Below are 72,089 nucleotides of genomic sequence, written 5' to 3'. Positions count from 1 at the left end.
GCATATAACACAAGGCACTACTCGCGATCACGGGCATGTGAATACTTTCGAGCGGAACAGGTCATACAGTGCGCTACTCGCATCCCTTGTCACTCCAGCGGGGGAAGCAGGGTCAGTGGCGGGAAGCGCCACACGAGGGTAATGTTAGTCAGTTCCTTTAGGCGGCTTCCAGCGGGGAGACTGACAGGACTTGCGGAGCGGGTCCCTATGCTCCGGTGCAGTTCACTAAGCACCGCTCTCAGTCTTACAGAAGGGGGGACACGGACAGGATCCCTCGGCGGGGTCTCTCCGTCGCGCAGGCAGGGGAGGGGATTCCCACGGAGGGGACGACCCGGGCCAAGTGCGGTGCGGTTTCCGGACCAGCAGGGGGCGCACCAGGGGGGATCTCGGCCTCCGGGCTTACCTCCGTCTCGGCGTCAGCAGGCGTCCGTCCTCACGACGTTGGGGGAACTCGGCCCCGACCTTGCGCACCTCCTCACTCGGCTGCGACGGCAGCGACGGGGCCCTGGGCTTCTCCTGGGCCTCGCGACACAGCAGGGCACTCCTCCAGGCCGCAGCGGTGAGCGCGCTGGCTTCGTCGTCGCAGGGGGGGGCTCAAATTAAGGATGGGGTAAAGTGCTCAGCGGAGCACGCTGCCGGGGGTCCCAGACCAGGGTAGGAAGCGCGGGGGTCACAGCGCTAGTACCTGGTCGATCCCCGGTGTCTTGGCAATCGGCTTAGTATTTTGTTCACTAGAGTAGCTTGGACACGCAGTCTCAGCTCTGGCATTCAAGGCTTACAGCTCGCTCTTGTCATGCAGTTTCAGTTCTTGAAGTTAGATTTCAGTTCTCAGTTGACAGATGAAGTCTTGTGGCGCAGATGTATCTGGCGCCCTTAAGGGGTTCTGTTACAGGGGTAGGGATGGAGAGGGCGACTAGATCCTTCCTAGTCAGGTTGGCAGAGAGTCTCTGGGTCCTCCTACTACTGGGCAAGATCAGTGGGATTCACAGGGCACCTCACTCACTTAAGAGGCAGTACCTAAATCCTGTCACTCTCAGAGGCATAAGTCCCTGGCTAGGCCCTACCGCCTACACTCCTGGTGGATTCTTCCAGCTCTGCTTCACCCCAATGGCCAACTCACCACAAAAGCTTCCCTCCCACTCTTAAGTAGCCCTAGGTCAGGTGACCTCTAGCCAAGGCGGCAAAAGTAAAACCCCACCTCCCTTCTAGAAGGTTCCAGCTTCTTCCAGGAGCTTCCCCACTCTAACTATGGGACAAAAAGGCGGGCTGGTGTCGCAACAGTGTTGTGGGTCCCAGCCAGCTCCTGGCAGCTAGGGTGCTACTATCAAAAACGACCACCCTGCAGTAGCAGGGGTCTGTGGCAGCCATCTTGGGCGAAGTAAGCACCTGCACCTTAACATTACAAAAACGAAAAAAATGAGGGAAAAAGGGCCAAGTCCAACATAACCCCCTTCCAGCCGAAAGCCAGGGTAGACCGATCAATGCCTTGATGGTCTTCCCTGCTTGGGGCGAGAAAAGGTGGACGCAGGCCCGCAACGGCAGGAGCACCCGCAGGTTCTCCTCCGCTCTGGAACCCGATGGTTCCCTAACAAACCTCCCTGGACCAACGAAACCACCCCACTGGGGCTCCCTAGCTAGTTGTGGCCAGGACCGGCCCCTGGGCCGTCCAGATGTCTCTGGCCCGGGTGATCTCGCGGAGTGGGGGGCAGTAGCCCCAGGCCTGTAGTGCCTGTTGACCACTCCGGTCCTCCTCCTTGCAGTCCTAAACTGCCTCTGGTCCTTCCTCCTGGGGTTCACACCCTTAGGCTGACCAGCCTTCAGGGGCGAGGCTCTCCTCCCCCTAACTCTCCTTCTGGGGTTCCTCACCCTACCCTGCGAGGCACCCTCAGACCACCACTGTCTCCTCAGTACAGGGCCTTGACCCTTCAACTGATTCCTCAACCTAGGGTCTAAACCCTTAGGCTGAGCCGGCGCCCGAGGCGAGACCTTCCTCCCTCTGCACCCCCTCCCAGGGTTCCGCACCCTCCCACCTGGAAAGGTACCCCTGGAAGACAATCCTGGGGGGACACTGCTGATAGATGTCCCACCCGCCATGTCAGGCAACCCCTGAGCCTGGCACCCCAGCACAGGATCTAAACCCTGAAACTGGGCCAACCCCAGAACCTCAGGCGCGCTGGTTACAGTCGCCCTGGGTCCTCCTGACACTAGGGGCTCCCCTGTACTGGATGGCACATCGGGACAGCCTAGGCTCCCAACCTGGGGCTCCCTTGCGGAACTCTCCAGGCCCTGAGACTTCGGTTGGGGCACCTCGGGACACCTCCCCGTCTCACGCCTTCCTATAGATAGGTCGTGAGGCCCTACAACCCTCTCTCCCTGGGACCTAGCTGGGCTAACTGCCACTCCTCCCACCTCGCTGGGTTGGGAGATCCCTGCACCACCCCCTTCAGGTTCACACCCCAATGCCTCCTCAGACACCCTGGTGATGTCATCCTGGGGTAAATAAACTTCTAGCTCCTGTGGAGCTTCCGGTATGCTGCCACCAGTGTCCTCACTGGACACACTCATCTGGAGGGCACGCAGCTCCAACTCCTTCATTCGAAGCTCGTGCGCCATCCTCCTCTCCTCCATTGCCCATTCCAATTTTGCTAATTCCTTTTCCTGTTCCAATCTGGCCATTTCTCTTTCTTTCTCCTGCCTGGCCAGCTCCCATTTTAACTGCCTCTCTTCCCTTCTGTCCTCATACTCCCTTGGAGACGCGCTCCTGCTAGACCCTGTCTTACTACTGGCCCCAGAACGTCTTCCTGGGGGCACATTCTCGGACATGTCTACATTCAGGATATCTAGGACTTCCTGGGCGCTCTCCTCCTGAGGTGCATCTGGCGCTTCCTGTCCCTCATCCCCTCTCCCTTCTGGGTGGGCTTCTACCCATGCCCTAATGGCGGTACGGAGTTCCGGCGCCTTGGCCCTCCGCATCCCAGGCACCCCTAACTCCTGCGCGAACTCCCTCAGTTGCCTCACAGTGTACCCCTCGAGGTCAGCTAGCCGGGATTCCATTCTGGCAGGTGGGGACCTAGACTCTAAGGAGAAAATTCCTAGGGTGTAGGCAACAGTCAATAGCTAACCAGGCTTCTTGCACTCTCTACCTGGACAGTGGAACTAATGATCCAGCAACAATGGTTTCTGAGCTGTGGAACAAAAAAAATGTAGGATAGGCGTTTAATTGTGGCGCCCTTCGCCTCACGGAAGGGTGCTGTATGGTCACAAGTCCCAAGTATCCCACCGCTGGCCAACAATGTAGGAACCCGGGGTCACCAGGCCCTATAGGCGGTAGCGTGGTGCGAGCCGGTCGGGCAACCAGAGGGCTATGTGTTAAGCAACCATACACCACCCGCTTCTCATGGACTAGGAACACACACAATAAGGGACGCCACACCGTTCAATTATGCAAATACTTCAAGTTTATCCAAGTTTAGTTGGTCAGATGCAGTTCAGGAAATAACAAGGTAATACATGAATTATAATACCATCATGACATTACATTCGACACTCTGGGTGATACTTATGCAGTGCCTAACCTTGTTCTAGCGCTGTGCGCGCTTACGTAAAGTCTTTCCCTGAACGGGCCGTCTAACTAAGCATGATACTTGAACGGGGACACATTGGGCTCACTAACATGGCGCCTGTGGAACTGAGCGCTCCTCGTAATCACTGGCCCCTAATCCTGTGAAGTAAAGCATATGAAACAAAGCGCTACGCGCAACCATTTGTAGGTAATTACAGTCGAGCAGAGCATATAATACAATACGTTACTCGTGATCCTGGTGTAGAATTTCCTTCGTGCAGAACATAAAACACAATGCGCTACGCGCATCCCTTAGCATGTAATTACTGCAGAGTAGAGCATATAACACAAGGCGCTACTCGCATTTCCTGGCAAAACAATTACTATCGAGTAGAGCATGGAACACAGTGCGCTACTCGCATCTCCTGGCAAACAACTTCGTTCGAGTAGAGCATGTAACACAAGGCGCTACTCGCATTTCCTTTTAAGGTAATCACTATTGAGTAGAGCATATAACACAAGGCACTACTCGCGATCACGGGCATGTGAATACTTTCGAGCGGAACAGGTCATACAGTGCGCTACTCGCATCCCTTGTCACTCCAGCGGGGGAAGCAGGGTCGGTGGCGGGAAGCGCCACACGAGGGTAATGTTAGTCAGTTCCTTTAGGCGGCTTCCAGCGGGGAGACTGACAGGACTTGCGGAGCGAGTCCCTATGCTCCGGTGCAGTTCACTAAGCACCGCTCTCAGTCTTACAGAAGGGGGGACACGGACAGGATCCCTCGGCGGGGTCTCTCCGTCGCGCAGGCAGGGGAGGGGATTCCCACGGAGGGGACGACCCGGGCCAAGTGCGGTGCGGTTTCCGGACCAGCAGGGGGCGCACCAGGGGGGATCTCGGCCTCCGGGCTTACCTCCGTCTCGGCGTCAGCAGGCGTCCGTCCTCACGACGTTGGGGGAACTCGGCCCCGACCTTGCGCACCTCCTCACTCGGCTGCGACGGCAGCGACGGGGCCCCGGGCTTCTCCTGGGCCTCGCGACACAGCAGGGCACTCCTCCAGGCCGCAGCGGTGAGCGCGCTGGCTTCGTCGTCGCAGGGGGGGGCTCAAATTAAGGATGGGGTAAAGTGCTCAGCGGAGCACGCTGCCGGGGGTCCCAGACCAGGGTAGGAAGCGCGGGGGTCACAGCGCTAGTACCTGGTCGATCCCCGGTGTCTTGGCAATCGGCTTAGTATTTTGTTCACTAGAGTAGCTTGGACACGCAGTCTCAGCTCTGGCATTCAAGGCTTACAGCTCGCTCTTGTCATGCAGTTTCAGTTCTTGAAGTTAGATTTCAGTTCTCAGTTGACAGATGAAGTCTTGTGGCGCAGATGTATCTGGCGCCCTTAAGGGGTTCTGTTACAGGGGTAGGGATGGAGAGGGCGACTAGATCCTTCCTAGTCAGGTTGTCAGAGAGTCTCTGGGTCCTCCTACTACTGGGCAAGATCAGTGGGATTCACAGGGCACCTCACTCACTTAAGAGGCAGTACCTAAATCCTGTCACTCTCAGAGGCATAAGTCCCTGGCTAGGCCCTACCGCCTACACTCCTGGTGGATTCTTCCAGCTCTGCTTCACCCCAATGGCCAACTCACCACAAAAGCTTCCCTCCCACTCTTAAGTAGCCCTAGGTCAGGTGACCTCTAGCCAAGGCGGCAAAAGTAAAACCCCACCTCCCTTCTAGAAGGTTCCAGCTTCTTCCAGGAGCTTCCCCACTCTAACTATGGGACAAAAAGGCGGGCTGGTGTCGCAACATTGTTGTGGGTCCCAGCCAGCTCCTGGCAGCTAGGGTGCTACTATCAAAAACGACCACCCTGCAGTAGCAGGGGTCTGTGGCAGCCATCTTGGGCGAAGTAAGCACCTGCACCTTAACATTACAAAAACGAAAAAAATGAGGGAAAAAGGGCCAAGTCCAACACAAACAAAGCTGAAAGCTTATAACCAAACTGTTTTGCCAACGTATGCAAAATCACTACAAGATCTCCAGATCCCCCATCTGAGCACCCAACCCTAGGGTAGAGGCATCCGTTATCACTGTGGCCACCGATGTAGGGAGATGAAAGGGCTTTCCTTGAGACAGACTGCCCTCCACGCTTCACCTAGACAGATCCGCTGCAGCTACTCTGGAGATCCTGACAGACTCCCTGAGGTCCCCGTTGTGCTGATACCACTGCCTGCGGAGGCACCACTGGAGCGCCCTCATGTGCCAGCGTGCATGGTTGACCAACAGAATGCAGGAGGCGAACAGACCGAGCAGGCGTAGGACCTGCTCCATTGTGAAATGAAGGGATAATTTCCTGAATGTCGAGAATCCTTTGCGGAGGAGGAAAAGCTCTACACACAGTGGTATCCAGTACCGCCCCTATGAACAGGTTGCGCTGAGAGGGCATTAGGTGAGACTTGGGTACATTTATCGAAAAACCCAAATTGAACAACAGCTGAGCTGTTACCTGCAGATGATGAAGCACCATCCCTGGCGATTCTGCCTTCAGAAGCCAGTCGTCCAGGTAGGGGAAAACTGGAATACCCGACCTCCTGAGATTGGCAGCCACCACTGCCATCACGTTGGTGAAGACTCGAGGTGCAGTAGTAAGACCAAACGGAAGAACCGCAAACTGGTAGTGTTGCGACCTAACCGTAAAACGAAGATACTTCCTGTGCGACTCCAGGATTGGGATATGAAAATACACATCCAGTCCTCTTGCTGCAGCGCCTGAAGAACCTGCACTAGGGTGAGCATCTTGAATCTCTCCTGCTTGAGATATAGATTCAAAATTATTTTGATCCAGGATCAGACGTAACCTGCCATCCTTTTTGGGAATCAGAAAATACCAGGAGTAGCATCCCTGACCCCTTTCCTGCTCCGGAACCACTTCTATCGCACCTTTTTGTAACAGGGCAAGAACCTCCTTTTGGAGGAGAAGTAAATGATCCTCCGTGCGGAACTCTTGGCAAGGAGGGTAAGGAGGAGGGAATTCCCTGAAGGGAAGGGCGTACCCATTTTCTACGAGATCTAGAACCCAAAGGTCCGAAGTGATTGATTTCCAATCTCATAGAAAATGGGTACACCGACCTCCCACAGGACCTACATGATCCGGGATGGCGGATCTAGGGCTGCTTTCCCGCATTACCAGAAGGGGCTGGGGAGGTAGAGGAGGAGGAGGAGGAAGGATGACGCCCGGCTCTACGTTGGCGACCTCTACCTTTACCCCTATAGGACTTATACAAGGGGTTTTGATGTTGCTGCTGTTGCTGTTGAGGCTGTCTGAAATTTTGAAAGGAAGACTTCCCGAAGCCTCTGTACCTTTTATAACCATAACCTCTCGCCTGTGTCTGCAGACCCAAAGATTTTGTTGTGGCCTTACTGTCCATAAATCTTTGTAAAGTCAAATCTGCCTTCTCTCCAAAAAGTCTAGATCCATCAAAAGGTAGATCATGAAGAGCAGCTTGGTCATCAGGAGAGAACCCAGAAGACCTCAACCATGCATGTCTTCTTGTAGCAATAGACAAACCCATCACTCTGGCAACAGAATCCACCGTGTCCAGGCCCGACTGGATGACCTGGCGAGCCGCAGTCTGAGAGTCCGCCAACACCTCACTGAGATGACCTTCGTCCTCTTCAGATAACTTTGGAAGAAGCTGTTTGGCAGAGTTCATTAAGGTGTGAATATATCTACCCAGGAGATAGGTGGCATTGGTAGACTTCAATGCCATGCTGGCTGAAGAAAAGACCTTCTTCGCAGACTGCTCCAGCTTCTTAGAATCTCTGTCGGCAGGAGCTTGCAGGAAAGCCCCCGTGGACTGCTTCGAACAAGAAGCCTGAACCACCAAGCTCTCAGGAGAGGGGTGGGAAGACAGGAACACTGGATCCCCAGGAGCAGGCCTATATCATCTGGACACAGACCTCGAAACCGCAGGTGCAGAAAGAGGGTTGCGCCAAACATCCAGTATGGGCTCGGTCAGAGCATCATTAAAGGGCAAGAGTGGTTCGATCACCGAGGATGGTGAATGGAGCACCTCCGTAAGAAGATTTGGCTTATACTCAGCCATAGGAAGCTGCAAATCTAGAAGTTCAGCAGCCTTCTTAATTACAGAATGGAAAGGAGAAACCTCCTTCGAGGTGGAAGCCTTTTGAGAAACAAAGTCCCACTCTGGAGAAGCATCAAGTCCACTTGCCTCACACAAGTCCTCAAACACATCCTCTGTGTCATACACTTCTCCTTCCTCCCTCTCTTCTTGGTACTGCTCCTCCTCCAACAACCTCTGCGCATCTCTCCTCAAGCGCATCTTCGGCAGCGGCGTCGACGGCGCCACAAGCGGCGTCGATGGCTCCGCGAGCGGCGTCGAAGAAGGGCCCACTGTCGTAACCGGCGCCGCCGATCGAATCCGTGAAGCCTCACGGGATAGAGCCAGGGACTGCCCAAACGGTGTCGACATCCTCGGAGCCGGAAAATGCTCGGACGGCATCGCCGGCATGAAGGGCACAAAGAGGGCCTGTGGATACTGCTGAGGCACTCCCAAATTATATGCCAAAGGGCCCATGGGACCCGAAGGTGCACCAGAGGGGTACGAAGCTCTGGCGAAAGCTCCATACATGGCATTAAGAAAATGCAATAGATCCGAACCCGGCGCCGGAAACTGAAGAAGTTGAGCCGGTTCAATATCCATACGAGGCACCTCTGGAGTCGGCGCCACTGGAGCCACAGGCGGAGCCGCAGGAGCAGAAGGAACCTCAGTCTCAACCGGATTCAACACACCTTCTAAAGTTGGTGAGAATCTCAGCGCCAATGACCTCTCTGGAGTCCCCTTGTATGAAGGAGAATGGACCGGAGTCGCCTGAGGGGAGACTGAAGGTGATGGAGAGACAAAGTCCTTTACTTGACGTCGTGGAGCAGGAGAAGGCGACCTCGACTCCACAGCCTTCGACGACCGGCGCCGTGAAGCATGTCTCTTCTTCTTCTTATGCTTCCTCTTGGAGTCATGCGAAGTCGATGACCTGGACTTCGACCTTATCTGCCCCTTTTTTCTTTCCTTGCCTTGGCCATATACAATTTGGCCTCCTGCTCCTTAAGAGCCTTAGGGTTCATCTTCCTGCAGTAAGAGCAGCCCTCGACGTCGTGGTCAGACGACAAGCACCAAAGACAGTCTTCATGCGGGTCTGTGATAAACATGTGACCACTGCATTCTTTACAGGGCTTAAAACCAGACTTCTTCGGCGCAGACATGCCAAAAGAGAAAAAGATACAATCGACAGACAAAGTATCCAGTCGAAAGAATGGAGAGTCCCAGAAAAAATCGTTAGCGTCGACAGCACGAAAAAAGGGAACTGACGTCATCACGCCGACGTGGTCCTCTTATGGCTCCAGTGACGTCACGCGGGGCCACGTGCGGAGCCATGGTATTGTGACGACCTCGTCGGCGTGGAGAACTACGAAAAATTTCAGAAGAATGCTGGCACAGGGGATATTCATAAGGTGAGGAATCCACAGGCAGATGTATCCATCAGAAATGCAAAAGCACATCAGTTCCCTCACCAAAGGAGCGAACTTCCAACTCAGCATCCTAAGGAAGCTCAAACCCTTTCTCCCGGTTCCTGACCTAAAGGTTGCAGTGCAAGCACTGGTGATCGCAAAGCTGGACTATGGCAGAGCAACGCTCTGTGGCTTGCCCAGAGTGGAAACGGCTCCCCTTAGGTCGGCCCTCAATGATGCGGCCAGGCTCATAACCGGCACTAAAAAATTCAATCACATCTCTCCGGACCTGCTGGCCCTGAAATGGCTCCCATATGAAGCTCGGATACAGCTGAAAATTACATGCATGACACACAAAGCCATCCACCTCAAGACCCCGATGTACCTTGCTCAGAAACTGGAGCTCTCTTGTGATTCAAGAGCCTCTAGAAGTGCCAGCACCATCTTACTCAAACCACAAAAATTCAAGAAAAAAAAAAAGACCAACAATCGAGCATTCTCAGGTATTGCGCCAAGGATCTGAAACTCTCTTCCCCCTGAAGTCAGGGTGATCCCTTCCACTGTCCTCTTCAAAATAGAAGTTAAAGGGCTCTTGATGAAGAAATATCTGCCTCAGTCTGCCTTTCCCACTTGACTCCCGGGCTATCGACGCTGTTTTGTGGCCTAGTGGCTGGACTCACGAGAATGTCGAACATTTTAAGTCTATGTACTTTTCGCTATGTTGAATATTTGTGTTTGCATGTACACGACCTTCTGCGCAATCTGTAAAGGGCTCTGATACCCTCGGTGGTCATGTTCGCACTGTATAAAACTTTCTTAATAAATAAAATAAATAAATAGCTGAAATTGTTATGAGCAATCCAGTAGAATTTGATGATCTTTACCCAATGATGGGCGTTCTCCACATGACAAAAGTTGTGTTGCAGCAAGTAGGGAGTTGTCTAAGTGGATGTGGCATATACGATGCACTCATTGAGGCTAAATTCTTTGGAAGCAAAACTTTTCAGTCAGTATTGAGCGGAACTTATTATGTTCATTCGTTACAAGGTTTCTGAGGCTATAGAAACATTGCGTTGGAATACTTTCTGGAACAAGAATGACAAATTAGGTTTTGCACATTTTATCTCTGAAGTGAACATGGCACAGGGTGCACTTCATTTAGAAGACATAATGCAAAGCGAGACAATGTTCAATATACTCAGTTCAAAATCAGAAAAACTGAAATCCAAGTTCGTAGAGTTTGTAAAAGAATGTAAATTAAAATCAGAACCTTGACAGTACTGAGGAAATGTTCGACACATGACAGCTCTAGTGAAAAACTTGGTAAATGCTGATCAGGAAGGTGATTGGGAGCTGTACTTGAAGACTGTGGAGTCACTAATAACGGCAGCCATTTTGTGATTGCCCTCACATAGGCCAATGACTAAGGCCAAAAACGAGTCTGAAGGACATGTACACCTTTGCTGACTCCTCTGTGACCTGGGCAAGCTGAGTCCACACTGCCTGAAGCCAAACCTGTTCGGCCAGTTCCTTTCCCAGTGGCCGAATGAGATTAGTATCAAGGCACAACATATCATAAAACCTTTCATCACACACAAACCATGCCTAATCTTACACACACCTGTCCCTGTTTCTTTCTTTATGACTTGCTTTACGAGATGGAGGTGCCCACTTTTATTGGGGGTCCGTCGAGATCTGACTGAGCCTTGCCGGGTAATTGATTGAGGGCTGGACAAACTGAAATATGGGCTTGTCATCATGACTCTGCTTTTTCTCTGTAGTGAAAATATGTGAATGGTCAACTGTAAAATTAGGAATGTTTGCCTAAAGCATAATATTTTGTATAAAAAGAGAAGGCTGGCTTTGTAAGGGGAGCAGTCTCCTGAGAATATACACCGTGTTGTACTTCTAGGATACCTGTTACTGGCTGCAGCCAATAAATACGATCTTTGACTTCACCAAGAAGACTCTGTGTTTCTGTAGTCTGAAACAGGAAGGACTCAAAGTTTAAGGGTGTGTTCCCTGGCACCACTGGGTTCTGAAAAACCCAGTACTTCAGAAGGTTCACTGCTGTAGCTCCAGATATGAAGCTGGAACAGACGAACCAGAGATCACTGGAAAGCTCCATGGGAATTGTTGGTCAGACACCTAAAAGTGAATATGTTTCTCAATGGCATCTAGTTTATCATGAAGTCCTTTCTATTTGCAATGTTTTCAGAGAGATGACAAATTCAAAATTAATAAGTCATTGTAAAACTGTTCCTCACCACAAACTTGTAGGAATTAGAGGGAAACATTTTAATAAACATGTTGATAGCCTTCTTCAATTTATGCTGCAGCAAGGAAACCCTTTGAAATGACTGAGCCTGTGAGACTACACAACTTCACAACCAAACAATATGTTGATAACAATATAAAGACAGATCTATTACATGTCCTGGAACATAGATATAAACTATACGCAGAACTGAAGCAGAAGAGTTTTGGATTGAAAGAGAAAAAGCTGTTTCACTAAAGCTAAACTTCCATGCTTTACTTGCCATAGTAAGATTTTCGTACAACCAGCCACTACAAAACAGGTTACAAAAAAACAACATTCACAAGCACATAGGGAGATGGATGTAGCAGAAAAAAGGGTGAATTTATCAACGACATTCTGTTGCATGATGTTCTTCCAACAAATGCATTGTTTGATGGAGATGCTGCAAACAAACCAGTAAAGCACAAACTCGTACAAGAGCTCGAAAAACCTTTCACCTGAAGAAGGTTATTGAAAAGTGCTGTTGTTGTGGACTATATGTGACAATTGGAATGCTCAGGATTTCATCCATGCAAAACTTCGGAGAGGCCGTTCAGACTGTTCTACAGATATCAAAGTCAGTGTGCACCTTGCAAGAACTGCACATTGTCTTTGACAGTTATCTTGAACTATCTGTCAAAGAGTGTGAAAAAATTAGACGAATGTCTACAAGTGGAACAATTGACCTTGCCTGCATCAAAAACTCAACACCTATACCTGTGCAACTTGAGAAATTGTGGTCATCAACATTGAACAAGATGAACTTGAAAATGTTAACTTGCCAAAACATTGCTCATGCTTTATTGAACAGTGAATTTACAATTATTGCAAGTGGAATGATTCTCAATGAGAAATTGGTGCCTGCAGAGCTATATTCAAAAGGTATGGGCCATATTGCTCAAGAACTTAACAGCAAACTGGAGGAAGCTTACTTTCATGTTGTGCCACACGGCGAATGTCCTGTTCAAAATGGTTCCAATCCAGTCGATGTACTGTTAAATGACACAGATGTTATTAATGTGCTACTAAGATTTTTTGCAATGTTCATAAGTCAAGGATTGTCAGAGTTATGGAAACGTTATGGAACAGGCGAGAAAAGACACTTAATCCTGCTTCATACTCTGTACAAGAAACTTGACCCAGAGATGCCCAGTGTTCTTATCAAGGCACATATTCTTTCGGATGATGACAGTAAGAGCAAAATTGGACCAAAGCTTGGAGCTTTAACTGTTGAAGAAGAATTTGACTATAAAGACATACAAAAACACCTTGTGCATGTGTGGAAAACAAGTTCAGCTGTCACACATTTGACCATCTTCAGGTGCAGTGAGTTCAAGAGATCAGTCCCGCTAAGTGACCTTTCACAGACATCATTTTCTATGCGTGAACACATTAAAAGAACAATCTACTTGATCAGAAGATGTGTAAATGTTTTGGATCTTGCAAATGTAGAGAAAGATCCGTGTGAATTTTGTTGGGAAGATACTGATAGGGTGCTAAAACCTACAACATTTCTAAAGCCTTTACCCACAGAACTTACATGTATTTGCAAAACCTGTGCTACAAAAAGATGTCCCTGTTGATATGCTCTTCAAAAAGTTCAACATTTTGCAAATGTACCAAGAATGATTGCCTAAACAAATAACTAAAGTGAAATATGAAAATGTGTCTAAAACAGGAGTGATAAACATTATTTTTTTGTCATATTCAGATCAAAAACATTGTTTGGTGTATACATAAAAGGATTAAAAAAAAATATTTGTTAGATTTCTATATATATCTCTTCTTCCCCTATTACAGCCACCATTTTTGAAAATTGCAGAAGGGTTGCTGTGAGAAGTTATTTTTCTGTCTCCATAAGACTACTTGACCCCCAAAACCTATGTTTTAACACCAAAATAAAGTGGATAGGTCTCATGCTTCTTAAAATATTACATCATCGCTACAACACAACCACCATTTTAAAAAGTGTTGCCCTGAAAAATTCAGCCCAGATCAGCAATGCCTTCCGAAGCTAAATGACTTTTTTAATGATCCAAAAACACAAATCAAAAACGAAAATCTCTGAACATTTTTTATGGAGGTATATCAGGGCGCCTGGATTAATGTGAGTACTTGGTGCAACAAACAGAAAACAAAACAGAAGGAAGGAAGGAAAAATCCCATGCAAAGTGAATACCAAGCAAGAGTAGATACAAACAGTAGTCTGAATAAGCAGTATGAAAGGCCACCTTGGTATAATATGTGTTATGAAGTTTAACAGGACAACATTTGGACTTGCAAGAATGGATTTTTAAAAAGAAACAAAACTAGGACTGGGATTGCTTCTGACACGCCACTTTTACTAAATTTGTGTACTATGCAATGTTGTGTTCTCTAATATTAACATATACAACTATACACAACTAATTACGTCACACGCAAAGTCGGGCGAAGTTGAAAAACTTCCAGTGGTTAATTTGTGCCCTTGGTTGCAGGTGGGCAGCTTCAGCACTTATTTCAGAGGACCAGGACTTTTTTAGTTCACTCTCGTAGGCTGTGCCATGGCCTACAGAGGCTCTCCACCAGTTCCATTTTGCAGTATGGGCTATTGTCCTGCACACAATTTCATATGATGGATATTTTTCCAAAACTATGTGTGTACGAGGGCTATAGCTAACTTGTATTATTTCGAAGTTAAAGTATACAGCCCTATCACAGCGCTAGGGTGGTCTCACACACAAGGAACCATATTTACTAAGGGTTTGCACTCATGTTCATTCAGTGCTAGGTGACGCTAAGCGTCACAAAGTACCACAAACAGCAACAATGGATCAACTTTCAAGTGTAAAAGCATGCAAGGGACTGTGCTTGCGGTGGGCCAGTGCAAAAACCCTAGACTTAATAAAATGTCATGATCTGCCTTTACTACAAATTGTACTGCCAAAGAGAAGTATGCTCGAGCAAGGTATCAGGTGGTAAATAGCCTGATATACCTACAAGTTACAGTTTTGCTTTAGCTGAATGCACATATATTACATGCCAAACCCCTGTGATGGTGCCTACATGTAAGAATGTGTACTGGTAGTTGTACAGCCAGTTCAGTACAGACTCACCATTGCACTATAGTGCAAGTTTTTGCATTGTCCCGATGGGCCAGATTAAGCATGAGTGCCACCAATGTAGTCAACTTTTAATAAATCTGGTTCTGCACAGCGGCGGCTCCTCCACTATGGCAGAGAAGCGTCGCCCTCCCCCTGCGCCACCAGCAGCAGCGGCAGCAAAACTTGAAAAATAAAATGATAATAAACCATGCTTATTATCATTTTATTTTTCTCAAACGTGCACTCTGGAGGGCAGGGCCAGGGGGTAACAGGCACTGAGGGGAAGTAGTGGGCACTGTTATCAGTGTGCAAGACGGTCTGGCCGAGCGTCTCGTCCAGTCAAACCGTTATGTGCATTAAAATAGCCTCCAACCAGAGTTGCATTGCTGCCCTGGGAAGGCAAATCTATGGCGCTCAGGCCAATCCTGACGCTGCACTCATGCTGTGAGAGCAGCGTCAGGATTGGACGCAGGGCAGACAGGGAGTCTGTGCCTGCAGTGGAGACAGAAGAGTAGCGGGAGTCAGGTAAGTATTTTAAAAAAAATTGTCCCCCACCACTTTGCCCCGATACCACCTGCGACAGGATCTGACTAAAAGACAGAGGTTTATGTGTATTTTGCAGCCCTACTCGCACATCCTCAGCACTCCAGTGAGAATGTGGCCAGAGAATATTTAACAAATGGGCAAAGACGGCAATTACCCAGGGCCCCTACCTTCCAGGGTTCCTCTGGGTAAATTGAGAGGGACAGTCGAAATTCCTGTCATAATAACAGTGCTCATTAAAACCGACTTCTTTTTCTAATTTGATAGCGCTACACGCTCAGCAGAAACATGAGACAAATGTACTATTATGTCATACAATACAGCACCAAAGTTACTTTTCTGCATTGCATGAAAAGAAGACAGCAGGATACAGGAATGGGAAAGAGTATATATATATACACACACACATATACCAGGGCCAAAAAGTTCAAGGCACCAATAATCGGAGAGCACACTCAGAAATATGTTTAGGCAAAAAAATGTATTGTGCAGACCCCCTGCACCGACAGACGCGTTTCGGCTTGCGCCTTCTTCTGTGTCCATGTATATATGTATGTATCTATGCCAGAAATTCGATTCCAAATGACAGCGCACTCGACCAACTGGTGCAGGCAAGACGGTTGGAATCCAACCCGATATTAATTTTATGAGCAAAAACAAGTGCTGCACTCCAGAGATATATTTCAAGGTTGTTCATTACACCAGCACTACCACCAATGAGTAACACCACAAGGGCTTGTTCACGGTTGGGTAAGTCCCCTTTTCTTTACCATTATATACTCCCACACCAACTCATTATGAGGCATTATGGGATTTGTACTCTTGGCCATAATATATACACATATGTACAATTTATCTCATTCCATAAATGCGATTTAGTGTTACATCAGGTCATGAAATAATGGATTATGCAGATAAGGTATCTATTTGCTTCATTATTTACCAAATTAAGTATCTGGTACATTCAGTCAAATCAAAATATTATTATTATAATATTATTATTATATATTGGTATATACAGTGATTGTCCTAGTGACTTCACGGTTATTAACAAGCACAAACTATATAATTCATTGTTGTTAAGGAAAGTGCCTGTGTTGTGTTGACAATTTGTCTTAGTGACTTAATAATTGTTGATAAACATGATTATGTAATTTCTCACCATTTCAGAAAGAGATGATCCCACCTAAGTGGCTTCACAAAGTGTGATAAAAGTAAAGCCTGTAAGATTGGCAAGAATACTAAACATTTTACAGATTTCAAAGGGAAACAATTTACCATCACACACAAGATCACTTGTGAAACCAACTACGTGGTATATATGATTATATGTGACTGTGGAAAACAATACATGGGCAGCACCATCTGTCTTCTCAATAAAAGAATACTAGAACATATCAGAGCGGGACTAAACAAAGATGTCAACTGTGCCATGACACCTTGAAACAGATGTCAATTTTACATGGTAAAACATGAAATACTCTGGCATAGCACACGTCCCCAATCATGAGAGAGGGAATGATATAAAACAAAAATTGAGACGTTTGGAATCAAAAATGATCATCAGATTCAGAACTAAACAGCCATTAGGCTTGAACGCTGATGAAGAACTTTATGTGCATCTATAACAGCCCAAGAGACAGCTTTGTATTACTGAAAACATGAAATAAACATGGACAACAATGCAAATTATAAAAACCGTTACATTCATGAGAAAAAACATATATGTGTAATCATAATAATGAATCCACAACCACTTAGGCTTATTTTTATTTTTTTAATCAGGGAGGGGGGCCGCATGCCCCCCCCCTTGGGCCAGTTCTGGCCCCGGGGACCAAATTTTTTAAGACGTAGTTTATTGTAAAATAAATAAATAAAAAATATAATAATAAATACATAACTTAGCATTTAAAAAAATGTACAAATTCACTGAAAAAACCATAGGTTTCACACACGTTATAGTTAGGAATTAGCATTTTAAAAACCTTGCAAATTCACTTAAAAAACCATAGGTTTCACACATGTTATAGTTAGGTGAGATGTCCACCTAACTATAACATGTGTGAAACCTATGGTTTTTTAAGTGAATATATATATAGATATAGATATATATATATATATGGCAGGGACTGCAACTTCTCTGCTAAGAAGCATATCTTCACCCTGGTATCACCACCCTCACGATGGAGCTGGGCACTGCAGACAGCACTGGCCGTAAAAAGCGGTGGTGTCATGGGACCTTACTGCTGCTTATCAGGACCGTTTACATTGGACACAGGGATTAAAGTTTTTAACAGTCGCCACCGTGAGTTAAACTCCCTCCTTGTATTTTGGATATTTAATATTCTTAAACAAGTCGTCTCCGAGCAAATGAGTGAGCTGCCCTCGGAAACGCAGGTATGTGTAAGGAGCTGCAATAACAATAACGCAGGAGGCTATGCTATGCTGTGCTGGAAATAATCTTGCTTGAACTGGCAAAAATGTGTGACTTTTGGTTTTTAACAGAGACTGTAATGTGATGCCGTTTTACAGTTTAAGGACATGTGATAAATCCAGTCAAGGCATTGCACGCAATAGAAAAATGCATGATGGGATACTTTCAGTAAAAACAAACTGATGGACATAATCTTGAGTGACACAGTCAGTAAATAACCAAGAAGCAGGATATTACTCTAGTGTAATTTATTCTAAGCAACTAAGGTTAGGCAAGTTTGTTTTTTATTATCTACAGTTGTTACTTTCCCACATACTAGTGCCGACCCAATCATGTGTAAGGAAGTGCATTCTCTATTTTTATTGTTACTAGAGCTTTAAAAGAAGTACCAATATGGCGCATAACAGGTCGAAGAAGGCAGAGTGACTGCCGAAACGCGTCCCTGTAATGTTTGTGTGTCTAATGTAACCGAGACAATAAAAGGGAGAAACCCCATGAACACGAGGGGGAGCAACCTTTACAACGCAACTTTTACAACGCACTACACTTACAACGCATTTTTTACAACGCAAAATCCATTACAACGCATTGCATTACAACGCATGACACTACAACGCATTTTTAAAAACTACCTTTACAACGCATTCCATTACAACGCATACTACCTTTACAATGCATACCATTACAACGCATAATATTACACTACACTATCCAACACTTACCCTACTGTTGCACCCCCTGGAGTTAGAATAGTAATTTTTACCCCTATACTTTCCAACACTTACCCTACTGTTGCACCCCCTGGAGTTAGAATAGTAATTTTTACCCCTATACTATCCAACACTTACCCTACTGTTGCACCCCTGGAGTTAGAATAGTAATTTTTACCCCTATACTATCCAACACTTACCCTACTGTTGCACCCCCTGGAGTTAGAATAGTAATTTTTACCCCTATACTATCCAACACTTACCCTACTGTTGCACCCCCTGGAGTTAGAATAGTAATTTTTACCCCTATACTATCCAACACTTACCCTACTGTTGCACCCCCTGGAGTTAGAATAGTAATTTTTACCCCTATACTATCCAACACTTACCCTACTGTTGCACCCCCTGGAGTTAGAATAGTAATTTTTACCCCTATACTATCCAACACTTACCCTACTGTTGCACCCCCTGGAGTTAGAATAGCAATTTTTACCCCTATACTATCCAACACTTACCCTACTGTTGCACCCCCTGGAGTTAGAATAGTAATTTTTACCCCTATACTATCCAACACTTATTAAGTAATTTTTACCCCTATACTATCTAATACTTACCTTAAATGCAATTTAATATTATGCGTTGTAATGGTATGCGTTGTAAAGGTAGTATGCGTTGTAATGGAATGCGTTGTAAAGGTAGTTTTTAAAAATGCGTTGTAGTGTCATGCGTTGTAATGCAATGCGTTGTAATGGATTTTGCGTTGTAAAAAATGCGTTGTAAGTGCATGCGTTGTAAAAGTGTGCATTGTAACGACATACATCCGAACACGAGTGCTGGAGAAAATGTGATATAACATGGACTTGGACTGTGACTTCACAGGGGGCCTCTACTTACTTAAGTGATGCCGGCAGGCGATATCGGGTAACAAGCGGTGGGGTTAGGGTCCCGGAGAGCTGCTTGCTGCTCACATCAAGATCTTGGCAGGCGTGGGGAAGGAGCAGACACCGCCCACTTGGGATAGTACTAACGATCAGGTGTCTGCTCCGCACAGATTTGGAGTACCGAGTCCGGAACTTCACCCATGCACAACCATCGGCGGTGCCTCAACCAATCGAAGAGGGGCATGCAGCTTTAAATGTGGGCTGAGAAGGAATTGAACATTTTTGGCGGCATCTGAGGAAGTCAATTATGATGAAACGCGTCATGCTAATAGCCAGGAATAAAAGCAGTGTCTCTGGAAAACCCGTGTGTGCTCGACTTTCTTTTGAATAGAAGGGAGTGTGGAGTTGATATATATATATCTATCAGTTCTTACCAGAGAAAATGCATGTCATGCATGGTAAGGACTCACAATGTAATACAATGCATTGTAAAGGTCAATGTGCAGTGTTCCATGCATGGTAAAAGCATACATGGTAAATTCATGTGTGGTAACAACTACATTCATGCAGCAATGTGTACAAATTTGGAGAAATACAAAACTTTTCTTGTACATTTTTGGCCCAAATATAAGTAGATAAGGCGTAGCACAAAAAATTGAGTGGTCGCATGGGAATGCCCAAGTACCACCAGTCCCACCATGATATGCCTCCTTGTCGCAAAGTAAGACAACGCAGCACATAACGTTGCTTTGAGTTAAATTTAGGCAACTTTCAAGTACAAAGCTACCTTGGTGCTAGTTTGCAATACCTTTGGTTACTTTACACTGGTTAAAAGTGTTGATAAATGTGTCCCTTAGTGTGCATGCTGGCATTTCCATCCTTAACACTCACACTCTCAGGCTGGTGGTGGCAAATTATGTTGAAAAATTATATTTCAGTCATTTCTCTCTCCTTACTTCCACCCACCTTTTCTAAATTACCTCTCTCTCTTAACAGCTTTCTCTTTCTCTGCAGCGCTATGTACCTATATCCTCTAGCTCAATCTCAATTCTCTTTTACTCATCTTTGTATACCTCAGTTTTCTTTCAATATACCCATTGTGACTCACCCAACTTCATCTCTTTCTACTGCTCCCTCAAGCATGGCTTTGCCTTTCTGGAGGGGACATGAATAGGACGAGGAAGACCATAATCAAGGTAATGAAGATTACCAGTAACAATGGGGACATTATCTCCTCATAGGTCCTCCTCGTCCCAGTCATTACAATATGAGGACTAAACAAGCCTGAAACAAAAAAGAAGCTTGATACAGACAGCAGGAAATCCAACTGCAAGAAACAAGCTCATGAGAGTGTTGCAGACACAATATGTGCTCCGTGTTTTCACATGAATGCGCTGTCCTGGGGCGCATATATCATAATAGGGCGCAGTGCCATTGTTTGCGCCCGGCGCACCTTTTGAAAAGTGCGCCAGGCACAAACAATGCCAATTCGTAATACGGCCCCAGAACCTCAAAGATAAGATCCAAAAAGCAGTTTCTCAGCCCTCCAACACTTGCAATGCTGCCATGGCGATGGAGCCCAACCAGGCGCAAGGGCAGAACCACCAGCATGGCCCCAGAGGACCAATCCAAGCAGCCGGTCTGCGAAGCCGAAAGTGAGCCGTGCTAAAAGCACAACTGCAAAAGGAACACCTGAATGGAAGTAACTAAGCCCCATGAAACAGAAATCTGAAAGCCATCCAAAAAGGGCTGCTGCCTTCCCCTCAGCAGCTTACACAGAAGACAAGCCCCCGGGGACCACGTGCTGCTGGAACTACTCAGCACTTGACTGTCCCCCCCACGGATCGCAGGAAACACTCCCCGCACCAGCCAAGGACATGCACAGGGAGCACGGCCGCAGCGGGTGCAGATAGCACACAAAACACACATCCTCTGTAAGTGTAATGCGGCAATAAAAAGAAACAAGCATGTTAAAAACACGACAGAAAGAAACAACACGTTCAGGATAGAAAAGAAAACTAGAGCGTTATATTTTCTTTCTTTGGACAGATAAACAAGTAGGCATTGAGGCGGGTGGGAGGGACCTTTATTCTATGACTTTTTTTTAAAATGCTAGCGTGTTAAGAGTGCCTGTCAGGAGGCGGGACCATTTCATATTGTAATGACTGGGACGAGGAGGACCTATGAGGGGGTAATGTGTTAATAACATTACGGAGTACTGGTGCGTGATGGCATATTATTCCAACCTTGCTCAACCCAACTGTAAAGAAAAAAGTGAGCCTATAAACTCATCTCTCCAATGGCAGAAAACAAATACAGCATAGAGATGCCCACAGTTCCTATCTATCACTCTGAACCCCCCTCTCTCTACCTCAACTCTCTCAGCAACTCATCCCTTCCTCTGACCCTCACTGCTCTTTTGCATTTGACCTCCCTGCATCTCAAGTTACTTCACTTCTTACACAACCTCACCAACTTGAACTCTCTCTCTCTCAATTCATGCCTCTACTACCTTCCACTTTATACCTCTCTCTCGCCACTCCACTATCTCTAGCTCATTAATCCCTCTACTTCACATCTCTTTCACTGCTGCACCTTTCTCTACCACACAGCTATCCTTCTACCTAACCTTTCAATCAGTTGCGGCCTTCATGACTCGCGGGTGGGGGGGGGTTACGTGGGCATTCGCGCGGGGGGAATTTAAAAATAAAATAAAAAACTTACCTTACCGGGTCCCGCTCCGCCTCCGCTCCTGGTCGGGTCCAGCTGCTGGAACAGGAAGAAGGCAGCCTCCCTCCCCTTCCCAAAGCCAATCACAACGCTGCAATGGCAGCGTTGTGATTGGTGAGGAGTGCACCCAGCCGGGCGTCTATAGGGAGGCAATTTTCTCTATGTAGGCTGCATGCAGCCTACACAGAGAAAATCCAGAGTGCGCATGACTGGTTTGGTCAGCCCCAGAGGGCCGACCAAACAGTCAAGGCCCACAGCATTGGGCAAACCACTCCTCCCTGACCCACCCCCGACCAGGCATACCCTTCTGCTTTCTCGCAGCGCGAGAAGCAGAAACATAAAATGGTATTTAAAATACCATCTTATGTTTCTGCTTCTCGCACTGTGAGAAAGGAGTGGGGCGATGCTCCTCCGCCCTAATAGAGGAGCCGCACCTGCTTTCAATGTACCTCACAGTTAGTTCATTGTCTCACCTCTCCATCACCCCTTTCTCTCATTTTCCCTCTGTTCCCTTCCTTTGGCTCTTTAAAATATTTGCATGTTAATGTTTCTGAAAATTTAACCAATCATTTTTAGCATTATGAGGGCTTGAATGAGCTGAAAAGAGATAATAAATTCAAAGGTGTTCCGGACAGGGGGTGCCAGGGGCGCCTCCACTGCTATGGTGAAGAAGCGTCGCCCCACAGCTTTTAAGTAGTGCACTGCAAAGTAAAAGAAACATAAAATGATAACAACTTTGAGTTATTATCATTTTATGTTTCCTGCTGCTTTGCGGGTGGGTGGGGCTGCTCTGCTCTTGGAGCAGGGCGGGGGAGAAGTGGTTTGCTCACTCCTAAGTGCACATGACTGTTTGGCCAGCCGTCTTGGGCTGCCGTAAACAGTCATGCACACTTTCCCTGTTCTCCATGCAGACTGCATTATAGCCTGTGTGGATAAGATGCCCAGGCCCCTATCCCCTGGCTGAGCGTCCAACCAGGATGCTCAGACCAATCACAAAGCTGCATTGAAGGGTTGTGATTGGTCAGGGAAGCCAGGGTGCTTACCAATCCCAATGCTATATTTTAGCGTTGTGATTAGTCAGGGGAACCTGGCTGTGCTTCCTGTGCCTTAGTCCAAGGAGAGGAGCAGGAGCAGAGAGGCGGGACCCGACGAGGCAAGGTGTTTATTTTATTATTGGTTTTTTTTACATTGCACACTGTTTCCCTCTCGCGCCCCTGCACCTGCCCTGCCCCCTGCAAACTATGTAACATGCCGGCAGTCATTGAGGGGGGCCAAAATATATCTTACCCGGTGTCTAAAATAAATCCCTAAGTTATCACTTACGGGGCTGCCACCTAAATTCTTGCCTCCCAGTGCCAGACAACTATGCATTACAGGTCCCCTTACAAAATCAGTTCATCCTGCTGCTGGCCTTGAGTGCGTCATCAACTGCGGCATGCCTGGCGTAAAATCTCTGCTGTACACAGTGCTTAATTTGAGCCTGTAGTTTCCGGTGCTGAGCACCGACACCTAATTGTCAACACTGGTGCATGTGACAGTCTTCCACAAGGTGGCGCTGTCTGGCTAATTTAGAGATGACCAGAACAACAGGTAATTATTAATTCAATTTGCATTAGAAATTACTATTACCTTCTGCCAAATAAATTTTTATAGCTTTGGAGGCTTGAAATAGTCAGATTTTTCACACTTGTAGGAGTATAATGGTTAGTAGATGTGTTTTTACTATTATTAGCAGCGCGGCTGGGGCAATGGGTGATGTAAGCTGTATTGGCCTCCTGACGAGTGCCCTGGTACTTATGTTTTTTACAAATTAGGCACTGGCTGTACAGTGTCCAGCAGTTCTTTGTGAGGCCCATCATTTTGTGTTACGATCCTGGCTAACATTTAACTTGAAAGGGAAATGAGGAGCAGCAGGTAATCCGTGCACTGTATGGTACAAATTCTTCATCAAAACAGTGCGAGAGGACGGATTACTTGCTGCTCCTCACTTCACCTTCGAGTTTAGCCCTCCCGCCTAAGGTGATGATTTCCTTATTCTGGATATCATGCTCACAAAAAGCAGTACATCTAGTGGGCAGAATTTGTGTGCTGTGTTGCCACTGATGGAGCAGGTAAAACAAAATTTTGTATACCTCCTCTAATTTGCAGGAAGTTAATTACGTAATCATTCTAAGAAATTAATTTGTAATAACCTGTTTGCAGTGAAAATTTACTAACCAACCTTTGCACCTTAATAAACACGAGATACACGTGGGACTAAAATGCTAATTGCATGGCAGAATAATTAATTCATTAATTATGGTACGCAAACTAATCAGAGATTGTGGTGAAATAGAAAATTGCATGATTTATGTTGCTTTGTGATTGTTTGTGCTTTTAAAAATTATCAAATGGTAAGTATTATTGCTTTAAATGTTGCTACAGCTAGGGAAATACTAATATACATTGGGATTAGTGTGGGTTTAAACATTAGAATCTTAATTTCTATATTTTAATTACTGTTATGTCTGTTTTTGCGTAAGTTGGCATTTGGGCCTACTAGGCCGCAGTACCCAAGATGGCGTTCTCTGAAGCAGATGTTACCATGTGAGCTCGATGATTTCTGCGCATGCCCGGCTGGCTCTGGAGATCACCAAACGACCCGAATTTATGACGCCGTGTTCCCTGTCAAGGATAGGGACTTGTTTGCCTGCCAATGGATGACGGTGTGGGAACAGCGGAAAGGACAATACAGAACCTGTGGAAAGATTACCTCTTTTTCCTCAAACTCTCACATTCGCAGCTCTCGCCTGAGAGCTCAATGAAACTTATTAATTTGCGCCTTCCGATGCCAAGTCTTCATGAAGAACCAGTTTTGCCCTGGGAATCTTTTAGAAACTTACAGATAACCCCGAACTGTCCAATGAGAACATTTTCTCTACCCCAAAAATGTTGCATGTTACTGTAGGAAGGTGGAATCTGACTAATGGTTGCCCCCAACTTTTTGCCTGGTATTTGAGTGGTTTTTGACTAGTCTGGCTGGGATCCTGCTATCCAGGACCCCAGCCTATCTGCTTCCTCCCTAAAACTAATGTGAAGTACCCTAGGTACCAACCAATTGGATGCTGAGGGTGCCCTGACAGTCCCTTGTAGATGGTACCCTAGGTACCCAGGGCATGGGTCCCTCAGTAGGCCTACCAGGGCTGCAGCACTTATTGTGCCACCCTGGGACAGCCATACAAACTGACACCACCAGACCACTACTGTAGTCTGGGTAAGGTGGTGCTAGCACCCCTTACAGGGATATAGGTACCCAATATCCCACCCCAATACAACACATGTACTCTCATGGGTCACCCCTATGGCAGGCCTTGCTAATCCTACAAGGCAGGGTGCTGAGGTATGTGTGAGGGGGGACCCCTACATGAGTAGGGCCTCCCTGCAACCTTCGTAAAATCATTGCTGGGTTGTTTGTAGTGTAGCCATACCATATACTCTTAACCGCATTATAAGTCTATCGCGATAACGCGATAACTTGAGAATGGCTGCACAGAACCATATCGTGTTTGGTGTCAAACATGTAGGAATCATACCCCCAGTCCAGCCATGGGCATGAGGGTACGATTCCCCCCTGCTAGAGGGGCGATATGGGAAAAGCGGCAGAATTTAGACACCAATTTAAAAGTGCACATGTAGTACAAAATGGCTACTACCCGCCACCCACACGACTCTGGCTGGCTGTTGCTGGGGAAAACCCCAGCCTCGCCAGCTGGACAATAGGACTCCTGTGGCAGGGAGGTGCTAGCATCTCCCCAGACAGGATAATGTGGATTGGAACAGGGTGGGTGCACCCAATGTCCTTTCAGAGTTGCACGTAGGCAGCTGCAGAGCCTTCATTCTGCATACACCGCTTGGAACCGGTTCAGGGGCATCCTGCCCCTCGCCCAGGCGGGAAACACACAAAGGGGAGAGGGTGTAGCCACCCTTTCCCGCCTCACCACTCATTGGTGGACACTACTCTGGACACTCCCCTAATCTTGGGGATAAAGGAGAATAACGTGGCCCCAGAGCCTCAGATTAATCTTGAACTTTACAGTCTTGACCTTTGACTTGCTGCTGCCCAGCTGACGGAAGAAATCTCCCTTGGGATAAAGGAGTTATCCCCCTGCTTGGTAGGCACCTGAAACACTGCAAGTGACCCGGTTGGAACTTCGCTGCTCCCACGGAAGACTTCCAGCACCCTTGAGGTGGGTTTCCTAAGCATCCCAGAGGTCAGTGAGTGTGCACAGCAAACCTGTGTACCGTGGACCGCGTGGGTGCCGAGATTCCCAATACCCCAGGACACCGGCCACCTCTTGCGTAGCCCGTGGGCTCCCTTTTACGCCCTCCATTTTGCTGCCTTCCGCGGTCCCTTGTCTCTCGACTTGTGTGCCCGAGCGGAGGACAATCTCGACATCTAAGAGTTCTCCTGGTTGCTCCAGGCCTGCTCTACAGTCTCTCCAAAGGAGACCTCTCACAGATCTCGTGGGTCTGCACCAGTAGCTGATTTGTTCATCTTGCGTGGGTTGCGGTTGCCAAGGCTTAGTGGATCCAATCCGGACACTAACACCGCAGCGACCCTCATCCGACATGGGACAGTCGCTCTCCCGAAGCTGGCCTTCCTTGAAGCCTCCCGGAGCCCGTGGCTGCAGATCCAAGCTACACCTCTTTCCACTTGAAGCACCCGACATTGAAGGGCTCTTTGCTTTGAGCTCCCTGGTCACTGTGCCGTGACCCAGACTCTGTCCCCTCTGCTTTCAGGTTCTTCTCTTCAACTTCTACAACTTCAATCTTCAAGGCATCATCAACGCTTTTGGCTAGCAGCACTTTTGAACATTTTCCCATTAAAAATCAGCCCGCGACCCGACATCAAAAACGACCTATGCACCCGGCTTCCCTGGGGCAGGTAACAGTGGTACCTCGGTACTCTCGTGGTAGTGGGCTCCTCAAAAGCTTAAGTCTAAAGTTTTAACTTTGTACTCCTGCTAGAAGTGACTTTAATCTGTGTGAATCAAACCACGACATTCTCCATAGGCTTTAATGGAGATCCCGATAGCAGCTATTTCCACTGCACGTGCCTCCCGTGGGTCCCCTTCCTCATAACCTGGGGTGGATTCTTAAGGGGCCAGCGATCCTAAATGCCCTGGGCATTGTCTGTAGAATTGTCGTGGTTCTATGCCACTTTTTTGATATATGGTTTGGTCCCCCCCTGGGGCCCTGTGATTCCTGTGCTATTTATTGTGTTTATAAATGCTTGTTTGAATTGTAACTTTGCCACTAGCCTCATAAAGAGACTGTGGGATTCTGTCTAGAATAAATACATATATTTTATATATATACCTGTGTGGGCTACTCTTTCATTTGGTTATTCAAGAGGTTATTATGGTAAAACAATAAGCTTAACACTCCTTCAAGACATAGCCTGAAGGCTGCTCTCCACAGCTACCACTAGGATAGCTTTCTTTAAAGGTTGTCTTAAACCTATCATCAATAAGAGTCGAATTGGACTGGTGCAAGGTGTCCCTATAACTAGGAGACAGCATATGCCAGGCCAACTTCTCACAGTTACTATGACGTAAGAGGGAAAAAGGGTATATAAAGCCCTCATCCGCCAAAAGGGGGTGGTCATCGGGTTTGATCTTTCATGGCGTTGGGTCTGTATTGAGCTGGTGGCAATTTAATGGTTTGCCTTAGATCTATTTGGCTCTTGGGAGAGAAGTTTGCAGTGCATCCTATATTTCGTTTGACGGTTTTATCCTTTGCTGTGGGTCAGACAGCCTGTCCTGGGAATTGTACTAGAGAATGCGGATAACTTTCTGTTTGATCAGAAAGTCGTTGACGCTTGCTAATTGGTAATTAATTAACAGCGTTTTTCTAAATTCTTGTTTATTTATGTTTGATTTCTCTTTAAATATAACTAAAATTTTCATTATGAGCTGTAGTGAATACATGCAAACGTAAAGGAATTTATTATTAGATAAACAAAATTGAAATAATAAGAAATGAGTTTGTGGTTCTTTAATTAATTACAGAAAATACCAAATGTTTCCTAGGCTTTAATTGTGTTTTAGCTGGTTCTAATTCACCATCAACCAGTCCAACTAGTTGGTCCATCGACCACGTGGTGGAGTGCCTTGATGTTAAGGTCAGGATTCTGAAAGGGTATATGTACAATGTGTAAATAATGAGAGAAATTTAATCCTGATAGGTAATAAGGTACCCACATGTCCAGCGCTTTTCTCCTGTGTACAGATTCAGGTGAGATTTATCGAATGACGAGTGAGTGTTGGTGTTATGGGCCCCACCAATGAATGAGTGTATAAATGAATGTTGGGATTAAAAATCTGTGACATAGGGAGAATATGTAAATTTTGTCCTTTGAGCTGCATCACCACCTTTCCTAGAGAAAACTTCCGGCCATTTGTTCATGTTCTAAAGATTCAGCAAAAGCCAGCACATGATTCTTAAGTAGAACTTTATGGGAAATGTTCTGTAATTATTTCCAACATGGCTTTTCTGTGTTTGTTTAGTTTAAATATTTATCAGGAGTCATTAAGGAAGCTGCAGAACACATTTTAAAGTGTTGTATTCTTACATTCACTGTTTAAAGTATGTATGATAAGGAGAAAAATTATTGGCTTTAGGTGATTTTCCTATTTTTTTCACCAACAGGGACATTAAAATACCGCCCATGCCAACCCGAGGGTGATCATCAGGCATCAAGTAACTGGTGCTAGGGAGCTAAGAGCAGGGTGGTCTGAGCAGGGAATTTAATTAACCTACTAGTGCTTAGAGATGCTTACCACCCGAGCCCTGAGTGGTAGAGAGTAAACAGCTCCCACTTGGCACTAACACAACCTGGCTGCCGAGGGGTGGCGGCCCACACATTGTCACTTTTGGTCATTAGCTCTAGGAGGGTGATGGTGTCTCACTGCCAATATTGGCTGTTGAAGATCACCCACCACTTATTTAAGCTTGTCTAATGCCTTGTGTGCTTAGGTTTAAACAAATGTGAGGTAGGAAGTCAGCAGACTTTACTTGTTCACACATTCATATTTTATTTTAGTTCAAATATCTTTATTACTTTAGTTAAAAAGAAATACATTTGCAATACAGTAGCAATGCATAAAAAACCAGAAGCAAATATATAATAGGAAGAATTAAAAAGGACTACATAACTAACAACATCTGGACTAGGATACAAAAAAGAAAAACGCTAAGTTATCATATAAAAATGACCAGATACATGTCATGACAGATAACAGGTATTACAAATTCATCTAATATTAAGTATAAATCCCAGGAAGATTGGACAGATGGAACATCTACATATATCCCAGTAAAGTCCTGTGTGAGTTTGTATTGCTTGGTAAATAGGATACATCAGCAAGGCTCGACAAATCCACTTGCCCGCTCGCATTTGTGAAATAGAATTAATGAAGACAAGCTATTTTAAGGTCCTACTCGCCCTTTCTGGCAAGTAGGAAGACAAACTAACTTTTGTCCTCTGTCTTTGGAAACAGAGCAAATGTGACAAGATAACAAGATTTAAAGGCATTTTGTATTGCTCGCAAAGTGAATGAGCAATAATGATGCCTTTAAATCTTGTTATCTTGCCACATTTGCTCTGCTTTCAGAGACGGAGGTCAAGTAGGTTGCAGTTAGGTCGAGGAGATTTTTCAAGGTACTTGACCTGCAGGACTAGTACAATTTTTTAGATTTTTTGAGCCCTGATCAGCAAGGGGAAAGAAGTGAAAGATGGGAAGAGAGAAAGAGGAAAGAATACTAGAGGGAAGGAAGAAGGATGGGATGGTGGAAGGGTCATCTGCTACACCTATGAAAAATAAATTAAGAGATGGATTCAAAAGGATATTGAGCTACAAACCCCTGAGGAGACAAATCCATATAATTATCTAAAGAATGCCATACACTACAAGCAATTGAAGGCGAATAATGTTCGCTTCAACAAAAGTATGAGCTCCATGAAGATATGAAACCCACGCCCACCAGGTATGGTAAGACAGTAGATGAAAAGATTTCCTTTCTGTGAGTATCATTTTGACTACAATGGATAAAAGCAAATCTAAGAGCTCCAAATACATACTGTCAAGAGGTAAAGGGGTATCTATAGCCCATGGACCCAGCAAAAGCATAGGTAAAGAGAGAACTATAGGTGTATTAAAGATTAATGATAAATGTTTTTGAATCGGGCCCCAAAAGGAGTCTAATCGTACATTTAAAGATAATATGTTGATGAGTGCCTGGTACTGAGTTACAATTCCAACAACGATCACTCTCTCTTAATTTCAATTTGTGTAATCGAGCGGGAGTCCAGTGTAAAAGATTCATAGTATAGAATTTAGATTGAATCAGTGAAGGAGCAACTTAATTATGTAAAGATAATTTTCCTATCAGTTGCCAGGTATCTTGTGAAATATGTTTTTAAAAGTCATCCTCAAAATGATGAGACCATTTTAGCAGAAGTAACTGTGGATTGTGAAGGTAGAGGAGCAGATAAAAATGTATACATTTTAGAAGCGGCATGACCTGAATGTACCCATATAGAAAGTGAGACAGTAACCGAATCTGTAGAAAGGGGTATCTTAGAAAGTTTGACTTTTTACTTAAAGAAAGTATAAAAATCCATGTTATTGAGATTATATTTTTTGGCTAAAAAGGAAAAAGGAAGAGGATCATGATTAGTATCATAAAATCTTTCACCAGTCTGATGCCCTTTTCGGCCCACGAAAGAGCGATGTTGGGTTCAGTGTCAGTAACAAGCTTAGAGTTAGACCATAAAAAAGTCCATCTTGACTTATGAATAGGCTTCAAAACTTTCCGATCAATGTATTTCAACACATTAACCGTATCTGACATAATACGCTGAGAGTGTGATAATGTAATTTGTGAGGTTGTGAGCAAAGAAACAGTGGAAAAGGGAGCACACAATTCTCCTTCTATATAAATCTATGTTGGGGTATTGGAGAAAGCCAAATTGCTCCCTGAGCCGCCATGAAAGAAATCTGGTATAGATTCCAATCTCGGAGGTTACATCCTCTCAATATTGAGGGTTTCCTAAGATATTTGTAAGCAATTCTAGCCTTCTTATCATTCCATAAACATCTTGAAGTGATTATGTCAATCTCATGAAAGAAAGAAGAAAAAAGCTTTATAGGTAGCATAAAGGATAAAAAATTCAGACGTATAACTAACCATCTTCCATTAGCATCATGCTCAGCTGCAAATATAGATAAGCCAGATCTCTTGCAGATAAGAGTAATAATCCCGTTTTTCTTCCCAGAAGCCTCAGAACATGTAGCATCTGATACCCAATCTTTCCGCATGCGGAGAGCTTCTTTAAAACCTATCTTGGTTTCCTGAAGTAAGACCAAATCACCTGATAAACTCTTACAATAATTTTGAATCTTGGTACTCTTAACCCGGTGATTCAAACACCGAACATTAAGGGAAACTACAGATATACCAGGCATTTATAAACGTAGATTTCAAATAGAAAGTACTTCTGGTGAAACACTACAACGACAATGAAAATATATTTAAAAACGAAAGGAAGTGAAGCAGATGTCACAATATTAAGGTGAGGATGGAAGGGAGGAAAAAATAGAAGGGAAAAGAGAAGAGGCATCAAATGTACTCCAGAAAAGTCCAGAGCAACATTGAAGCCCAACCCCACCAGGGAATGTCTGTGAGAGACAAATTGCATGGGGAATCAATGTGGATTAGCAACAGCAGAGGCTGCCAACATCGGTGTAGACAACTCAAAGCATAAAACAAACCACAGAGCAACAGAACAAATGTTGCAGTTCCACATACATAAGCAAATCAAGTATATAACTTGAGTGTAATATTAGGTAACAGAAGACTAAATAAATATAATGTGAATGTAACGTCTGCAAAGAGATAACATTCCATAAGCAAACACATCAGCACTATAATAGCATATAAATGCCAGCTTTAACATATTCCATTCCATCTATAAGTATCATTTAGATAAATTCCAAATTGATACGTACAAAATTTTAAAATACCTATACCATTATCAAGTAATAGCAATCTAAGAGCATAAATATTAATGATGCAACTCATAATGACCTAACATTAATAGTGGCACTAAGAACAGGACAAAATAAGTGCATAAAATATTAGGAAACATTGGTAGATAATGACACATTTCATTGGGGATCAGTGGAATCAATAAATAAAAAATTTAAAAATAGCCTATAGACAGACTTCCATAGAGAAAGGAAGCAAAGATAAAGGTAAACAGGTAAGGGGTAGAAGGAAGAATATAGAATACTTACCTGTAGAAAAGGAACTTTAAAGCAAGTTATATAATTAATAAGAAAGTAATTTAATAAACAATACCATTCAATTAGATCAAAATATTAAATAGAAGGAATGAGATGACATTTCATAAGCAAACAGATCATAGCTGTAAAAGCATATAAATCCAGCTTATACATACTTCAATCAATCTATAGCAGATCATTCAAATTAATTTCAAATTGATACCTACAATATCATAAAATAGCTATACAACTGTCAAATAATAGCAAAAGAAGAGTACCAATTAATAAACATGTATCTCATAATATAGTAACCTAAAAAGTGGCATTAAGATCAGAACAAAAGAGATATAAAAAGTAATAGAAGATCATTAGCAGATAAAAGTGTATTCCATTAGTGATCAGTGAAGTCATTAAATAGCATATAACATATAGACAGACTTCCATAGAAACAAACTACCATAGAAAGAAGGAACGAAGATAAAGCATAAGAGGTAGAAGGTTGAAGATGCAATACTTACCTATAGTAAGAGTAATATGAGAATAATTTCAGAAACAATAACAATCGAACAAGTTACTTACCTTCGGTAAAGATATATCTGTAAGAAATATAGGTTAGTTATAGATTCCTTACATTAGAATAACTACCAGGCGTCAGACTGGATCCAGAGAATTTTTTCGTCAGCAGTACCCATGCGCTTCGAAAGGTGGCGTCGGTCAGCTCCGCGTTCGTGGTTGGTATCCTGGTCGCCGGTATGAAGTCGCAGCAGCTACTTAGATGCCACCCTCGCGTGCTGACATCAGTTCTGTACACGACTTTCCACGCCAGAAGCACAGAGCCATGCAAGACACTGACAACTGGTACACAAAACTCTGGCCCTGAAAGGAAATCCTTAACCCTAGAAGTCAGTTTGCAGAACGGGGAAGATGGGTGGGGCGTTAAGGAATCTATAACTAACCTATGTTTCTTACAGAGATATCATTACTGAAGGTAAGTAACTTGTTCTTCTGAAAGAAACAGTTAGTTATAGATTCCTTACCTTAGAATAGATGCCCCAGCAATACCAACCCCGGAGGTGGGTCTGCGAACCAAGTTTACACTAGAAAGTCCTGGAGAACAGAATGGCCACAAAAGCCGTCTCTCCGGACTTGGCTGTCTATGCAGTAGTGTCTAGTGAACGTGTGCAGAGATGCCCACGTAGCTGCCTGATAGATGTCATTGATGGGGACTCCTCGTCCCAAAGCAGTAGTAGCTGCCGTCACCCTGGTGGAATGGACACGCAGCCCCACTTGAGGCTCCTTCTTTGCCAAGGAATAGCAAGCCTTAATGCACAAAACGACCCACCTCAAGATGGTCCGACCTTTCTTGGCGCCCACGTAGCTCAAAAGAGCTGGTCATCCACCTTGAACTGTTTGGTGCGATCCAAATAAAAGGAAATCGGCCATTTTGGATCCAGACGGTGGAGCCTCTCTTCTTCTTTAGAAGGATGCGGAAAGAAGGTGGGGAAAGTGATGGTTTGGCTAATGTGGAAAGAAGTAGCCACTTTGGGAAGAAAGGAAGGTCTGGTTATTAGTACAACCTTTGTCTGATGAACAGCCAGGAAAGGAGGTTTTGAAGAAAGAGCCCGGAGCTCACTCACCCTGCTAGCAGAGGTGATGGCAACCAGAAAAGCAGTCTTTAAGGTAAGAAGACGAAGAGGACAGTTATGAAGTCGCTCAAAGGGAGCGCACATAAGGTAGATCAAAACCAAGGTCAAGTCCCACTGAGGCATTACGAAGGGAATAGCAGGAAAAAGATGAGTAATGTCCTTGAGGAAGCGATTTACAACAGGGGTCTTGAAAAGAGAAGGCTGATCAGGAAGCCTAAGAAAGGCTGAAATGGCCGAGAGGTAGCCCTTAAGAGTGCCCAGAGCAGAGCCCTGCTGGGTCAAAGAAAGCAAAAACCAGAGAACCTCAGAAAGAGGGGCAGAAAGGGGATCCACAGCCTTTGCTGTGTACAATGCAACATATTTGTTCCATCTACAGGCATATACCGTCTTAGTGGAGGGACGCCTTGCTTTCAAGATAACATCACAGACTTCGGGAGGCAGGTCAAACGACGTCAACTGCCACCGCTCAATCTCCACGCAAGGAGGTGGAGGCTGGACAGGTTCGGGAGAAGGACCATTCCCTGCTGCTGTGACAGAAGATCCTCCCGAAGAGGCTGTTTGATCCGAGGATCGATGGCCATGTGTAGTAGCTCGGATACCAGACTCTTCGTGCCCAATCCGGAGCCACAAGAGTGACTTGGGCCCGGTCGCGCTTAATCTTCTGCAGCACTCTGGGCAGAAGTGGTATAGGCGGAAAAGCATCGCCTAGCGAGTGCCGCCTTGGAAATTCCAACGCGCAGAATTGCTGACATTGCACGCTCTCTTCGGTGGCGAATAGATCTAACCAAGGCTCTCCCCACCACTGAAAGAGACCTTGCGCCACCTCCGAGTGAAGACGCCATTCGTGATCCATCATGCATCATGCAGGCTGAGTTTGTCCGCTCTGGCGTTCAGTGAACCTACCAGGTGTTGAACCACCAGGGATATGCCCTGATGTTCCAGCCATGTCCAGAGGCGGAGGGCCTCCTGACATAGGGTCCACGACCCCAACCCGCCCTGTTTGTTGCAGTACCACATGGCGGTTCGTGAACATCTGCACTACTCTTCCCCGGACAGAGGGCAAGAATGCTTTCAGTGCAATATGGATCGCCCGAAGCTCCAGGAGGTTGATATGGAGCTCGGACTCCGCCGGAGACCAGAGGCCTCTGATCTACGCATCCCCCCTGTGACCGTCCCATCCCAGAAGTGATGCATCGGTCACCACTCTGAACTCTGGTTGGGGAAGGGAGAGGGACCTGCCTTCGACCCGATCCTGGTTCGTTAGCCAGCACTGAAATTGGTGTGCAGTGCCCTTCGAGATCTAGGCGCAATCGAACAGGTTCCCCTGATGTTGAGCCCACTGGAACTTCAGGTCCCACTGCAAAGCCTGTATATGCCATCTGGCATGGTCCACCAGCAAAATGCAGGTGGCCATCAGGCCCAGTAGCCTGAGGGTCATCCTGACCGAAACCCAGGATATAGGCTGAAAGATTGGAATCATAGCCTGAATATCCTGGACTCGCAGTTCGGGGGGATAGACCCAAAACTGCATAGTGTCCAGAACAGCTCTGATGAAGAGGAGCTTCTGAGAGGGAGTCAGGTGCGATTTCGGCACGTTGATGGAGAACCCCAGCAAATGCAGGAGGTCGGCCGTAGTCTGGAGGTGGGAGACGACAGCCTGGGGCGAGCCCGCCTTCAACAGCCAGTCGTCGAAATAGGGGAAGACTGGAATCCCTGATCTACGCAGATGAACTGCGATCACCGCCATCACTTCGTGAACACCCGAGGGGCGCTGGTAAGGCCAAAGGGGATCATGGTAAACTGAAAGTGCTCATGGCCTACCATGAACCGCAGGTAACGCCAGTGGGCCAGCACGACGGGAATGTGAATGTAAGCGTGCTGCAAGTCCAACGCTACCATCCAGTTTTCAGGGTGGAGGTCAGACAGGACCTGAGCTAGTGTCAACATTTCGAACTTCTCCTTCCGGAGGAAGCGGTTGACGTTCCTGAGATCCAAGATAGGACGCAGGCCTTTGTCCTTCTTGGGCACCAGAAAGTAGTGGGAATAGCAACCACGACCTACTCCTGGGACAGGAACTCGCTCGATGGCCCCCTTGGCCAAGAGTGCCGAAACTTCCTGTTGAAGAAGGGTCAGATGATCCTCCGACATGCGATGGTACTGAAATGGCATGAATGGAGGGGTAGTCTCGAAGGGGAGGGAGTAGCCCCTTCGGACTATTTGCAAAATTCATCTGTCCGACGTGATGGTGCGCCAGTGGGGGGTGTGATGGTGAATCCTGCCGCCCACTGGCGATTGGTGGCCTGAAAGGTCGGACTAGGAGGGTTTGGAGGCTGCTGCTGACGGCGCTGTGGTGGATTGGCATGCCTGCTTGCGCTGGCCTGTGGCTCTGAGCGGGACGTGGCGGGGCGCCCCTTTTGTGGTGGAAAGGCCCAAGGACCTGGCCGTAGCCCAAAATGCCTTAAAGCGCTCCAGCGCGTTGTCGGCCTTGTCGGCCATCAAAGGGCATGTCCATAAGAGTGGCGCTTTAGTTTTTCTTCCATTTTTACTTGTATATATTTATGAAATGTATTATAATATGTTTTTACATGTTAAACAATGTTGTGTAGTATGAATGTAGGTGAGGTATGTTTGATAGGCTGAATGCTTGGATTGTCAGTATGTATAACCGAGACATTCCCTCCTTGTTTTGTCTTTTTTCCTATTTTGGGCTCGCTCTACATAATGTATTTGACTTTGTATTCTATTTTGTAAAAGTATAAGTATATTGAAATATATTCAAACTTTTATATATATATAAAAAATAAAATAAAAAATAGCTTCTTGATAAATAAAATAATGAATTATTAATTCATCTCTGTGGGATAATGTTGTTGTCTTTGATTGTGGAGGTATTTCCCAAATCATAATTGAATATTAAGAAGAGGTTTTTCTGTTATTATTATGTTATTATTCCCTGCTTTCCTCTTCTCATATTAACTTGTCAGGGACCCTCTTTTGTTTATTCTTCATAAGAGTGGATTGGACAGCCCCTGAAAAACAAGAGGACCTCAACCAGGCGTAGCGTCGAAGGGCTACCAACGTGGAAATTGTCTTGCCTAGTGAGTCGGTGATATCCAGCCCACAGCGGATGATAAACTTTACTGCGTCTCTCCCTTCGGCAACTGCACGGGAGAGTATGGCCCAGGCCTCCTCCGGGCACTTGGGCAGCACTTGCACCACCGTATCCCACACAGAGTGGGTGTAATGGCCCAACAGCCATGCGGTGTTTACCGCCCCAGTCCCAAGCTGGAGGAAGAAATGATCTTCTTCCCAAGATGGTCCAGCTTTTTGATTCCCTATCAGGTGGTGCGTTAGGGAATGCTCCTTTGGAGGTGAAGGCTTGGACCACCAAGCACTCAGGGGTGGGGTGTTAAGAGAGGAAAGTGGGGTCGCCCGGGGCCGGGCAGTAGCATCGGATAATCATCCTATCCACAGGAGCTCCTGTGTTGGGCTTGGACCGGGTGCCCAAAGGGATGTCTGTGAGGGCTTCATTAAACGGTAGCAGAGACTCCAAAGAGCTCGCAGCTGGTTGAAGCACCTCTGTCAGGAGTTTAGTCCTGGCTGCACCATAGGTAGCTCGAGGTTGGGAGCTTCGGCCGCCCTACGCAACACCACAGCGTAAGATGCTCCCTCCTCCGTAGCCACAGTAGGAGGAGACAACATGCCAAGGTCTGGTGAGGTATCCAGGCTACTGGCTTCCCCCAGTTCCTCTCTCTAGTCCGGTTTGTAACTTAACTGGTCAGTTAAAGGGTCTCCAGACCCCTCCCAGTCCTCCTCACCCTCCTCTGGTTGCCAATCTGGTCTAATAGAGCCAGGGTAGAACAAGGGCATAAAAATACCCGGATCCGGCGTCGACTCCGTGTCTACATCGAGGTGGAGGCTGGGGTCGACGCCCGCTGGGGATACAACCGGTGTCGGCTGCGGACGTGGCGCCTGTGGATTCGGTGCCTGGGGAGATGTAATCAGGTTGACAGGCACCGATCCGGATCCAGCCCTGGATCCAAGGGGACCCTGCGGTTCCGAGGCCGGAGCCGCCGGCGTCGAAGCCCCAGGGCCCCAGGCCAAGTCCGTGGTGCCCGAAGGCACGCCGGTAGATTCGGGTTGCCCAAAGATGGCATGCATTGCTTCGTGAAATTGGTAAAGCTGGGCAGGGGTTGCTCTGGGTCCCGGGAAGGGAGGGAAACTCAGAGTCAACCCTTCGGGCTCCACACGCGGAGCCACGGGAGGGGCACCACCCACATCCCTCGTCACGTCAGCCGACCAACGGGAAGAAGTCAAAGAGCGACGATGCTTCTTCGACTTCTTGTGTTTTGACTTACCTGAGGAGTGCAAAGACTTGGAAAAAGACTGGTGGCTTTGCAACTGGTCCCTCGACCTCCAACGCGACCGGGACCTTGAGCGGCGCGGAGCCGACTGCCGGGCCTCGAGAAGCTTTCGGGACCGCTCCTGCAAAGACTTCGGATTCATGGTCCAGCAGTTGGAGCACGACTTGGGGTCATGCTAGCACTCCGGGCAAAACAGGCACACGTGGTGCGAATCTGTCACCGACATCAGTCAGCTACAGGAGCAGCAGGCTTTGAAATCGGGCACCCCTCGTGCACCAGGAATCGAAGACTCAAAAACGGTGTCGACAAAAGTCACCAAAAAGTCAGTCAAAACGTGAATGGAGGTACCGCTCTCTCCAGATCTGCGCTGGCTGGCACGGAAAAAGAAAGAACTGAGGTCAGCGCGCGAGGGCGGAGTCTAAGTAGCTGCTGCAACTTCATCCCGGCGACCACGCTGCCAGCAACGAACACGGAGCCGGCCGACGACACCTTTCGACGCGCAGGGGTACTGCTGACGAAATTTCTCTGGATCCAGTCTGACGCCTGGGGGTAATTCTAAGGTATGAAATCTATACCTAACTGTTTCTTTCAGATAATTTGAACAATATACCTTAAGGGGACCACATCAGTTAGAAATACCAACTTTATATAAGACATATCTATAAAAGTATGATCCCAAAAAGAAAGAAATACAAATTAATGTACTGCATGGTATTGTATAAAATATCAAAAGCTGGCAATCTGAGGCTCGTCGATGCTTGTTGAATGTATGGGAGCCGAATGACTACAACGTCGCCCAAGCCCGGTGGGCGGCGCTTGGGAACATGATTGCAAAGAGGGATATTGCGCAGCTTTGGGGTTCCCGACGGCCTCCCACCGTGTCAGTGTGGAAGGAGAACATGGACTGGTGCATGTTCAGAGAGAAGACGGTGTACCTGGTTCGGGGTAAGCCTGGGGCGTGGGGTAGAATTTGGGGTCAGTGGAACACCTACCGAGGCAACATCTGTACGCCCCCTTTTGTAGATACCCCGGACATTTCTCTGTCCCCCTGATCCTGAGGTTCCTGGAATACTGTACCCTTTTGGCTGATTGCTCTGACTTCCCCGCTGCCTCCCCCCACCCTGGTCATCTCTATATTGTCCTCCTGATTCTCTGCCTGGTGTGGTGGGTTCCCCCCATCGGCTCTCGACACCATATAGACTGTTTCTCGCCTTGAGTTTTGTTTTATTGTTTCTTTGTTTGTGTTCTCTTTTAAAATTTAAAATATTTGTATCCTGCCTAGCTTCTGAGTTGCCGAGAATATTTCCTGTAACCCTGCTGAGCCTCTGGGAATCAGTCGCTGCTTCGTGATGTCACGCAATTGACATGCATATACTAGCGGCCGGCCCTGGTGGTTGTAGGCCCATATTTGTAATGATGCTATTTTGCACAATAAAGTTTAAAAAAAAAAAAAAAAAAGCTGGCAATCCAAAATTTGAAGTGCATCAGCACAGTTACAACAAAATGTATTACAGCTTCAATATCAAGCTAAAACACAACCAAGGTTATTATACAGCATACAGTAGGAACAGCATAGACAAACTTATATGGAAACCTATAAAAACTTTAATATGCAAAGACATATGCAAATATTATTCAGCAACAAAAAGAAAAAAGTTATCTAGAAACATAGGAAACAAGCCAGGTCAACCTATACAGATAACTAGGAGCAAGAAGAACCAGGTAGAGAGTCCGAGTCCATATGGGATTCAGATTGACTGTCCAAGAATGTAGAAAGATCTGTGGGTTCATAAAAAATCTGTGGGTGCCCTTTGAAAATGATCCAGAATCTTGAGGGCCCAGAGAAAGAAAATCGAAATGCCCATATCACAAAGCCTCCTGCGTAGAGTGAGGAAGCCTTTGCGACGAATGACGGTATCTCTGGCAAACTCCTGCGAAATTGAGATTTTTTTACCTTCCCATTAAACCGTCTTGATCTTCATCATTTGTGCTAAGATTTGTTCAGTGTGTTGATGCTGCAAAGGTTTAAAAATCAATGGCCTTCGAGAAGACATATTTCTGGGTATGAAAGTTGGAATTCTATGACCTCGTTCTATCTAAAAAAACAAGTTACTTACCTTCGGTAACGATATATCTGTAAGAAACATTAGTTAGTTAGATTCCTCACCTTAGAATATCCCCAGGCGTCAGGCTGGATCCGGAAAGAATTTTCGTCAGCAATACCCTTGCGCGTCCCTAGGCGTCGTCTGCGGCTCCGCGTCCGTCGTCGGAGTCGTGATCGCCGGGATGATGTAGTCGAAGCACTTAGACGCCGCCCTCGCGCTCTGACGTCAGTTCTTGTACAGAGCTTTCCACACCAGCAATGCAGAGCCATGCAAGAGACCGACACTGGTGCCAATAAATTCTAGGGCCCTGAAAGGGATGACCTCAACCCTAGATATTGGTTCGCAGAACGGGGAGGATGGGTGGGGCGGTGAGGAATCTAACTAACTAATGTTTCTTACAGATATATCGTTACCGAAGGTAAGTAACTTGTTCATCTGAAAGAAACACGTTAGTTAGATTCCTCACCTTAGAATAGATACCCCAGCAATACCAACCCCGGTGGTGGGCCTGTGAACCAAGATCACACCAGAAAGTCCTAGAGAACAGAACGGCCAAAGAAGCCGTCTCTCCGGACTTGGCTGTCCAGGCAATAGTGTTTGGCAAACGTGTGCAGCGAAGCCCACGTTGCTGCCTGACAGATGTCCTGCAAGGGGACTCCCCGGCCCAGGGCAGTGGTCGCCGCTGTGGCCCGAGTGGAATGGGCCCTCAGCCCTTCAGGAGGTCCTTTTAAGCCAAGGAGTAACAGGCCTTGATACACAAAACGACCCACCGAGAGATGGTTCGTTTGTGCACCGCCCGCCCCTTCTTAGCGCCCACGTAGCCAACAAAGAGTTGGTCGTCCACCCGGAACTGTTTGGTGCGGTCCAGATAGAAAGACAGCACTCGCTTTGGGTCCAGACGGTGGAGCCTCTCTTCCTCTTTCGAGGGATGAGGAGGCAGAAAGAAGGTGGGCAGAGTAACAGACTGTCCGATGTGAAAGGCAGTTACTACCTTCAGAAGAAAGGAAGGGCGAGTCCTGAGAACAACTTTGTCCGGATGGACAGAAAGGAAAGGAGGCTTAGAAGAGAGAGCCTGGAGCTCACTCACCCGTCTAGCAGAGGTGATGGCAACCAGGAAAGCATTCTTAAGAGTGAGGAGATGAAGGGGACAATTATGAAGTGGCTCAGAAGGAGCGCACATCAGAAAGGTCAAAACAAGGTTCAAATCCCACTGAGGCATTACGAAAGGGACAGGAGGAAACGTGTGAGTAATGCCCTTAAAGAATCGAGAAACAACAGGGGATTTGAAAAGAGAAGGCTGATCAGGAAGCCGTAAGAAAGCAGAAATAGCTGAAAGATATCCTTTAAGGGTGCCCAGAGCAGAGCCCTGCTGGGCCAAGGAGGAAAGAAGAAAGAGGAGAACCTCAGAAAGAGGGGCGGAAAGGGTATCCACAGCCTTTGCTGTGCACCATGCCACAAATGTGTTCCACCTGTAGGCGTATACCGATTTTGTGGAGGGACGCCTGGCTGCCAGAATAACATTGCAGACTTCAGGAGGCATGTCAAATGGCATCAACTGCCGCCGTTCAATCTCCACACATGGAGGTGGAGGCTGGACAGGTTCGGGTGGAGGACCGTCTCCTGCTGCTGCGACAGAAGGTCCTCCTGAAGAGGCAGTCGTATCGGGGGATCGATCGACAGACTGAGTAGCTCGGGATACCAGTATCTTCGTGCCCAATCCGGTGCCACCAGGATGACTTGGGCCCGGTCGCGCCTTATCTTCTTCAGCACTCTGGGCAGAAGTGGTATAGGCGGAAAGGCATACAACAGACCGCAACTCCACTTGTGACGAAAGGCGTCCCCGAGCGAGTGCCGCCTTGGAAACTCCAACGCGCAGAACTGCTGACATTGCGCGTTCTCTTCGGTGTCGAATAGATCTAACCAAGGCTCTCCCCACTGCCGAAAGAGGCCTTGCGCCACGTCCGAGTTTAGACGCCATTCGTGATCCATCATGCACCGGCGGCTGAGTTCGTCTGCTCTGGCGTTCAGAGAGCCCGCCAGATGTTCAACCCCCAGGGTGATGCCCTGATGTTCCAGCCATGTCCAGAGGCGCAGAGTCTCCTGACAAAGGGTCCATGACCCCACCCTGCCCTGTTTGTTGCAATACCACACGGCAGTGGTGTTGTCCGTGAACACCTGCACTACACTTCCCCAGACTGAGGGAAGGAATGCCTTCAGTGCAAGCCGGATCGCCCGCAGCTCCAGAAGGTTGATATGGAGCCGGGATCACCGCCTCTCCCATGTGGCCTCCCCAACCCAGGAGGGACGCATCCGTCACCACTACGTGCTCCGGCTGGGGTAGGGAGAGGGATCTGCCACTGACCCAATCGCGGACCGTGAGCCACCACTGCAACTGTCTCACAGTGCCCTCCGAGATCAGGACGTGGTCGGACAGCTTGCCCCAATGCTGGACCCACTGAAACTTCAGGTCTCACTGCAGAGCCCACATTCGCCATCTGGCGTGATGCACCAACAGGATGCAGGAGGCTATCAGACCCAGAAGCTGCAGCACCAACCTGACCGAAACCCGGGATAGAGGCCGAAAGATGGGAATCAGAGCCTGAATATCCTGGACCCGCTGTTCCGGAGGATATGCCCGGAACTGCGCAGAGTCCAGACCCGCTCCGATAAAGAGGAGCTTCTGGGAGGGACTCAGAGGCGACTTCGGCACATTGATGGAGAACCCCAGCAAATGCAGGAGGTCGGCCGTAGTCTGGAGGTGGGAGACGACTGTCTGGGGCGAGCCCGCCTTCAACAACCAGTCATCGAGATAGGGGAAGACTGGAACCCCCAATCTGCACAGATGAGCTGCAACCACCGCCATCACTTTTGTGAATACCCGAGGGGCACTGGTGAGGCCGAAGGGGAGCACAGTAAACTGAAAATGCTCTTGGCCCACCGTGAACCGCAGGTAACGCCGGTGGGCCGGCATAACGAGGATGTGGAAATAAGCGTCCTGCCAGTCCAACGCTACCATCCAATCTCCAGGGCAGCCAGAACCTGAGCTAAGGTGAGCATCTTGAACTTCTCCTTCCGGAGGAAGGAGTTGATGCTCCTGAGGTCCAAGATAGGGCGTAGGCCCCCTTTGCCCTTCTTGGGAACCAGAAAGTAGTGGGAATAACAACCACGACCTACTTCTGAACCAGGAACGCGCTCGATGGCTCCCTTGGCCAAGAGGGCCGTATCTTCCTCCTGCAGAAGTTGCAAGTGATCCCCCGAAATTCGGTGGCACTGCGGTGGCATGGCTGGAGGGGTCTCCTCGAAGGGGAGGGAGTAGACCCTTCGGACGATTTGCAGCACCCACCTGTCCGATGTGATGGTATGCCAGCAGAGCAGGTGATGGCGAACTCTGCCGCCCACTGGCGTGGAATGGGCCTGAAAGCTCGGACTAGGAGGGCTTTGAGGCGGATGCTGCTGGGGTAGATGTGGACGGACCGGCACGTTGTCCCCCTGTACCGCCTCGGCGGTGTTCACGTCCGCGACCGCGTGGTGGTTGGTTCTGCGGCCTGTGACTAGGCGGACGTGAGGGGGCGCCCCTTCCTTGGCCACGAAAGGGGCGAAAAGCGGAAGTTTGCGGGCACGGGCCGAGAGGCCCAAGGACTTGGCCGTAGCCCTGGAGTCCTTAAAGCGCTCCAGCGCACTATCCGCTTTGTCGCCAAAAAGGCGACTGCCATCGAAGGGCATGTCCATGAGGGTGCTCTGGACATCCCCGGAAAAACTCGTGGACCGCAGCCAGGCGTGGCGACGAAGCGCCACCGTGGTCGACATTGCCCTGCCCAGCGAGTCTGTTGTGTCCATTCCACATCGGATTGCATACCGTGCCGCATCCCGCCCCTCGGCAAGAGCCTGGGCGAGCCATGTCCGGGCCTCCTCCGGACACTGGGGCAGCATGTCCTCCACCGTATCCCACAGGGAGTGGGAGTAACGGTCCAAAAGGCACGCGGTGTTTATAGACCGCAACCCCAAACTAAGGGAGGAGAACAGTTTCTTCCCAAACTGTTCTAGCCTTTTGGATTCCCGATCCGGTGGAGCGGACGGGAAGGAGGTCTGGGAAGTAGAGGCCTGGATAACCAGGCGCTCAGGCGTGGGGTGGATGGACAGAAAACTGGGGTCGCCCGGTGCAGGGCGGTGGCACCGGGCCTGTTCCGGTTCACAGGAGGAACTGTGGAGGGCTTGGACCAGGTGCCCTTCAGAACGTCAATGAGTGCTTCATTGAACTGCAACAGAGGCTCCGTGGAGCTTGCTGACGGTTGAAGCACTTCGGTGAGGAGGTTCGTCCTCACGGCCACAGCAGGCAGCTCCAGCCCAAGGGCTTCGGCTGCCTTGCGCAGCACCACAGAAAATGCAGCACCTTCCTCCGAAGCCATGGTCGGAGGGGAGACGAAGCCAGTGTCAGGGGAGGTGTCAAGACCACTGGCATTCCCCAGTTCATCTGCCCAGTCCTGAGATAACTGGCCCTCCCGGGCCAGAGGGTCCTCGGACCCCTCCCAGTCGGCACCGTCATCCGATTCCTGATATACAGGTGGAACGATTGGAGCCGGGCGGAAGATGAAATTGCCACCCATCGGCGTTGGGTGCGGCACCGGACGGCGCCGCTCCGACGCCGGGCCTGGACCGGGACTAAACCCGGGAACAGCGTCGTTCGAGGGCGGTGCCGGGGGTGGCACCGGAGGAGTCGGCGCCGGCGGAGGGGTTGTGAGGTCGACCGGCGCCGACAGGGATCCACGCCTGGATCCCTCGGGGACCTGCGGCGTCGGGACCGGAGTCGACGACGGCGCCGGGGCCTGAGCCGCCGGCTCACAGGGCCTCCCAGTCGAGCCCCCGGGGCCCGAAGGCGTGCCGGCAGGCGTCGACGTCAGAGCCAGGTTCCTCATGGCCAGGAGGAAGGCACACACCTCCGCCGGAGTTGCGTCAGTCCCAGGGGCCGGAGGGCATGGGGACGGACGGGACCCCTGCGGCTGCGACGGAGCCGCGCGGGTGGTGCCACCCGAGCCCTCAGCCGAGTCGCGTGAACGGCGAGGGGAGTCAGAAGAGCGATGTCGTCTCTTCGGCTTCTTGCTATGCTTCGACTTACCGGATCTCGAAGACGTGGACCTCGACGAGCGGTGGTGGCTGCAGCTCCGCGACCGGTCCCTCGACCTCCTCAACGGCACGGAGCCGACTGCCGGAACTCGAGTAGCTTGCGGGACCGCTCCCGCCTAGCTTTCGAAGTCAAGGCCCAGCAGTTGAGGCACGACTCAGCATCGTGGTCGGCCCCAAGGCAATAGAGGCACCGGCGGTGGTGGTCCGTGACCGACATCAGTCGGTGACAGGAGTCACAAGCCTTGAAGCCAGGCATCCCTACCGGCACCAGAGTCGATGTCGACGAGAATAGAACCAAAAGAGTTCAAAAAGTTTTAGTCAAAAAGTGACTAAATGGGTATGCTCTTCCCGGATCGGCGCTTACTGGCGCAGAAAAAAGAAGAACTGACCTCATCGCGCGAGGGTGGCGTCTAAGTGTTCCGATGACGTCATCCCGGCGATCACGATGCCGACGACGGACGCGGAGCCGCAGATGACGCCTAGCGACGCGCAAGGGTATTGCTGACGAAAAATCTTTACGGATCCAGCCTGACGCCTGGGGATATTCTAAGGTGAGGAATCTAACTAACGTGTTTCTTTCAGATGTCTTTTTTTAAAGAAAGATTCAGGACATTTGGGATCCAAGTAAGCAAGAAGTCAATTGCGGAAGGAGCAGAATTCTCACTCCCCTCCGGTAATCCAAAAATACGAAGATTACTTCTGCGATTACGATCTTCCTGTTCTGTTAGGTCTCTCCTTAATGATATAATGGAGCGCTTCCAGTTTTGGATGTGTTTTGCTTGTTTATTTGTATATTCTTCTATGCAACTTATGCTTGTTTCAGCATTAGAAACGCGTAATGAAAGATCTGTAAGGTCATTACGAATTGCTGCCACCTCCACCTGACGTACATCTGTATTGGTTTTAGTACTTTGAGCTATATCATGGACAGTATTGAGCTTGAGCAATATGGCTTCTAGGGTTGAGGCAGAGTCAGGGCTACCTTTAGCCGGTGAGTAGGTGAGGAATGTTTGGAACATTTAGGTTCCCTTTGGAATCTCTGTCTTTAGTATTGCCACCCAAACCTTCCGCCATTGGGAGTAATCGTAGTAAAACTTAATATAAACTGAATAGAACAGACATGGCAATATGGATGAGCCACCAGGCAACAAAGATCAGGGTAAATAGTAAGCCAACACCGCCGCAAAAGAGAGCTTTGACTCAGTAAACTGATTAGAGTCTGTCAGAAAATATATCACAAGACAAAGAGATTCAATCAGCAGCCATCATTACATAACCGTCAAAATTGAAATGAAAAATCACACCTAGTGTTGAGAGATGAGGTTTAGAAAACTGTGGTTTAATAAGCAGAATTAATGCACAGAGGATCTTGTTAGAAAAGAGGTGAACCACTTTAAAGTTCTTAGAAATCGACCAAATTTCTCCTCTGCTTTGACGACCATTCAATAAGGCCCACCAAAGCAAGGCATTATCATGGTCAAAGCCTCTGCCATGTTATGAGCAGCCAGCACTGAGTTAATACTCAATAATAAACTTGTTAGACTTTCCATTGAGGAACTCAGAATGAAACGAAGTTCCAGTCAGCTGCCACCATTTTGAAGCTCCAATTGTGAAGAAAAATAACCATCTGCAGCACTTGATAAATATGAGTTCAGCGATGTAACAAACAAGAATATTGCAAACAGTACCTTTAGGCAGAGTGAACTTTAGTTTCACATAAGATTTAATAGCGGGCTTCAGCCGACAGACGTCGTGCTGTAGCAAAAGCTGTAACGACGGTCGCCATTTTTTAATAATACCGCGGCTGAGCTCTCTTACATGTCGCAGCCTCAAGCAAAACGGCTTAGAGCACGAGGAAAACAAAACACTCCTCAGTGCTCCCCAGCTGTTCCGCTGCTCTCCTGTATCCAAGGGTGAACAAAAACTCATCCGTAACACATGATAATTGATTGTCTGCACCGGCAGTGTTGCAGAGCTCAGGGAACGGCAGCCATCTTCGCTGCGAGTCAAACCACGTTCCCTCACACATCCATTTTTGCTTGCTTTGTGCTGCAGCAATAAAAAGCTACTACCTGTATGTGTGAAAAGAAAGGTGCGTGAGTGCAGGGTATGGAGATATGATCCTCTGTGACGCAAGTGTAACATTCAGTGCAATTATTAACATGTTGTCTGGATCTTGTCAAAGGCACAGCCAGTGGCCCTGGAACAATATTTTGACTGGGGGTGATGGCCAGGGGTTCAACTCACACAAATGATAGGGGTTAAAAATTCTAGTGTTATTTAATGAGTGAGTGCAGTAAATGAGCAAAAAATGTAAATGGAGAATGTGTGCTCGAGGGAAGGAAGGAGGTGGATGTGATGGTAGTCTGATACATTTATGGGAAAATGTGGTTCAATTGTATAATGCAATATTTTAAAATATGCGCCTATATTGTGTAAATCTGTATTAAAGCGAGTTATTTAGAAGCATGCATGCCAATATTTTAAAAGTGAAAAATGGGAGATTTTGGCAAAAAATCGGGGGCCTGCATTTTCTCCATTGACATATATTGAAGATGAGGCAATTTTAGGTGAGAGACAGCTAAAATAAGGACATTTTTTGCCTCATGTATCGGGAGTCTCCCGTCAAAATCGGAGCTGTTGGCATGTATGCTTAATAGAGCCCTTTAATAAATTAGAGTGTTTTATTCATGTGTGCATCCCAGGGAAAAATATATGTGTATTAGTTTGGTTTTTTTCACCCTACTTTGCACCTTGCCTGCCACCACATTCTTCACTTAAAACGCCCAAAAGAGTCTCCTTTTTAGTATATGTAAACTCTAAAAATGAGCTATTTTTTACATTGAAGCCTTTCACTGATTCATTTTCTAAATGTCTTTAAGACATAATCCTATAATCTTTGATGTACAAGAAACGGGAAAGAAAGTGCAGTGGTTTACGTTTTTCTCTGGGCCCACACACATTACAGTTTATCTTTCACTCTATTTTCACTGGCTTGAACCAACAGCTAATGCTGCTGAAAAGAAAACTAAACTGCAAGGATTTGTTGCTTACCATTATGTTTCTGAACTGCCTCTAGGCCTGAGGATGCTTTAGAACTGCCACACCCAAATTTACAGCACCCCGGTGCACAGCTCCCAGTGGTGCAGCAGGCGAAGAGGCTGGTGGGCCCACTGAGTCTGACTATTGGTTGCTGAAAAATATCCGGGTTTAATGTCATTACATAATGTCCAGGCACCTGTCACCAATCAAAAATATGCGCTAAACAAATCATTCATTCTTATTTAATTTGTCTACAATTCCTTTCTTGCCAGCAACTTCGTGTCTTTTCTGTGGGGCCTGTTAAGTGTACTTTCCCACACATGTTAACGTTTGAATTACACCGAAAATATGAATTGAACCCTGAACCTTGACTTTTGGCAATACTGAGGACACGGCACCACGTTTGCTGACAGTCTGGTCTAAAGTACAAACAAAATGTCAACGAAATAGCAAACTCGAATTGCGAAAAAACATTACAATTGAAATCAGAAATATACAAGATTTATGTTGTTAATTTAGAACATTGAAGAAATGTATAAGAGAGCCAAACTGCGACAAAAAATGAAGCCAAAAGATAAAACAAATTCATGCATTTCTGTTATTTTCAGACCGATGTGCTGCTATCGCAAAAACGGCAGTGAGGGGGAGGAAGTTGGGGGCTGAAGAGTTAGCCGATAACCTTTTAGGGTGCAAGAGTCCTGCAATATGGCGAAATTTGGAGATTTCTCAACAGGCTTGCGTGCCTTTGAAAGGCTGACGGCGCTGGATCGAGCCAGTTACATGTCAGGCTTCACAGCACAAGTGATTGACTTTTCCCTAGCTCCACTAGCCTTTTGAGGCACTTTTCTGGTTGGAAATCAATTGCTTTTTAGGGCTCGGCTGGTGTAGGCTGCGCGCATGCGCAGTCTCGCTGGCGAGATTTAGTGTTACCAGGGTATTTTCTGTAAGGGGCATTAAGCCCCGCCCCTCTTTTCCATTGGCTGGCGTCACCGTTTATGCTAAACGGTGGCCAGCCATTGGAAAAGAGGTGTCGGTGACGTATCTGCTTGGCTTTCTGAGCCGTCCCATTTGGACGGCCTGGCCTGCTTTGCGTTCGCCAAACACATGGCCCCATAAAGACAAGAAACCTTTTAGCATGCGAGAAAGTCAAGCAAATACATCACCCACTCCCTTTTCAGGTTGAGCAATAGCCCTGGAGGAGGAGGGTGAGTGTGTGACGTGTGCAGCGTTAACTGTAAATGTACCTCCTCTTCTCCGTAGTCTCAATAGTCTCCATAGTCTCTACAGGGATGGTCTCTACTTCTATCTGGTGTAACTCCACGATCACGGCAGGCATCTCGGAGCCGTCCGTGGCTATGAAGAGTGTGTCTCCCGAAGCCATGGCTGCGGCACTGGTTCCGAGGCCGCTGCCGGTGTTGCAGTCGGGGTCTCCCAGGCTGCTGTCGCCGTCCTCCATCGCTTCCCCCTCCTCCCTTCCTCCTTCTTCACAACACAGATACCAAGTCAGGCCGCCCAATCCCGAAGCCACGGTCAGATTCGGCATAACCTCGCGAGACTTGGCATCACCTTCCAAACTGGTGGTATGGTGGACGAATGTTGGCAGCGGTGGCACGAGCTCTCCGGTCCGGTTCAGGCGCCAGCCGTGTTCTGTGCCGTTGGCGTCACAATGGGAAGCCGTTGGGCGGGGGATGGGGTAGGAAGCGGCCGTTATGGGTTTGTTTTGGGCGCGAAGGCGCCGGGTGAGGGAGCTCGCGTGGCAGTGCCTGTGAGGAGCTGAGAGGCGGCCGCTGCTGTGGGTGACGGGAGACAGAGCTGCGTCGGTCACGGGCGGCGCTTATACGCCGTGTGTGGTGCTGTGGGGAGTGAGTATGCTTGCATCCAGGGCGGGCCCACAACAGACTGAAGGAGGCGGCTGCGAACAAACCGAGCCCAGGGGCACGGAAAGAGTTGGAGAAGGCTCACAACAGCTCTTTATCATCACGCGGAGCCTTGGAACTTGCATGCATACCGGTATTTGAGAAGATTATGCAGTAGAAAAAGGTACATTATGTGCCGTTAGCAAGGAGGTGAGAGCTCTTTCATCGCGGAGAACGGGACCGAGCGTTTAGGTCAACAATGCCGGTGGAAGAAGTCCAGGGTAAAGTGGGTCAGCAGGCGGGCGGGTGCCGTGGGCTGCCAAGACTACATTTCCCTGCATGCTCTCGACGCGCAGATATGGAGCAGTGTGGTAGTGGGCGCAAACAAGATGCACTGTGGGAATGCGGGCAGACATGGTGCAGTGCGCACAGACATGGCGCAGTGTGGCAGTGAGAGTAGTTATGACCCAGTGTGGCAGTATGGGGTGTATGTAAGAGAACAAGCAAAATGTTGAAACTGCTGTAAAGGGAGGCAGGCTTTTGACAGTGCTCCTGACAGGACACCTTCAGTTGTTAATTGGGAACGTAACTCATTCATCCTTAAACTTTGAAGACGGAGATGGGTAGAAAAGAGAGAAAGAAATAACGAGAGAAATATATGAAAACACTGACAACGTGAAAGAGCACGGCTGAACCCGCCCCCCCCCCACACACACACACCTATAGTGATATGACGAGACAACAGCTTCGTAAAATCAGCTCCTGCAGCCCCCGTGGTGTGTGTGGGGGGAGGGGTGGCGTTCAAGCTCATTTGGTCCGGAGCATGAGGGGCCCCCCTCTATTTACTTTGCAGGGGGGGGCCTTCAAATTTCTTTAGACCACGGCCAGACAGGATATTGGAAGAAAGAACTAGGAAGTAAAAACAGTGAAATCAAAACTAGGCGGCCTTCGTATATTGCTACTACGCCATTCAGAGCTGGTCCCTAAGAAAAACAAGCATTTGCAATGCTATAGGTCTCGCATTTGCGAGAGTTTGAGCTATTGACATTGTAAATGACAATGCCTTTTATTTATGTGTTTTGAAAAGCTGCAAGCGGTGCGTAAACACGCAAATTTGTACTTCTAGTCCTTGCTTACGAGAAGCAAGGCTGGCAGTAAGAGGCGCAGTTATTGCCGGCCTTGCATCTTGTAAGCAAGGACTATAAGTGCAAAGTGCGCCCTCGCAGGTCTTCAAAACACAACTAAAATGCATTGTCATTTGCAAAGCCAATAGCTCAAACTCTCGCAAATGCGAGACCTATTGTGTAGGAGAGTGGAATCTGACTAATGGTTGCCCCCAACTTTTTGCCTGGTATTTAAGTGGTTTTTGACTAGTCTGGCTGGGATCCTGCTATTCAGGGCCCCAGCCTATCTGCTTTCTCCCTAAAACTGTTGTGAGTACTCTAGGTACAAACATAATTGGATGCTGGGCATGCCCTACCAGTCCCTTGTAGATGGTACCCTAGGTACCCAGGGCATGGGTCCCCCAGTAGGCCTACCAGGGCTGCAGCACTTATTGTGCCACCCTGGGACAGCCACCCAAACTGACACCACCAGGCCACTACTGTAGCCTGGGTAAGGTGGTGCTAGCACCCCTTACAGGGATGTAGGTACCCTATGTCCCATACCATTACAACACATATACTCTCCTAGGTCACCCCTATGGCAGGCCCTGGTAATCCTACAGGGCTGGGTGCTGAGGTATGTGTGAGGGGGGACCCCTACGTGAGTAGGACCTCTCTGCAACCTTCGTAAAATCGTTACTGGGTTGTTTGTAGTGTAGCCATACCATATACTCTTAACCGCATTATAAGTTATTGCGTCATCGCTGTAACTTAGGAATGGCTACACGGAACCATATCGTGTTTGGTGTCAAACATGAAGGAATCATACCCCCAGTCCAGCCATGGGCATGGGGGCACGATTCCCCCTTGCTAGGAGGGTGATATGGGAAAAGCGGTAGAATTTGGACACCAATTTAAAAGTGCACATGTACCACAAAATGGCTACTGTCCGCCACCTACACGACTCTGGCTGGCTGTTGCTGGGGAAAACCCCAGCCTCGCCATCTGGACAATAGGGCTCCTGTGGCAGGGAGGTGCCAGCACCTCCCCAGACAGGATATGTGGATTGGAACAGGGTGGGTGCACCAAATGTCCTTTCAGAGTTGCACGTAGGCAGCTGCAGAGCCCCAATTCTGCATACACCGCCTGGAACCGGTTCAGGGGCATCCTGCCCCTCGCCCAGGCAGGAAACACACAAAGGGGAGTGGGTGTAGCTACCCTTTCCCGCCTCTACTCTGATTGGTAGGCTCTATTTTGGACCATCCCCTAATCTTGGGAATATATGGGAATAACTTTGCCCTAGAGCCTTAGATTCGTACAGGACTTCACAGAACTGACCTTCGACGAGCTGCTGCCCAGCTGACTGAAGAAATCTCCCTTGGGATAAAGGAGTTATCCCCCTGCTTGGCAGGCACCTAAAAGACTACAAGATACCCGGTTGGAACTTCGTTGCTCTCACGACCTTTGACGCCTTCCAGCACCCTCGAGGTGGGTCTCCAGTGCATCCCAGCATCCTGTGAGTGTGCCCAGCAAGTCTGAGCACCCTGGACCACGTGGGTGTTGAGATCCCCGCATACCCCGAGACACCGGCCACCTCTTATCCAGCACAAGACCCCGACCAGTGGGGAAGTTGTGCTTTGGCCCATTTCTGAGCCAACCATCCAGCAGCATTTGTGCCGACGCTCAGCTCCCTGGCCCGCTCCGGTGGCCCGTGGGAGCCCTTTTACGCACTCCATTTTGCTGCCTTCCGCGGTCCCTTGTCTCTCGACTTGTGGGCCCTGACGGAGGACAATCTTCTTTTCCAAGAGTTCCCCTGGTTGCTCCAGGCCTGCTCTACGCTCCCTGCAAAGGAGAGCACCCTCAGACCTCGTGGGTCTGCACCAGCAGCTGCTTTGTTCATCTTGCGTGGGTTGCGGTTGCCAATGCTTAGTGGATCCAATCGGGACACTAACACCGCAGCGACCCTCAGCCAACGTGGGACAGTCGCCCTCCAGAAGCTGGCCTTCCTTGAAGCCTCCCGGAGCCCGTGACTGCAGAGCCCAGCGGTACCTTCCACACCTGAAGCACCCGACATCCACGAGTTCCTTCCTGTGAGCTCCCTGGTCACTGTGCTGTGACCCAGACTCTGTCCCCTCTGCTTTCAGGTTCATCTTTATCTTCTCTTCAACTGTAATCTTCACGACTTCAACGACGCTTTCAGCTAGCAGCAGTTTGGACTACTTTTCCATAGAGAATCAGCCCGCGACCCGACACCAGAATCGACCTATGCACCCGGCTTCCCTGGGGCAGGTAACAGTGGTACTTCGGTACTTCCGTGGTGGTGGGCTCTCCAAAGCCTTAAGTCTCAAGCCTTAACTTTGTACTGCTGTTAGAAGTGTCCTTAAACCTTAATTATTCAACCGCGACATTCTCCATAGGCTAACATTGCGATCCCGATAGCAACTTCTCGCACTGCACACGCCTCCCGTGGGTCCCCTTCCTCTTAACTGTGGGTGGATTCTGAAGGGGCCAGCGATCCTGAATGCCCTAGGCATTGCCTGTAGAATTGTCGTGGTTCTTATACCACTATTTTAGTATATGGTTTGGTCCCCCCCTGGGGCCCATTGATTTCTGTGCTATTTATTGTGTTTTTAAATGCTTGTTTGAAGTGTAACTTTGCCACCAGCCACATAAAGTGACTGTGGGATTCTGTCTAGAATAAATACATATATTTTATATATATACCTGTGTGGGCTACTCTTTCATTTGGTTATTCAAGAGGTTATTATGGTAAAACAATAAGCTTAACACTCCTTCAAGACTTAGCCTGAAGGCTGCTCTCCACAGCTACCACTAGGATAGCTTTCTTTAAAGGTTGTCTTAAACCTATCATCAATAGGAGTCGAATTGGACTGGTGCAAGGTGTCCCTATAACTAGGAACAGCATATGCCAGGCCAACTTCTCACATTGGTGTGCAGCGGTTGGATTCAAGCTTGCCATTGTTTTACCAGATAACAAATTGAATTTCTAAAGTGAAAGCCACAAGGTACCAAAGGTACATATAAATTCAAGCTAGAATACAATAAGTTCTACTGAACTTAGAGTTGTGTGTAGAGGGTTTAGCACACCTTGACTACAACTCAAGAGAGGGTTCAGTAGGCCACACTTAGTGTAGGTAGATACATCACTACACTAAACATGTCTTCCGGTGCAGGTGCCACTAAGGCTATGGAAGGACCCCAGAGGGTCCCAGTAGATAAGTATGATAATTTCTCCTTTGCAGAGCTCAGGGAAATGTGCACCCTTAGAAAACTGAAGACAAACAAAGGTGCCAACACACAACGTCTCAGGGAAATCCTGCTCATAGCAGACTTTATGGAGTCCATAGGGTCCAGAGGGACAGACAGAGTGGGTGGGCATCCTTCAGAAGAGGACACTCCCAGAGTGGACTCTGATGATGAACAGGAAGAGGATGAAAGTCCTGACCTGGAAGAAACAAACCACTCACAACATGGAGGTGATGGCTCAAGAGGCACTCCCTCCACCCTTAAAAGGAGAGTGGTGGATCCAAGAAGGAACAGATCCCCCTCAGTGGGATCCAACCATTCTAGGAGATCCAAAGGGTCCTCTGCCTCTTCTCAGAGAAGAGAATCCTCTCATGAGAGGAAATGCAGACTGATCAAATTTGAGCAGGCTAAGCTTGAGCTTAAAAGAGAACAGTTAGCATTGGACAGGGAAACCCTGGAGCTTCAGAAAGCTTCAAGAAAGTGGGGTCTAGAGATCCCTGGTGGCAGTAATGAAACCCCTAGAGTTAGAGAGAAAGTCCCTGACAATAGGAACCTCCACAAGATTGTGCCCCCCTATCAGAATGGGGATGATATCCACAAATGGATATCTGCTCTTGAAAGGGCCTGTAGAGTACAGAGGGTCCCAGTAGAGCAGTGGGCAGCAATCCTGTGGCTCTCCTTTTCAGATAAAGGAAGAGACAAGCTCCTCTCTGTAAGAGAAGAGGATGCTGATGACTATTATATCTTGAAAGATGCTTTAATAGATGGGTTTGGCTTAACCACTGATCAATACAGACTTAAGTTCAGAGACACCCAGAAAGCACAGAATCAAGATTGGGTAGACTTTGTGGATTGTGCAACCAAGGCACTGGAAGGTTGGTTAAATGGCAGTAAAGTTAATGATTATCAAGGATTGTATAATCTCATTATGAGGGAGCAGATTCTTAATAATTGTCAGAACCAACTTTTACACCAGCACCTGGTGGACTCTGATCTGACCTCTCCCCAAGAATTGGGAAAGAAGGCAGACAAATGGGTCAGAACCAGGATTAGGCCTAAGAACCAAGTTGGTGACCAGAAGAAGGATTCCACTAAGCCCAAAGAGAAAGGTGGGGATGATAAACAAGAAAAGTCCTCTGAAGGGCCCCAAAAACCCAGTGCTGGGGGTGGGTCCCAAAATACTTCCTCTAATAACAAGAAACCATATTGCCATGTGTGTAAGGAACCTGGCCACTGGAAAACTGACTCCAGCTGTCCAAAGAATGGCAATAAAGAAAATGTTCCTCCAAAACCAGCTCCAACACCTCCTGTTGCTACTAGTAGTAATCCCCCAGGTGGTGGGAGTGCACCCAAAAACTTAGTTGGGATTTCTTGGGGAACTCAGGGGGACTCTGGCCTATCCAGGTCCCCTACTCAAGCAACTATGGTCTGTGATGGTGGCATGGGGTTTGCCAACTTTACCATGAGCCCCAGTATTCTGGGCAGGTACAGACAACAACCAATAATCAATGGTCAGAAGGCTGTGGCCTATAAGGACACAGGGGCCAGTGTCACCATGGTGACCAAGAGGCTAGTGCCCCTAGATCAGCTTTTACCTGGGTTTAGCTACCAGGTGACCAACATAGATGGAATCAGGACAGATCATCCCATGGCAGTGATAAATCTCAGCTGGGGAGGGGTGACTGGCCCCAAGAGAGTGGCAGTGTCCCCAAACTTGCCTGTAGATTGTCTACTGGGGAATGATCTAGAGATCTCAGCCTGGGCTGAGGTTGACCACAAGGCCCATTTGAAAATGGTAGGAATCCCTGAGAAAGTGGATGAGACCCTGAGGGCCTCACCTCCACCCCAGGAGAAAATAGATGGAGTGAAGCCTGAAACTAGGGATCACTCTACCCAAACAGAGAGCATAGGGGAAGAGGAACAGTCCTCCCCCCACCAGACTACAGGTAAGGGTCAAGTTTCTCAGGGAACTGATCCTGCCCCTTGTGAAGTAACTGCCCCAGAAGTGGACAGGCCTGGCCTGCCCACCTCTCTGATGGCAGGGGACCCTTCCAAGCTGGTACCCAGTCTGGAGCAGGTATCCTGCCCCTCTCTACCCTGCCTCAGTCAGCCCAGGGCTGCAGAGGTCAGGGAGGTCAGTGGACCCTTATTGGGCCCCTGCCCAGAGGAACCCCCTCATCAACAGATTAGGGACACCCAGCAGAGTAGTTTCAGCCAGGTGAATATTCCTCTACAAACTGAGGGATCCCCCTTACCCCTAGGTATAGGCACCCCTCAAATGGATGTTGTTGAGCACAGGGAAACCTGGGGCCTAGCTGCCCCAAACCTTCCAGTGCCCTCCACTATTCCAGCCAAAGGGATCCAACCCCCAGCTGTAGGCAGCCAGAGGTTGACCCTTAGGGCCAGATATGACACAGTCATGGGCAGAAAGGCTTCCATAGTGGCCAGTGATCTGAGGAGGTTGAGACCAACACAAGTAGGGTCTCACTTCCAGACTCAGACACCCCACCAGCCCACCTCTGACCCAAAAACCAATACAGGTAATTTTCCCAGACTTTGGAGAAACTCTAGAACCCCTTGGGGTAGGATTTCCCAAGTGGACCATGACACAGGGAGCAACCATGTTAGTACAGGTTCTTCCTTATATGGCCACTCAGGAAATAAAGGCTTATCTGGACAAGGTTTGCCTTATCTCCTTTCGTTTGGGGGGGGTTATGTAGGAGAGTGGAATCTGACTAATGGTTGCCCCCAACTTTTTGCCTGGTATTTAAGTGGTTTTTGACTAGTCTGGCTGGGATCCTGCTATTCAGGACCCCAGCCTATCTGCTTTCTCCCTAAAACTGTTGTGAGTACTCTAGGTACAAACATAATTGGATGCTGGGCATGCCCTACCAGTCCCTTGTAGATGGTACCCTAGGTACCCAGGGCATGGGTCCCCCAGTAGGCCTACCAGGGCTGCAGCACTTATTGTGCCACCCTGGGACAGCCACCCAAACTGACACCACTAGGCCACTACTGTAGCCTGGGTAAGGTGGTGCTAGCACCCCTTACAGGGATGTAGGTACCCTATGTCCCATACCATTACAACACATATACTCTCCTAGGTCACCCCTATGGCAGGCCCTGGTAATCCTACAGGGCTGGGTGCTGAGGTATGTGTGAGGGGGGACCCCTACGTGAGTAGGACCTCTCTGCAACCTTCATAAAATCGTTACTGGGTTGTTTGTAGTGTAGCCATACTATATACTCTTAACCGCATTATAAGTTATTGCGTCATCGCTGTAACTTAGGAATGGCTACACGGAACCATATCGTGTTTGGTGTCAAACATGAAGGAATCATACCCCCAGTCCAGCCATGGGCATGGGGGCACGATTCCCCCTTGCTAGGAGGGTGATATGGGAAAAGCGGTAGAATTTGGACACCAATTTAAAAGTGCACATGTACCACAAAATGGCTACTGTCCGCCACCTACACGACTCTGGCTGGCTGTTGCTGGGGAAAACCCCAGCCTCGCCATCTGGACAATAGGGCTCCTGTGGCAGGGAGGTGCCAGCACCTCCCCAGACAGGATATGTGGATTGGATCAGGGTGGGTGCACCAAATGTCCTTTCAGAGTTGCACGTAGGCAGCTGCAGAGCCCCAATTCTGCATACACCGCCTGGAACCGGTTCAGGGGCATCCTGCCCCTCGCCCAGGCGGGAAACACACAAAGGGTAGTGGGTGTAGCCACCCTTTCCCGCCTCTACTCTGATTGGTAGGCTCTATTTTGGACCATCCCCTAATCTTGGGAATATATGGGAATAACTTTGCCCTAGAGCCTTAGATTCGTACAGGACTTCACAGAACTGACCTTCGACGAGCTGCTGCCCAGCTGACTGAAGAAATCTCCCTTGGGATAAAGGAGTTATCCCCCTGCTTGGCAGGCACCTAAAAGACTACAAGATACCCGGTTGGAACTTCGTTGCTCTCACGACCTTCGACGCCTTCCAGCACCCTCGAGGTGGGTCTCCAGTGCATCCCAGCGTCCTGTGAGTGTGCCCAGCAAGTCTGAGCACCCTGGACCACGTGGGTGTCGAGATCCCCGCATACCCCGAGACACCGGCCACCTCTTGTCCAGCACACGACCCCGACCAGTGGGGAAGTTGTGCTTTGGCCCATTTCTGAGCCAACCATCCAGCAGCATTTGTGTCGACGCTCAGCTCCCTGGCCCGCTCCGGTGGCCCGTGGGAGCCCTTTTACGCACTCCATTTTGCTGCCTTCCGCGGTCCCTTGTCTCTCAACTTGTGGGCCCTGACGGAGGACAATCTTCTTTTCCAAGAGTTCCCCTGGTTGCTCCAGGCCTGCTCTACGCTCCCTGCAAAGGAGAGCACCCTCAGACCTCGTGGGTCTGCACCAGCAGCTGCTTTGTTCATCTTGCGTGGGTTGCGGTTGCCAATGCTTAGTGGATCCAATCGGGACACTAACACCGCAGCGACCCTCAGCCGACGTGGGACAGTCGCCCTCCAGAAGCTGGCCTTCCTTGAAGCCTCCCGGAGCCCGTGACTGCAGAGCCCAGCGGTACCTTCCACACCTGAAGCACCCGACATCCACGAGTTCCTTCCTGTGAGCTCCCTGGTCACTGTGCTGTGACCCAGACTCTGTCCCCTCTGCTTCCAGGTTCATCTTTATCTTCTCTTCAACTGTAATCTTCACGACTTCAACGACGCTTTCAGCTAGCAGCAGTTTGGACTACTTTTCCATAGAGAATCAGCCCGCGACCCGACACCAGAATCGACCTATGCACCCGGCTTCCCTGGGGCAGGTAACAGTGGTACTTCGGTACTTCCGTGGTGGTGGGCTCTCCAAAGCCTTAAGTCTCAAGCCTTAACTTTGTACTGCTGTTAGAAGTGTCCTTAAACCTTAATTATTCAACCGCGACATTCTCCATAGGCTAACATTGCGATCCCGATAGCAACTTCTCGCACTGCACACGTCTCCCGTGGGTCCCCTTCCTCTTAACTGTGGGTGGATTCTGAAGGGGCCAGCGATCCTGAATGCCCTAGGCATTGCCTGTAGAATTGTCGTGGTTCTTATACCACTATTTTAGTATATGGTTTGGTCCCCCCCTGGGGCCCATTGATTTCTGTGCTATTTATTGTGTTTTTAAATGCTTGTTTGAAGTGTAACTTTGCCACCAGCCACATAAAGTGACTGTGGGATTCTGTCTAGAATAAATACATATATTTTATATATATACCTGTGTGGGCTACTCTTTCATTTGGTTATTCAAGAGGTTATTATGGTAAAACAATAAGCTTAACACTCCTTCAAGACTTAGCCTGAAGGCTGCTCTCCACAGCTACCACTAGGATAGCTTTCTTTAAAGGTTGTCTTAAACCTATCATCAATAGGAGTCGAATTGGACTGGTGCAAGGTGTCCCTATAACTAGGAACAGCATATGCCAGGCCAACTTCTCACATATTGCATTGCAAATGCTTGTTCTATAGGCCAGTGCACATGTTCTGAAATCTGCCTGTGCAATCACAGGCTTATATGACCAGCAGGGCACTTGGCAGCATACCGCAGAACTTAGGGGCATATTAGCAAGGGCTGGCGATATAATTATCGCCGCCTTAGCGTCCGTTTTTGGGCGAAAAGCAGCGATAATTATATCGCAATATCATCAAGGACACGCTAGCCCGTTTTTTCACAGCCTCGCCTCGCAAATGAGATGCAAAGAAGGCGTGGCTATGAAAACAACACATGTTAATATCGTGAAGGCAGCTTTGCGATATTAACAAGGAGGTGCAGCGATAACAAAAATCGCGCTATCTCAGCCTTTACTCAGGAATTTAACGTCTGTTAAATTCCTGACTAAGGCATACTTTTAATGGGAGATGGATTATGCTGATAGGACCACAGGGTCGTATCAGCAATGTTATCGCTGTTTTCAATGGAACATCGCTGGAAAACCAGCGATGTTCCATTGAAAACAGCGCTATCGCTGAAATATTATCGCCATAGCGCTATGCGTTGCAAATATAGCGTTATCATCGCGATAATATTCAGCGATAGCTGGCGATATTATTTCTATCGGTATGTACGGCCAGCGATAATTATCGCTGGCCGTTAATAATATGCCCCTTAATTCGTATAATTAAAATAATTAAATGATGCGGAGTAGTCTGTGCTTTTCTGAAAAACCGAGGCACAGTCACAGTCAGAAGGGAATGGACTGACGTTTCTGGAAGATGCCAATACTCAGATTGGGATATCTGACTTAATTTCCTTTACCTAACTGAAGAACAAGTTACTTTCTTCGGTAACGCCTTATCTGATAGAGAGTCTATCTAGCAGAAGATTCCTTACCTTTTCTAGCAGTAACCTCACGTGCCAATACTTGGCATTGTTCAACTCTGCATAGGTGTCATCCGCGCTGAAAGTGACCTGCGAGGGGCCTATATAGGTGCCAACCCAGTGCGCTGACGCCAGTTTCTTTTCATGAGAAGCCTGGATCCACAAAAAATTCTAACCTACTGGTGTGTATTTCTAAGGCCCTTGGAAGTGTGGCCCTGTACTGAATCAGTTCGCAGACCGGGGAGGGTTGGTAAGGAATCAATGGCTAGATAGAGTCTCTACCGGATAAGGGGTTACCGAAGGTAAGTAACTTGTTCATCTGATAGGGTCTTCTAGCCGCAGATTCCTTACCTTAGAATAGGTACCCGAGCAATACCTCCTTTGAGGTTGGTCTGCAAAAAAGACTAGACCAAAAGGTCCTGTAGGATCACACAAGCAAAGTGGTTGTCACAACAGACCTGACCATCCAGGCTGAAGTACTTAGTGGATGTGCACAAGGATGTCCATGTTACTGCCTGGCAGATTCCAGCACTGGGATTCATGAGCTTACGCAGTGGTTGCAGCCTTGGCTCTTCTTGAGTGAGCACACAAATCCTCTGGTATCTTCTTTTGGCCAGTGCGTGGCAGATTTTTATGCAGATCACTATACATCTAGAGATGGTCCATTTCTACATGGCCTTTTCTTTCTTCGCCCGAAGCACCCTACAAAGAGCTCACCATCCACCCGGAAACTCTTTTGTGTGAGAACGACAATTATATTTTTTGATCCAGGCGGTGGAGTCTCTCCTCTTTTTTAGAAGGGTGTGCGGAGCAAAGAAGGTAGGCAAAGTGATGTTTTGGCCTATGCTAGAAGGTGTCACAGCCTTCAGGCGGAAGGAGGCTTTGGTTCTCAGAATAAGCTTGTCTAGGTAGAAGGTCGTATAAGGAGGGTGCGCCAAGTGCCTGCAATTTGCTGACCCTCCTGGCCGATGTTATGACCACTAGGAAAGCTGTCTTGATAATGAACAAGCGAAAAAGGAAGTTGCGTAGCTGCTCAAAAGGCGTTTACAGGGCTTAATTTAATAATCCCAAGTGGCCTAATTGTGGAAGTGTGGTCGAGCAGTTTAGGTTTATCAGAGGGGAGTGTAAAGCATTAGTTGTACACACACAGTCGATAAATGATGCACACACTCAAAACAAATCGGAGACTAATTTATAAAAATAACACATATTTTCTATAAATTTAGACACCAAGGGCCATATGTATGAACACATTTCCCCTTAGACACAGAATGGGTAAAACCCTTTGATACATCTGGCCCCAAGATCTTTAGAATAACTTTGGTACTTAAGGAGATATCGTTTTTCCAAATAAATAGCAAAAATACGCCACCATTTTTTTTTTAGGTCTAAGCTTCGAATGCGGCAATGTTATCCTACGGGAGGAAAAACATACACAGCATACATTTACTTGCTGTCGAAGTTCGAGGGTGAGCTTGAGTTGCTTGGGTAGCAGCGATGTAGTAAATAAGGGTCCGTTTTCACCCAGGTCCAAAGAACCACCAGCAGTTTTGGGTTACCTGCGTTACCTGCCCTGGGGTGTCAGTGTGCAGAGGTGCTGGTCGGGGTGGTAGCCTTGAGTGCTACACAGAGGAAGTCAATGAGGACCAAAAATAAAGGCTGCAAGGAGGGACTTGGGGGAAGCCCAGAAGAACCCAAAGGTGGGCTCAGGTCATGCGGACCCCTAGGTTAAGACGATGCAGTCAGGAGTCACAGCTTGGGCCATGGAGCTCAGGTGCAGAGGGTCTTGGCTGGCTGGCCACTGGAGGTCGAGGCTCTCACAGTTGTCTTCGGTTCTGCAGAGGAGGTAAAAACAAAACAGCAGGGCCACTCTGGGTGTGGATCTCATCGGTCCTGAAGCCCCTTGTCATGCAGGAAGATTTTCCATGGCAGTGCTCTCTAGGCTAGACACAAACAAGCCTTGGCTTGTGCAGGTGCTCCTGTACTCAGGGTATTGGCGCAGGGGAGCTCCTGGAGGGTCTAGCTAGCATCTCGAAACTTGGCAGAGAGATGGGGCTAACCTCCCTCGTTGGGCCCGATGGCCAGCAATACGGAGGACTGGGCAGATGTGGTTGGTGCCTGCAGATGCAGGGAGATGGCTCCTCCACCCCATGGGAGATGGTTGTTGAAGTGCTGGGCAGTCTTACAAGTGTTGGGGAAGATGCACAGCTGCAGGACGAATCAGGTATTTGCAATTGTCGAGGCACAAGCAACCAGGCAGGGTTTGGTGGCAAGTTCTGTGCAGATGCTTGGTTCTTGCAGGATCGGCTCTTCTTTGTCCTTCTTCAGTTCCCGGGTAGTTCATCTGTCTGTCTGGTGTTGGGAGGACCTTTAAATACTCAATTTAGGGGCATTTACAGGAGTAGATGTTAGTAGCCAATAGGCTCCCTACCACTGGGGTGACTACATCTCCTATATGACCACTTCATGTGGGGAGTGGGCATAACCCTGATACAGAATACTCTATTTTCACCAAAAGCAAGATGTTGAAACTGCCTACTTCAGGTGGCCCACCTTAAGGGTGTGCCCAGCATGTAAATACAACACGCCTCTTGAATATCTAATTTCCCTCCTTATCTGGTGCCAAATGGGCCCAGGGCAGGGCGTGGCATTCCCCAGGTCTGGGGGGAAGCCGAGCTCACATATCAAAGGTCGCAAAGGCTATGAAGCCTCTGGCTGTGATATTCTAATTCACTAGCCATCCTGCTGGGGAAGGTGAGAACACCTTCCGCCCAAGCAAGCATTGTTTCTGACCTCCGAGAGCGCGGGCTCTTCCTTTCAGGGGGTCATAAAATCATCTGGGGTGGCTGGCTGACAGATACCAGCCAGCCAACACACTAGGAAACTAGTAGGGTTACAGGGGGCTCCTCTAAGGTGCCCTATGGGTGCATGTCTTCATAAATCCGATACTAGTATCAGTATGGATTTTTTAAGATGAGGTGTTTAAAACCAAACCATTATTTTCAGTGAAGCCCTTATGTAGCTGAGTAACTCATAATGACCAGTGCCCAGTACATACCTTTAAAATGGCTTCCTGATTACTTGCAGTGCCTAGCACTGGAACCAGGCATCATAAGGGTGTATCTGCTCATGCAGTCGTGCCCTCACATGTACTATAATGCACGCTGCCTTAGGGCTACAAAGGCCTGCTGTAGGAGTGACTTACATATAGGACATGCAGTGTACTTTGGAATTGGCAATATCGTGTTTTTGGAATGTTTTGCACCATTTTATGCACCCTACAATGGCACTCTGCATGCAGATTGTGTTGGTCCCTTAGGGTGGCATAATACATGCTACAGCCCTTAGGGACCCTCTTTAGTACCCATGCCCTGGGTACCAGGGGTACTATTTACCAGGGACATAAAATGGTGCAAAAGTCTTTGTCAATTGGGTTACAATTAAAACTTGTCTTGTTTTAGGGAAAGAGCACTGGCACTGGGACCTGCTTAGCAGAGACCCAGTGCACTTCCAATCAAAAGCATCAGTACCAATGAGGAAAAAGTGAGGGTGAACATGTCAAAAAGAGGCACATTCCTGCATTATCCGCAGTGGATACATCGTCATCCAGGTTTAAAGACTCTTATGTCCAGTTTGATAATGATTGCTAAGAAATCGGTGGTTGAGGAATTCAACATGGTGACCACCATTCATGAAAACAATGATCAGCCTTCTAATTGTTTTTCCTCTCAGCTCGAGCATTGAGAGAGAGAGACGCTAACGCGAATTAATGAAGTTCGAGCAGCGCAATTCAACTGTCTTCTTATGAGAGAGAGTAGTGTCTCATCAATGCGCATGTATCAAAGCAATTGTTTAGTCAGAGGGAATTGTTCCTGCCCTTAAAATTCCTAATGTTTGTGTGCACACAGGGTGTACTTACCCATTCCTTTGAAGCATCTCTAGAATAAAGATTCCTCAGATATTTGTAAGAAAGTTGAGAGAGAAAAGAGTGAAATGAGAAAACAGAGGTTAGTGTATCAGCAATTCTTCAGTAAAGAACTTTAAAAATACAACATAGGAAGGTACAAAGGATTTCTGCTAATTAAGAAACTTGTTCAGTGATGTACTTCGTGTTTTCAGAAGGCAAAGACACCATATTTATAGAAGGCTCAGCAGAGAACTCATGGATAGAGAAAAACAAGAGAGCACTAAGACTTAATGGAGGATATACTAAAATGTAAATAGTTAGAAAATTCTCCATAGTTTTGGAAGGGTGTTCCTCATTGTAGGAGAGTAGGATCCGCTTCTTATGGTTACCCCCACTTTTTGCTGATGTTTCACTGTTTCTTGACTTTAGTCTGGATGGGGTCATGCTAATCAGGACCCCAGCCTAGCTGCTTCCTCTCTAAATTGATTACCAGTACTTTAGGTACATTTCAGATTCTGGGGTACTCTTATAAGGCCCTTAGTATATGGTATACTATGTACCCAGGGCATTGGTACCCCAGAGGCCTACCAGGGGCTGCAGCATGTATGATGCCACCCCTGGGAAGCCTTCCAAAATGACCCCACAGGTCTGCTACTGCAGCCTGGGTAAGGTGGTGCATGTACCCCTTACTGAGATATAGGTTCACTATATCTCTCCATATCACTGCACATGTAAACCTATCAGTCACCCCAATGGCAAGCCTTAACAATCCTGATGGCAGGGTGCTGGGTTTCATGTGAGAGGGTGCCCATGCATGAGCAGAGCCCCTCTGCAGCTTTCGGGACCTTGATTCCAGGGTTGTTTGTGATGCAGCCAAACCATATACTCTTAAGTGCATTATAACCCAACGGTAAATGCTAACTTTGGGATGGCTGCATGGAAACATGTTGTGTTTGGTATCAAACACCTTGGAATCATACCCCCACACCAGTAACTGGTGTGGGAGTATGATCCCACCCTTCTAGAGGGAGAGACATGACAGCACCGGTATACCCGGTACCAGCTTAACAGACCCTGGCATCACAAAATGGATGCTGCCAGCCACAGACACGAGTCTGGCCTCCTGCTGCTGGACGAAACTCTGGCAGGGGAGGCCAGGACAATAGGTTTCTTGTCACAGGAAGGTGTGACCACCTCCCAGATAGGCTTTAGTGCATTGGGGCTGGGTGGGTGCACTCCAAGAGTGCTTTGAAGTCTGCACTGGGGGCACATTTGGTGTCCCTGTGCATAGTCCAGCTCTTACCGGTTGCAGGGGCTACCAGCCCCATCTCTGGCGTGAAACTGGACAAAGGAAATGGGTGTAGCCACCCCTCTTTCCTGACCCTCCCATAGGTGGGTCCCTAGAGTTTGTCTCACCCCTTCCTTGGGTAGAAATAGGAACCCCTGGCTACAGGACTTTAGATTTACCTGGACGAAACTCTGATACATAATCCTGGAATTTCAACAATCTACAAGGCGCTAGATGACTGAAGAATCTCCCTTGGAGTAAAGGAGTTACCCCCCTGCAAGGCAGGCACCTAAGATGCATCTGACCGGTTTGCATCTCCGAAGCTCCTGCTGGACTCCAAAGAATTTGCAACACAGGAGGTGGGTTCCCAGACTTCCCAGAGGCTGACACGAGCGCCCAGCAAAGCTGAGACCCGTAGCCCTCGTGGGGACCGTGGAACCGGAACCACTGGACACTGTGCATATTTGCAAGTGCATATGCTTCTCGTCGATCCTTGAGGCTGTGCTTTGGGCTACTTGTAGTCCACACCCCGAGCAGTGTCTCCAACGAAGATTACTGGCCTACACTCACCGAGTGTCCACTGGGCTGGTATTGTGTGATTCCTCTCGAGGCCCCTTCGTGATCCCTGGTCCGCCAACTGGTGGGTCCCTGTGAAGGCAACTCTAACTTTAATTGGGCTTCCCTGGTTGCTCCAGACGTGCCCTGACTCTCCATCGCTTGGGGAGTCCCCACCAAAGCATCTTTTCTCTTCCTGCGTGGGTTGCTGTTGCCAAGGCTTGTTGGGTTCAATCCGAGCACCGCAGCACTCGACATCCTTCGTGGGACAGCTCGAATCCAGCTCCTGGTCATCGTCGTCGCCTCCTGGTCGTCGTGGCTGCAGTTCCACTAAGAAGGGGGACCCCTGAGATTGGATGCGGGCAGGTAAACCAGGGTAACTAAGGAATACCAAAAGCAAAGGAGAATACCTGCCACAAATTGATAAAAAACAAGGCCCTAAACAGGGTCCAAATGATTAATAACCACAACCAAAAGGCAAACCAGGACAAGGAAAAACACAAGGAAGGATATAAATAGATTTATAGATCTTTTAATTATCTTTTTTATTTCAACATTTTTGTTTGTGTAGATACCGTAATTTTTTTAAAACTAAATGTGTAGGTTAACATCAACAACCAAAGTGAGTATCAAAACAACACAATTCCTATACATAAGATTGCTAACAGTCCCACAAGACTCCTTCAAAACAACACGATCATACTAGCACTCATTCGACAGCGACATCATGCACCACATCACATTAATACACAAGAATAAAAACATATACAAAATTGAATGGTAGTTCCACAATTCATATTCAATGAATAGAGTTTAAACAGCCCGGAGGGCTAAAAAGCGCCAATGAGCACGTTTTAAGTAGCCAAAGTTAGGCGTGGCTGCAGAGTCAAGCTTCACCTTTCGCACCTGAAACACCTAACATCGGTGGGCATTCTATCGTACCCCTGGTCACTGGAAAGTGACCCAGACTCTGTCCCCTCTGCTTTCAGGTTCTTCTGATCTTCGACCCAGGCTTGGATCACACTAGACACTTTTCTTCTTCCTGGCAGCAGCACTTTGCAGCAGATCGCCATTGAAATCAACGACGATTCCCGACACCATTTGACACCTATGCCCCCGGCTTCCCTGGGTGAGGTAACTCGAGTACTCTGGTGCTCTCTTGGGTGTTGGCCCTAGAACCCCCTAAGTCTAAAGGGGTTTGCTCAAAGTCCTGTCCTAAGTACGGGGCTCGCGCCTGTGTTCCCACACTGCACGCGTCCCCCCTGGGTCTCCTGTGTCACTACCTTGGGTGGTTCCTTGGGGTCCCAGCGATCCTATGTGCTCTAGGCACTGTGTCTAGTCAAGTCGTGGTTCTTATACCACTTTCTTAGTATATGGTTTGGTCCCCCCCTGGGGCCCAGTGTATATTGTGCTACTTATTGTTATTTTAGAACTGTATTACTGTGTATCTTGGACTCTAATCTCATAAAGAGATTAGTAGTGAGTGTTTAGAAATAAATACATATATTTTATATATACCTTGTGTGGTTCTCCTTTCATTTAGTGATTCAAGGTTATAATCTGGTAAACCAAGCTGCTTTACAATCCTTCAAGACTTAGCCTGAAGGCTGCTCTCCATAGCTACCACTAGGATAGCTTTCAATAAAGGTTGTCTTTAAACCTATTCATCAATAAGGGTTGTTTGGACTGGTACAAGGTGCCCACTATAACTAATGGACAGCATATACCAGGCCAACTTCTCATACTCATGACTTCAAAAGCAATAAGAAAGAAGATAGTTGTCAGAGAACAATAGGTGGAAAATGAATAGATGTAAATGAAAGTACTATGTTATTGTATGTTTTAAGGCTGTATAGGAGTTGTACTTATATGTATATACAAATCGTGTGTTTTATTTTAGATGCACAACAGAACTAAATCACCACAGTCCAACGGAATACACACAGGAAGAGAGTGTAGGACTCGAGAGGGTGAAGTGGAAAATCATGTGGGTACCATCAACAGCACCTGCAGCACCCTGCGGGTGTGTGACAGGGAATTTAACCAATAGTTCTTTGCGCACACCTGTAGAGAGGCATTGGGAATCTTCTTCTGTTCCTGTGGAGATTGCTGGCACAAGGTTAGTCTGCCATAGGGAGAGACCAGGGCAGTGTCTGGTGAGATGGCCAACCCAATGCCATCCGCCAGTTCCTCATATCACTTGTCCTCTGGCTCAATAAGGGGATGATGGTAAACATAAGGGTCCTCAGACCCCTCCCAATCAGCACCCTCTCCAGGCCTGTCAAAGGAAAAAGGCACTGGCTTGATTCAGAAGGCATGGTACCAAATGGTGACTAGGTTTGCATCAGACGAAGTCCATCCTGCTCTGTGTTGGAGTTGGGTTTGCCGATGGGGCCTACACTGCCATGGGGCATCAGTGGCACCAGAAGAGACGGCACTGGAATGGACATAAGGAAGGTTGGAGCCTCACAGGTGGTACCGCTCCAGATCAAGAGCTGAATCCAAGGGGCCTGACTGGCACTGAGGGCAGACCAGCTGAAAGAACTCCAGAAGGGGTCCCTCCCAAACACAGTTTGGCCCAAAGGCACTTCAGAGGGTCGGGCTGCCCAAATGTGAGGTGCATTGCCTCATAAAATTCCTTAAGTTGGGTGGGGAGGTCACTCCAACTCCTGGAAACTCTGGGAGACACAGAGCAAACCCTGGCACAGGCTCCACATCAGAGCGAGGCCCAGAGTGCCAGTGCTCCCGCCCCTCGTCTGATGACTTGAGCTGGTATGAGGAAGTCAAAGATCGCTTTGACTTCTTGTGCTTTTGGGACTTACCAGACAACTTAGAGCATGACAACGATCATCCGGAGTGGCTCCACGAGCAGTCCCTGGACCTTCGACATGAGCGAGATCACGAGCGTCACGGGTTTATGCAAGATCAGTCGGTGAGGAGCTTCTGGGAACATTGCTTCAGTGCTTTTGGGTTCATGGCGCGGTAGTCCTTGCAGTTCTTGCAGTCGTGGTCCAGCTCCAAATCAAGGAGATAGCCATACTGGGCATCTGGCATTGCCCCAGGAGGCTGGAAGGGAGGGTGGGGGCAGTTTTGATAGTGGGGCCTATTTTGTAGAAGTGCAGCAGTTTTGAAAGCAGTGGAGAATTCCCTGTATATCCAGCAGTTTTCAAGCAACAACAAAAGTGCCACGATAACTCTGGTGATTGATTTACCTGCTGGAGAGGGATGGAAGTTTTATCTAGTGGTAGCTTTGACTCATCTAAGGTAGCCCAAAGGGTTAAGATGCCAGCTGCAAAGAATGTGTACCATGCATATCAAAGAACAGTATTTTATGTGCATCGTACAGTGGGTTACTGCATTTGTCACTGAGATTCTTTTGTTACTGTGCAGTTCATAAGTTACAATAATAATCTAGTACAGCGAGCAATGAACTGCCATCAAAGCGCTGCATGTAAACTTCATGGTACAGGTTAGAAAGTTAGGTTTTTTCCCCCAGTCTTTGTTATCCTCTCTGTTGCCAAAAAAAGGTTTGTTTGGGTAGAATACATTCTTATTGGTAAAGTCAACCCTTACCACTCGGTTATGTTCTGAAGCTTGAGTCTGCGTTTCTCCAGACCAAGCACTCTTAAAAAATGCCTACCAGTATGGATGACATGTGAATCCTACACCTTACAGTCTCTATGGTAAAGTGCCTCTTTTAACATGGTTAGCCCCCACTTTTTGCCTGGGGTATGATGTGATTTTGAATTGAAAGTGCACTGGGTCCCTGCCAACCAGCTTCCCAGTGCCAGATCTCTTTTCTAAAAACTGTACCACAATTGGCACAACATCAGAACCCCTGTGATACCCTAGCAAATGGTACCTCTGGTACCTAGGGCACTGGTACTGAAAAAAGTCCCCTGGGGCTGCAGCATCAATTGTACCATCCCAGAGACCCCTCACCAAGATTATACAAGCTTCCATTGCAGGCTACATGTCTTGGTGCAGAGAAACCGAAGAATCAACATGGCACACAGGTGTGTGCCATGCCTCCATATACCGCATGAGGTATAGGTAAGTCACCCCTACTGCAGGCCTTATAAACCTAAGGCAAAGTGCACTGTATCCCATGTGTAGACATATCGGCATAAGCAGATATGACCCTACAATATCAAGTCAATTAGTGGATATTGTATGTGTACAGGGAAGTCGTAGAGAGTACATGGGCTGGATACTTGTCGTTACGAGTTTCCTAGCTTCATGATGGCTTCACTGTTCCCTAAGATGTTTCGTACCAAACATCTTATGTCCCCTGAAAACGTACGAAGCACTGGTGTGGTCTCTGACTAGTCTTTGCCAGCCTTCCACCACCAGGCATTTTTCTAACCTCATGGGGGAAGGGCAGAGCTCTCAGAGGCCAGGAACAAAGCCTTCTCTGGGCAAAGTGCTTCCTACCCCCTCCAGGCCTGGATGGCCTCCCAGGGCGGGAAGCTTCAGAGGCAATGCTGCCTTTGAAATGCGACCCAGGCAGCTCCAGATAGTGGAGGATGCCAACCCCCCTTTCCTCCTCCACATTTGGCCAGAGGCCAGGCAGGAAAATTAGTTAGATTAAGAAGTGATCCACATACAGACAGCATCAACCCTAAGGTGGGGCAGGTGAAGTGGGGCCCACTTTTAATTTCCCTCGATATTGGTTTGTGAGAGAATTAGCCAATTAGGGTCAGGGTAGTGCCCGTTCCCGGGGTAAGTGGTCTCTGAGAGGGTGTAGACACTCTAAAAGTAGGTAGCCCATTGGCTACTACCTGTCACCGCCTTTAATGCCCCTACATTTAGTATTTAGGTGGCATCACTGGACCCTGAACTTAGATTTAACGGACACAGAGAAGAAAAGGAGCTGCTGACCTGGGGATTGAAGCCCTGCTGCAGAAAATCGGCACCCAACCCTACCTGATGCTGTAAGGACTTGACAATCGTGGTGTGCTGTCTCGTCCTGCAACTGTGAGGCCTCCAAGAACCCAGCTCCTCCAGCCTTCTACCAATTACCGCCTTTAATGCCCCTACATTTAGTATTTAGGTGGCATCACTGGACCCTGAACTTAGATTTAACGGACACAGAGAAGAAAAGGAGCTGCTGACCTGGGGATTGAAGCCCTGCTGCAGAAAATCGGCGCCCAACCCTACCTGATGCTGTAAGGACTTGACAATCGTGGTGTGCTGTCTCGTCCTGCAACTGTGAGGCCTCCAAGAACCCAGAGCTCCTCCAGCCTTCTACCAATCATCAAATAACTTCCTTGGAGTGGAGGTATCACACCCCTGCGGCCGCAGGCAGCGAACCGCAGAATCCGTTTTTACCGACTCACTACTTCCCGGCAACTCCGACGCAGCACTCAAACCAAAAGTGGCACACCAGTTCAAGGGGTTAGATCTGTCTCTCCACCAAGT

The sequence above is a fragment of the Triturus cristatus genome, chromosome 4_1, assembly GCF_964204655.1.
Source record: "Triturus cristatus chromosome 4_1, aTriCri1.1, whole genome shotgun sequence".
Taxonomy (NCBI): Eukaryota; Metazoa; Chordata; class Amphibia; order Caudata; family Salamandridae; genus Triturus; species Triturus cristatus.
This window is presented reverse-complemented; position numbering follows the sequence as displayed.